Source organism: Vanellus vanellus, assembly GCF_965231255.1.
Source record: "Vanellus vanellus genome assembly, chromosome: 12".
NCBI lineage: Eukaryota > Metazoa > Chordata > Aves > Charadriiformes > Charadriidae > Vanellus > Vanellus vanellus.
The window spans coordinates 1,545,037-1,616,534 of NC_138917.1; the positions used below are offsets into that span (position 1 = coordinate 1,545,037).

The following is a 71,498-nucleotide window of genomic DNA, read 5'->3' on the forward strand; positions in this document are numbered from 1 at the left end:
TGCAGTAAGGCAACCTTTCTCCTTTACTTTCCTCCCCAATTAAGTGTATCTAGAATCATGAGCCAATCTCTACACTTAAATTTCCATGTGTAACTGAATTATGCAGGTTTTCTGTCGCCGCATTTTAGAGGCACGCTAATACATACTTCAACCAATTATTCTTGGAAATAACACCACGTCATCAAATGAATTTCATTTTTCACCACATCTGAGGAAAATTCCGTTACGTAGTTATACACTTTCACCTGTAGTAAAAAAAAAAAAAAAGAAGCCAACAGACTTTCCATCTACATGGAGAAACACAATTTATTTAAATAATCTCTGATCTGGGTCTTCTTGTACAAAAACAAATTCTTCAAGAGGTGTTTGATGATTTGTTGGCCAGCAGCTTCTCTCACATGTATAAACTACAGCTGTTCCAAATTCCACTGACAGATCTAAAAACAAAACAATAAAGGTATGTAACGTAAAGGTATGAAAAACGCCGTAAGTGGGGGCTATTGCTTATTGCTATACTTCAATCTTTGCCGATTCAGAAAATATTTTTCATATTCGGTCTCCTATGTACATAGCATTTTCTAATTTTAAAGATTTTAAAGCAAGCTGACTTAGAATTTTCATAGGGCTTCTTAAGTGTCTGCAGTCTTATCTGACAATATTTATTATTTTCCAAGGCCCCATTTAAGAGGCAATAAAGACAAATCACTCCCAAGGTCATGGAATTATCTATTTTGCCATTATTAAAGTCCACTAGTGAGCAAATGAAGTTGCAATCATGGAGTCTTCATAAACCAGAGTTGTATCTTTTGCTTAGTGACATCTATAATGGAAACAGAGTGGATTCTATATAAGATGATCACTGCAGTTAACCACATGTGTGGCTGGCAAGAAACAATCCAAATTGCAGTTCACTAAACTTTACCAAGAAGGTGACTGTTTCTAGTATTCATTCAGCTAAGTCAAAGGTCGACACCTGAATCACTCTGGAGCATGCTGACCAGCGCTGGCATGAGTTGAAATTCGAATATTCTGTTGCTTCCACAGTTACTGCAGGCTGGAATACCTTTGTCGATGTTGGCTGGAGGACACGTTATGAATAGAGGCTGGCCACCCCGGGAGTATCTTAGAGAAGAAAGGAAAAAAAGGAATTTTTTTCTAAATTTCATAGGAAAACTTATGTGTTGGCAACGGTGTTCAGGATTCTCTGAAAACTCTGAACTCGCTTGAAGTAAACAACATTGTTATGAGCCAGAATCGTCACCTAAGCTTCAGATGAGTCATTAAACAAAGAATAAAGATGGGAAGGGGGAAATACTTGCAAGGTCTACACTCGGGAAGTCTTAAGGAAAGAGCTGGATTTAAAGGAGACAAATGCTTTGAATTGACACCTCCAAAATATGCTGTATCAGACTCATTTACTTAAGCAAATGACACTTTCCTGAAAAATGGAACCGTAACCAGTGGCAGTTAAAGATATTCAACATAGAATAGGTCTCAAAACCACCATAGTTACGCCACAGAACTGATGTTTTATTTATAAGAGCTATTAAAGCTCCACAACAGGAACCAAGATCGAAGACGGTTCCCATTGAATGCCAACCAAGGGATTCTGTGTTGTGCTTGAAAGCTCAACGGAGATCTGGCAGCCCAGGAGAAACGGGGGTCTAGCAGGCATCTTGCGACACCCACGAGGGGGAAAGGGAGTGCTACAAAAAGATTGTAACTAGTGATAGTCACAGGGATCACCAGAGGCGATGGTTTAGAAGAATGGAAAATTCAAAGAGCTTAATACTGCAAAGTAAGACCCAGTGAAAAAAAGTTGCCTGAAAATGTTACTTGCACTCTGCAGCAGTGCATTTTCTGTATAATCTTTGATAGGTAAGTAATGAAAGTTTTAATGTTTCTTATTTGTGTAACCATCCCCTCAGGCTTTACCTCCTCATCAAAAAGGTACCAGTTAGTTCCACCACGTTCTGGAAACTTGATCAACAAAGGTCCTGCCCCTACACTGAGACAGCCTGACCAGATAGGCTGCACCGGGCTCGCTGGAACAAAGACATTAAAAACTAACACTTGGTATGATCCATGGAATCCATGTGTATTATCTGGTACTATGAATAATTTATGAACTCTTTGCTATACTTTCATTCAGAATTAACTCCTCTTTTGGGAAAGCAGCTGGTCTGAGGTAAAATCTCCTTTTGTTCTAGGAAAAGCAACAGATTTACCAGAACTGAAGACTGCAGTTCCCGAGAGCTAATCACAATAACCTGCAGAAGAACTCGGGCTTCAAAACAGGTAATTTCTTACTTCAGTACCATCTCAAGGACTGAGACATAAGCAATGACAGTAAGGTTACAGAATTTCAGAGGGGCAGATAGCCTTGGAAATCTACCACAACAGCATACCCCTCTGTATTACACTTCCACCTCAAAACTGTCTCTGCAAAACCTCTATGCCTGGATTTCAGCAAGCCTTCAAAGACAGTCTAGGTAAGGAAGTCTTCCACAGCCAGATCTGGGGTCTCTGATCCTGCTTTGCTTCTCACCTACTCATGCTTTGTATAAAAAAGCCCAAGCAGGGACCCAAGTCTGAGCACACGGGCATGGCAACAGCCCTCTTAGCAATTTCTTTTTTAATTAATACATTTATTTTCCATGAAATGGTTTATTTTGAGGTACTAACAATCCATGTCTGTGCTCTGTACCTCCCTGTTACCACCAGTTGATCAACATACCTTAGAATCTGTTCAGGACACACAGATATCCTTTTCATAAATTTATGGAATGTGTGGTCCCTGCTTTTGACTTCACTCTTCTCATATTTTTCATTATTACCTTCACCTGCAAAACTATAAGAAAACAAAAAAAGAAACAAGATTTCCAATAAGGTTAAAGCATGCTTTAAATAAGCGATGGTTACTATACATTCACATTAAATTAGACTAAGTACACGGAAAAAACTATACATGTTAAATTAAGAGGCGATTCCTGTTAGAGGTTGCAAGTGAACATTGTGCTTCTAGTTCTTCAGTTTCTGGTGGCTTACAATTACTAACAGTGTTTCAAACTGCCACATGAGATTCAAATCCACCAGACACCTGCTTACTACTTAAAAAAAACTAATCATTCCTTTAGTAACTTCTCAGAAGATTTTCTAGTTTTTAAATTACCACATTGTCTTTTTAAATTTGGAATTAAGTGTAATTAAAGTTCTATGATTCTATAAAGGTCAACAAAACTCAACAGGAACATGGCTACTAAAAAGCACTCTATGCAGATTCTGCAGTTGAGAGTAGCTTTAGTTATCAAAAAATTCAATGTTGTCCACAATTCAGGAAAAGTCACTGTACATGTTAATATAATCAAAAGAGAAACGGGCTGGCTATAAGTGCTCACTGTGATCACCTAAGTTAATACTGACAATATTTTCAGTAACTACATTCAAGAACTGTTTTTCAGACAACCTTTACAAAATCTTTGGGAGCCTTACCATCATCCCAGTCTCTAGTCAAAATCCCTAAGTAATTAAACTCTTAAAAATCCAACTGGAATATAAGAAAAGGTTTAGCCTTGTAAAGAAAAAAAAAGTTAAAAGTTACAGTATAAACTTATGCCGTTTAGCATAAGGTATCATTTAAACCACACTGGTTTTGTTTCAGAGATTGACAGTCCACTGCTGTATGTGGAGCCCAAGGACATTCCAACTGCTCAGTCTCTCACAAATAGATGCATCTCTGAATAACTGAGAATTTGACAGAAGCGGGTGCATTGTTACGTTCTTCCAGCAAAGTACTACACACCAACGATCCCTGAAGGACCCAGTTACAAACAAAAACCATTCAGATTTAGTGACAGTCAGATTTAGATTATCAAACAGCATACAGGAAACTACGCAATCCCTTCAGTTTCAGTATGAGATCCAGACCTGTTCTTACCTTTCCAACATCAACTGTTCCAAATCAACACCCTCTCTCTGCTGATACTCCCTCAATAGCTTATCTGCATGATCTGTATCGAGGAAACCAGCGTAGTCTTCCTCATCCACAACGCTAATGTAAAAAGGCTGGAACACAGGAGCTGAACTAGACGCTGATGTTGCCATTCCCATTCCCTCGCTGACCGGAGGATGTGTATTCAGGGAAGCCGACCCATCCGTAGCTTCAGACAAGCGAAGCTGTTGGAGCTGGGATGCACAGTCCACCTCTCTGGAGAAGGAGCTGCTCACCGCTTCCTTTAAGCCAAGCAGCCGAAGGGAGGCACATGCAGGAGATTCTGCTCCATCACAGACTCCCCAGTCATCTGCTTCGTCACACCAATCCTTTGCAGCAAAGTTTGATTCTTGTTTCTGAGAAGAACAAAAAAAAAAAAAACCCAAAGGAAAAAGAACATTGTCAAGATCAGCCACCCTAATGCACTTCAAATACAGTTCCATAACAGATAAGAAAACGAAACCCTTAACCTAATGCTTAGTGTTATTTCACCTATGTTCCTCACAGTGGTAGTTACCATCATACCCACGGTTACTCTACACATCATCCCAGTTACAGCCAAAACCATCTCACACTGGAGAAACAGAACAAGAATTCATTGGCTTTTTGAATGGCCTTTGTACATCATGTTGGCATACCTCGGCTGCTGGCATGACCACTGACGGCTGCTTTGGGTACCTTTATCTGAAGCGCAGTTACTGCACCAAAGGTAAACTCAAAGGGGAGAATACGGAGGAAAATAACAATAATAATCGTAACAGTAACAACAACGATAATACCATCATTTTATCAGAATATAAGATCATTTACCACAGACAAAAATTTCATATTGCAAATGCACGGCTGAACACTTTCTGCCTGTCATCACTAGTTTGGGAGCCATCCTCCTCTTTCACTCTTCTTAAACCAACACGCAGTTTTTCTTGACAAGCAAGAACACCAGAAGTACATTAACAATAACTGAGTCAGATTAAAGCTGATGATGAAATTATTTAAATCAGAAAATACAGAAAACATCTTAAAGATCCAAACCTAAACAGTACAGCACCATCATTTAAAGTTGAAAAATAATGTTTAGGTAGCTCAATTAAAGTACTGAATATCAATTTCGACCATACGGTTTGGCTGCAATCTCCACTTTAAAACAAGTTAATCTTCTGGTAAACAATGGGTAGTACTCATGGCGTCAAAAATTCCACGACCATGACTTCTCCACATGACTCGAAACTAACATATAGCACAGCTTCTTGAGAAAGATTATGGTTACTTAAGTGAGTACATGCAAGGTGCGAAACTCATCCAACTCAACTGCATTTTTATTTTAAAACCTCCTCAGTACTGCCCTTCATAGGGCATGCTGAAACAAAGGACAGAACCCAAGAAGTCAGTGTGCTAGTGTCGTGGTTCAACCCCAGCCAGCACCACGCCGCTGCTCGCTCGCCCCCCAGTTCGGATGGGGGAGGGAAGCGTAAAAGTGAGAAAGAACTCATGGGCTGAGATAAAGACAGTTTAATGGGTAGAGTGCCAGCCGCGCACGCAAGCACCGCAAAACAAGGAATTCATTCCCTGCCTCCCGTGGGCAGGGGGTTGTCGAGCCATCCCCAGGACAGCCGGGCACCATCACCTGTAATGGTTGCTTGGGAAGACAAACGCCATCACTCCATCGTGTGTCCCCTCATTCCTTCTTCCTCCCCAGATTCATATACTGAGCATGACACGATATGGTATGGAATACCCCTCAGGCCAGTCGGGGACAGCTGTCCCGGCTGTGTCCCCCCTCCTGCTCGCTGGCGGGGGGCGCGAGGCGCAGCACAGGCCTCACGTGCCCAGCACCAGCCACGACCACCAGTGCGCCATCGCACCGTTCCCGCCCCAGACCCCAACCACAGCACCGCGCCAGCCGCCAGCGAGGCAGCGAACGCCATCCCAGCTGAAACCGCCCCAGCCCGCCCTACCTGCCTCACGCTGTCACCCCGTCCTTCCTTTTCTGGCGCCTGCAAGCACTGGGAGCGCAGCACCTTCCAGCTGTCGCACGCCGTGTGAGAAACGACAAGGAGAGCGGGGTAAGGCACGGAGCGCCGGAGCGGGGCTGGAGGCCCGCCGCCGCCGCCGTGCCCTCACCTGCGGGGCGCTCCCCGGCAGCTCTCCCCGCCGCAGGCGAAGACGTTGGCGGTGCGGTGGAAGGGGGACCCCTCCAGCGGGCAGTACACCTGCACCAGCTGGGCCAGCGCCCGCCCGCACGCCCCGCAGCGCGGCGCGCCCGCCCGCACCGAGGGCGCCCAGTCCTGAAAGACCAACAACAGCACGGCCACGGCTGGGAGAGGCGCCTCGGCCCGGCCCGCCCCGCCGGGCACGGCCGCCCCTCCGCCGCCCTGCCCGCACCCCCCGGCCCCCCCGGGCCTACCGCGGAGCCCCCCAGCTTGCTGGTGGCCCAGGCAGGGGCCTGGCCGCCCCCTCGGCACGGCCCCGCCATGGCGGCATCGCGCAGCCCCAGCAGCACCGGCGGCCCGGCCGCCATGGCACCGCCGCTCCCCCCCCCCCCCCGCCGCGCTACGGCGGCCGCCGGCGGACACACCGCGCCGGGGCCCGGAACGCCGCAGGGACGCTAAATCGGCTTCACTGTGGCCCAGTGCCGGGAAGTAATTGTGAACTAAACGTTTAGCAAGCCCGGGTGCCTGGCGAGAAGGGCTTTCCTCCACGGAAACCATCCCGTCAGGGGACAGAGCCGACGTCGACGTCGAGCTCACAGGGTTTGGCTCTGGACACTCGGCTGAACGAGGTCGGTGCTGGAATTCATGGGGGTACACTGGGTTGTGCATCAGACAAATAAGGAATCAAAACTCGGAGCTGGTGCTTCAGTGTTACTCAGAATCACAGAATCATAGAATCATTTATGTTGGAAAAGACCTGTAAGATCATCGAGTCCAACCGGTAACCCAGCACTGTTGAGCCCACCATTAACCCATGTCCCTCAGCACCACGTCTGCCCATCTTTTAAATCCCTCCAGGGACGGTGACTCCACCACTGCCCTGGACAGTCCGTTCCAGTGCTTGACAGCCTTTTCCATGAAGATCTTTTTCCAAATCTCAAATCGAAACCTCCCCTGGCACAACTTGAAGCTGTTTCCTCTTGTCTCATCGCCTGTTCCTTGGGACAAGAGACCAACCCCCCCCTCGCTACCCCCTCCTTTCAGGGAGCTGTAGAGAGCGAGAAGGTCTCCCCTCGGCCTCCTCTTCTCCAGGCTGAACACCCCCAGGGCCCTCAGCCGCTCCTCATCAGACATGTGCTCCAGACCCCTCACCAGCTCTGTTGCCCTTCTCTGGACACGCTCCAACACCTCAATGTCTGTCTTGTCGTGAGGGGCCCAAAACTGAACACAGCACTCAAGATGGGGCCTCACCAATGCCCAGTACAGGGACACCATCACTGCCCCAGTCCTGCTGGCCACAATATTGCTGACACAGGCCAGGGTGCTGTTGGCCTTCTTGGCCACCTGGGCACACCGCTGGCTCACACTCAGCCAGCTGTCGACCAACATCCCCAGGGTCTTTTCCACCGGGCAGCTCTCCAGCCACTCTGCCCCACACCTGTAGCGTCCATGGGGTTGGCATGACCCAAGGGCCGGACCCAGCACTTGGCCTTGGTGAACTTCACACCAGGCCTCGGCCCATCTGTCCAAATCACAGAGCCAACGTCATCTGCATGATCTGCTGTTACAAAGTTTGGGTTTGGATGTTTAGTCGAACTAGCTCGATGCTGAAATTCATCTGGACTGTCTAAACAAATATGTAATCAAAACTTGGAGCTGGTGCTTCAGCGTTACTCATTGCAGCTCCGCTTGGAAGCAAGAGGTTTGTAGGAGCTCCAGGGGGAATTTCATGGATATTTGCCTGGGTGCTACCAGCCAGCAATGCCTGCTGCTCTCCCTGTGCATAAGGAAAAGAGAATTTGAATAATCTGACCATGAGTTCCCACAGTGTTATCTCAAGCTCACTCCATCCCCCTCTGGGGTAGGTTGTTCTCAGAGACATGGAGCAACCCCTGGAGCTTGGGAATCAGCCTTGGGGACTTGAAGCGATGGACCCCCTGCAGAGCCTGAACCACAGCCTAATGCCCCCGTGCCCGGCACCGAGCTCCGGGACAGTGCGGGGCACCAGGAGCTCTGCTGCAGTGCCCGTGTCCGGGAAAAGGAGGGAAAAAAGTAGGTACTGGGGCAGGTCTGAGGTACTGACTCTCACCAGGTAAAACTCATTGAGCGCATGAAAATTGCCTCCTACTGTGAAAGGCTCTGTGCTCTTTAATGCTTGAATGCTGCATTTTTGTTCAATCCTTTTGTGAAAGGATGATATTTCAGCACCTGCAGAGCAAAAAGAATGTTTTCTGTGAGCTCCTATGCTCCCAAATAGTTAATAAATCAACATATAAGAAAAGGCATTATATGTGTCTTACAGTTGGAAGCAGAAATCCAAATCCAATGGTTTGTTACTCCTATTATGTACAGGATTACATTGATCCTTTTTTCAGCTGGTAACAGTGATGGGTTTTTAAAGAAATATACTGTCCTCAACTGCATCAATAAAGAGAAGATGCTGGAGAAAAAAGTACCCTTTTGTTATTTATGTATTGCTTTGCTTGGAAAGATAATTCAGCTTTCTTAGTATTGACTTAAAGAAACCACCCAAGTGACCTATTTTTAGTTATGATATATAATGTCAAAGGTAACTAAATTTCAGGCCTTGTTCTGAGTTTCTCTTACATAATTTTAGTACAGCACAAGCATTTAATACAGAATGCTCAAGACACTCTAGAGAGGGAGTTGTTAACCAGTTTCTGACTCCAGCTTCTTAGGGTTGGATGAGTAACCGGGTTAACATAAGCTTACGTGGTGAGATTGCAAAAGAAGTGACAAGCCAGCACAGTGATATGGAAAAACTGGTTATGGCAACAGACAAAACAGCTACCAACAGCAGGTCAGTTTTGCACAAAGGAGAGCTTTCTAAATGGCTGCGCTTCCTAGAAAGGTGTGATAAATGCTATATTACTTCCTCCAGTATGCAGTCTTTCCTTCTTGCACACTGTTAAAAAATCAGCCAGCTGCTAGGAAGTGCTTTGCTGATGACAGGGGTGACACAAAGAACCGTGCAAAGCTGGCCAGGTCCATTTTTCGCAATTTTAACTCTCCTGTCTAGTATTTGTGAGCCTGCCTGGTTCATAGCCGTTCCCAGGGGGGAAAAAAAAAAAGCATTAATTGTTTACATTCCTGTGGTGAATGCACTTGTACCCTGAAACACACGGTAGGAAGTGTTCCTGTTCACATTCTTCAGGTGCAGTATAATTGTTCAAGTGCACTGTTGCAAAATCCTGCAAAAGCCACACAGGTGTCATAGAATGGGTTTGCTTCAAGTTATCTTAGTCTTAGAGAAGGATTTATTCTGTCTTATAAAACAAAGTACAGCACTAGCTACTGGGTTTAGAGTTATGTTTACCATCTCTTTTGCTGTCTTTTCTCTTAAGCACTGAGCCACTGCAGCTGAATTAGATTTTTCACAGCCAGCATAGTTGCAATTCTGTGCAATCAGTGTAACAAAAGACTGACAATTTTCTTATATTAACTATGGCACTTACTCCTCTGTGGGCAGCACTTTCTTCAGCAACTGAGTCACCATGATCATTCATCAGCTACACTGTGCTGGGAATGCTAAGGGATTTTGCAGAACTCCAATTCTTTCCATCACAGCTGAAGACCGGAGTCGTGTTTCATGTAAAAGCTGGGACATAAATAAGTGTGCACAATACCGAGTACTTGCAAGTTGGAACAAAGCGGTATCATAAATGGGTGTGCAGATGGATTTTTTCCACGGGAAGCACCGATCTGTGGAAAGCTACAATATTAAAAGGTCAGTAATAATATTGAATACCATTAAAGTACTAAAATGTGGAACAAAATACATTTTAAAATTACATACTTTAGTTTGCTTTTCAGGACGGGCAGTTATCAGAGTTCTGGCTACAACTCCACTCTCTGAGATAGCCCTATGGAACAAAATCTGCCAGAGGACAGGTGACCTGAGAGGCAGGAATGGCACATAACAAATCTACTTGGTCACTGACTTAGAAAGGCAATTATAGAAATTAGGCATAATTAATACATTTTTTAAAAAGATTAAGTGAATCTTTAAAAAGATTAACTGACAAAATGTGAAAAACAGAACATCAGCAGTTCTTGCTGAAAATTGTCAACTAAATATACTGCTGAGAATGTCTTCAAATACACAGTGAATACATTTGTATTTAATGTATATGTACTCTTACCTTGAGCCAAACTGGGTATCTATACCAAGTTATCATTAATATGAAAGATATAAAATAAAATGCGATTTGGAGCATGATGTAGGAATCTGCTACTTAAAGGTAATCTATACATTGTGGCCCTAGTATTGTTCTTTTCTCAACTGTTTGAAAGCGTACCATTCTTTATATTTGGGGTTTTAAAGTTATCAGATTGACAGAACGCTGCTTCTCACACAGTCAGAAACTACTTTGTTATCGTATGTGCTTAACAAAGTAACAGGCCCTACTTTTCCACAAAAGTTGTACCTATGTTTTTGCATTCACAAACACATGGGATTTTTTCTATCATCTTGTTTAAGATAGTGATTTTTGTGAACCTGCAAGGACAGAAACACTGATTCAACAAACAAACCAATAACGGACTTAAAGGCTACTTCAGATCAAAACAGGGGAAGGAATAAAATACCCAGTGTGTCCCATATGCTGCATTAAGAAATGTGTGACAGAACTAGCAGGATGATCGAACACTGTTGCTACAATTAGCTGTTCCTTAATGACGGCTTTTTGCAAGTGATGGTAACAACTAGTGTTTTTTGCAAGTTATGGAAAAAAATGTACAAAAGGGGGCAGCCAAACAGAGGCTCAGTATAGATCACACTGCTCGAGGTCCACCAGCGTGTAAAACCAAGCCCAAGTGGATCCAGAGGTGAGGAGGAAGAGGAAGACATCCTCGGGAAATCAACACTTGGAACTTGGGCTGCCAATGTGACACTGTGACAGCCACTCCTGGGAAGAGTAGCCACAGACCACGGGATGCTGCGGGAGATGGGAGGGTGAGCTCGACACCATTTGACAAGGTAGTTAGAGCTAATTTACTACTGTTTGTTTATTGTTATGAGTAGAGTTCTTATAGATTCTCAGATGCTTACATTGTGTGTTCCTTTGTGCCTGAGCCTTGAGACTCAGGTCCTTCAAAGCAAGCTGGTAAATTCGGCTTTGAAACCCTTTAGGCCGAAGAAAGAAACTGGGCGCATTTCTGGCTTCTTGGCTGTGATTTAGCCTCTTGGAATTAGCCGATATTAGTTAAGTGAAAGGAAGTTCCAAAAAATCAGAAGCAACATTTATTTATAACTGTTTACAAAGCAAGAAAACAAGTAGAGATTTTCTGTCCTCATTTGTGAGATGTCAAGCCCACCTCACAGAAGTTTTTTTGACGGATGCTCTGCTCCGTACAAGCTCTTTCCAATTAAAGAAAGTGGAAAGAGGCTGTAAGAATGACAACTGACCGTTCTCTTCTGAAAGAAGAGGGGAATATGCATACAAAATATTCTGACACTTATGATATATTCTATATAGAATATTTCGTACAGATTCTTACAGATATTGTATTTACAAATACAATATATTTGCTAATTTCCCCCTCATTCCCCTTTCTCACAGGAGCATTATTCAGTTTTGATACACACTGAGTAGATACCATGGTAATTTTGAACCTGAAAGATTGTGCGGGTTTTTTTGCTTGCTTCATTAAACAGTGATTTTTAGTCCCGCAAACATCCCAAATTTCCCTCGATTCTCTCTTTTCACTGTGATCATGGCAACAGATTACATAACAGTGAATTAAAAGGTGATTATTAAACTCTGCATCCCGACAAACTAATTCTGTTTGACTTTACTTCAGGTTTTAAAAGCAAACTGTACCCTCCGCAACTCTTATAAATCTGTGTGTTCTCTCCTTTCATTCATCATTTGTTTTGTGAGCTGTGTCCAAAACTCCATTTTGCTTTCTTTCAGTTTCTTTGCTGCCTTTTGCATTAGGTCTATTTCCAGATATCTTTCATCCAGACCGTACTGAGGCCAATGGACCAAGCCTTCTCCGTTGGGATTTCTGGAAATAATATAATGAAAAGTTAGCTTTCTGTTTGCCTATCAGTTGTGCCCTGGCTGCTCAGGCTGAGAGCATTTTAGAAAACTAACATGAGCTCAGATTACGTGATTCTTGTACCTGAATAGTAGGATGTTTTTTATCAAAATGCTCATCAGTGGTATAGCAAATGTTTAATAATTGCCATTACTTTTGGATCTAAAACTCTGTTGCAGATGGAGTAATAGCTCTTGGATTTCTTTTCTTTTTTCTTTTTTGGTCTGCAGGTTCATATAAAAAGTTTTTCTTGCAATCATTAAGAATAGAAATAATTTCCTTCAATATTTGTCTTAAATTCTGCCAAATTTGTAGGAACCACCATATAAGTATTGCTGTTATGTCTCAGGCAGCACTTGAAAAAACTTGAGCTGTAATTAGCATTATGAATCTCACCCATTTCTCGCAAAGTTAGTCCAGTATCTCATAATGGTTCTGCTAAGTTTATGTTCTTCTTCGGTAGCATGCCCTGCAAAGTGAGAGATGAAGTGGCAACATTAAAAACTAAATAATGGAAAAAGTAGCAGCTCTATCAACTCCAATATACTGTAATCAGTTGTACTTGTTAATCTGAACTACAAGCGTTTTACCCGAGCAGAGCTCTGGGAGAGAACTGCAGATGAATGATTTCATGAAAAGTAACTGCTACTAAAGACAGAAAATGCTTATGTTGATTTCAATGCTTCTAAGAGAGAAAGTCTATTCTAAAAGCCCTCCAGTAAGTAAAACTAATAATAATGATCTTTTAAAAGGAATACTTTAGTAAGCATGGCTACATCACCAGCTAAGAATGGCTTTCCAAAGACAAAGGCAATCTCATCTCCATGATCTGCTTTTACAAACTCTGGTACAACAGCTGCCGCTGAACTTGGTCGATGTTGAAATTCATAAAAGTAGACTGGGTTGCCAGCATCTAGTAGAAAATATGCACAACAGTGTTACTTTAAGAGCTGAAAATACCTGCCACCAAAGATTATAAGCTTTCATTACAAGGTATTTTGATAAAATGAAAACACTATCAGTTCTCTGGGTAATGAAGTGCAATGCATACTGTCCATCAACACACCCCAGGGTGGAATTCTACATTTCTTCTAATAGATGCTGAATTAGAGACTCACCTCTATGGTATCTAGCCACTTCAATGGCCGAAAGAACAAACAAAGGGTCTCCTATTGCATCAAGAAGGCCATCTCGCACCTGAGCACGGTTTTCTGCTTTCCCTATGTATTCATCGTATACTCGATCAACAAATTCAGAAGTAGCACCCTGAAATCAACAACAAAAATAGCGATGATGACTATTATGAAGAGTAACAGCACTAACTGAGTGTGCCATCTGCATGTCCCTGGCTAAGCCCCAAACATTATCTTCTTTCAGAGAAAATACTCAACTGTGCCAGAGTGTGTTTCAGAGCTCAGAATTGGGAGTTACACAGCTACCGGAGATAGACGTTCTCAGGGAAAAGAGGTTTGCAATATCTAAAGTTCAAACATCTTTAGATAAGTATCAGTCGGTGATGCTGATAAATAGATATGGTGCTCTGTTCTCACTTCTGTGGAAACAATCCTCATATGAGAAAAGAAAAGAAATCCTGTTGGATTTCATAAAATTCATTTACCGTTGTAGATGGCCATAATTTACTGCCTTCCCAAGTTCATGATGGCTGTCTGTGACACTGAATGATCCAGTGCAAGCACTGGCCATGTTTAGAAAGTCCTTAATTCTTACCTATTAATCTGCATTTTTCTGTATTTAGTAGTTTCGGGAGAGCACAAAGGAATGAGAAGGCTAAGAGGTTTGTAAATTACAGGGAAGCAAAAACCCAAGATACCTAAACATAGGTCTCCTGGTGCCATTTTAAATATCTCAGGTTATCCTGTCTAGTCTCCAGCTACTGCTTCAAAACGGTGTGTGCTGTAGGTCTTGTGTCATACCTGCTGGTGCCATGCGTCTTGGATAACCGAGGGTACCTAAAGTGCCACAAGAGATCTTAGGCATTTAGGATAGAAATTTAGAGTGGCTAGTGGCAACAGGAATACACCGCGTCTGCTGCCTGTTACTGCCCCATGCCAGGAAGCTGTCAAACAGAACAAGGTTCGCCTCTAAAATACACCCCTCCAGGAGTACAAACATAGAACCAGACCAGCACTGGGTTATTCTGAAAATGGTCTCTTACCTTAACTGATAACGCTAAGGAGCTCTGTAAAACTTGACGTGCAACATCTTTATCCAGACCATCTGCATAAGCAGGAAATTTCATAGTCTGCATGATATGGAGAATCCTATTTATTAGAAAATCTTACATTAACAAAATGATATATCAATAACAACATTATAACTATCTTACCGTCGGAAGTACCCATCCAAATTCACAGTTATTTACTCCTATTATATATGGGACTGCATTGATTGCTTTTTCAGATAGTAATTGCCTGGGACTCTTCGGAAAAAATACACCATCTGCAGATGCACTGATGAACAGGGAAGGCTGGACAGGAAAAAAAAAAAAAAAAAACAAAGAAAAAAAAAAGCAAAGCTTCATTAATACATGAATTTTTGCATCTAGAAAAAAATTTCAGATTTTTACTGCAGTTCCAAAGCAAAACAAAATAAAGGGCCAAGTGAAAATACAAGAAGCAACAGTATTGAAGCCATCTCTAAATTTGCTCTGACAGATTTTCTGCACTAGGCAGAAGATTCTGTGAAGATTAGCATTATGTTATTAATGTTTGTTAAACAGAGGTGATGATGTCCAATTTACATCTCTTCTTAGTTCAATCCTTTTATGGATGTGCGGAGCGGTAGCAGAAAAACTTTCTGTGTTGAAACTGCTTTGGAACATGGAAGCCAGCACTGTGACAAGAAATTTTAAGTAGGACATAACATATTATATTAATTAATTTTCAGGTTCTCCAGGAGAAACTGTGACATTGCATATACTCTCTTCCTTCCCCTGGTTGAGCATGACAGTGAAAGACAAGTAGTTCAAGTCCATGCAGAATGAAAGGGAAGTAACCTGTTCACAGTTTTCAGGTGAGGTATAGCATAGCTGCAGTGTTGTCATATCCTGAAAAGGTTGAAAAAGTCAGATGTTACATTCACTTCAAGTTGTCCTAATATTACAACACAGAAATATGATAAAAGCCGAAGTGCTGTTTAAATGCAAGAAGTATAATTTCACCTACCATTTTCAGTGTTATCTGTACTATCTCTTCTTCTGTTTTTTCTCTTAAGCATTCAACCATTGCAGCTGAACTGGATTTTTCACAGCCAAAGGCAGTAGCAATTCTCTGCAATCAATAAAAACAAACACTTTATCATACACTTCCCGTAGAAGGCTCCATGTGCCACCGAGCCCGAGTCCAGCAGGGGGAAGTCTAAACTTCTGCGCAAGGATCACTGAAGCCAGAGCTGTTCTGGCTGCAGAGGTAGAGGACAGGAAGCCTCATAACCCTTCACACTGTCGGCTGAGCAGAAGGACACAACTTGCGTCTCCAAACTATTCTGATACAGAAATAGACCGAGATAGTCCTTCCGGTAAATAACATGCTGGGCTGAGAAGGCAGGGTGACAAGAAGCAGTTAGAGGGATGCGCAGTCAGAATACAACCATGGGGATGGTAACAAAGAGCACATTATGCCATTCTTGAAGATGTCTTTTTGGGTGGAGTAACAGCTGTCATTAGAGGGACAGAGCTCATTATAATGTTGCCTCTTTTATATCCTGGATTATCAAATCTAGGTTCTTGGCAGTTGTTTCTTGTAGTTTAAAAAAATTAAAAATTGGATTGAAGTCAGCTCTTCTTTTCAAATATGAACAAATTGAATAAGGTCTTGTTTATTTGCACACAACAGGCATCAAACAGGAGGGGAAGAGAAGAGTATTCGGAATCTGGTGCTATTTTCCAACCAAAAATTGTAGCTCAACTTTTCTTGAAGACAGTACTTGTTATAGTACTCCTTTACATTTCACAATTCTGCTCTGTCTTCTCTCTTCGCTTCCTTAGTCTTTTGCTTTCACTCAGACATATGTGGATATTTGTGTATGTGAAAAGCATGGCAGCATTAAACATGTATTGTTTGCATGCAGAAATACCGTCTTTAATGACTATGGTTGTAGTTTCACAAGAAAAAACCATCTAGTTTTACATTCTGGAACAAACAGTTTAAGATACGCAAAACTATCTGGAAAAACAATTTAAAATACCACAAAATACCCACTTGTGCATCCTCCTCAGGCTGCTCAGTGAACAAAACCCTGACTGCAGTACCACTCTCTGAAATGGCCTTATGGAACAAGCCCTTCGCCAGGGGAGATAAGACCTGTAAAAAAGCAAGAACAAGCATGACAACCATGACAAGCATTGCATTCTGAGCATTGACTTAGAATTTCAGTATCAGAAATTGCCATTTAAAACATTTTGAAAACAACTGTCGTAAGGCTGTTATTCTCCAGGAGAGCAGTGACGAGTGGCGTTCCTCAGGGGTCGGTACTGGGGCCTGTACTGTTCAACATCTTTGTTGGCGACATGGACGGTGGGGTTGAGTGCACCCTCAGCAAGTTTGCCGATGATACCAAGCTGTGTGGTGAGGTAGACATGCTGGAGGGGAGGGATGCCACCCAGAGGGACCTGGACAGGCTGGAGAGGTGGGCCCAAGCCAACCTCATGCAGTTCAACCAGGCCAAGTGTGAGGTCTTACATCTGGGCTGGGGCAATCCCAAGCACAAATACAGGCTGGGTGGGGAATGGCTGGAGAGCAGCCCTGAGGAGAAGGACCTGGGGGTGCTGATTGATGAGAAGCTCAACGTGAGCCGGCAGCGTGCGATCGCAGCCCAGAAGGACAACCGTGTCCTGGGCTGCATCAAGTGTGGCCAGCAGGTGAAAGGAGGTGATTCTGCCCCTCTACTCCACTCTCGTGAGACCCCACCTGGAGTACTGCCTCCAGCTCTGGAGCCCCCAGCATAAGAAGGACATGGACCTGCTGGAGCGTGTCCAGAGGAGAGCCACGAGGATGATCTGAGGGATGGAGCACCTCTCCTATGAGGAGAGGCTGAAAGAGTTGGGGCTGTTCAGCCTGGAGAAGAGAAGGCTCCAGGGAGATCTTATTGCGGCCTTCCAGTACCTAAAGGGGGCCTACAGGAGAGCTGGGGAAGGACTTTTTACTAGGGCATGTAGTGGCTTTAAACTGGAAGAGGGCAAGGATTCAGACTGAAAATTAGGAAGAAGTTCTTCACTGTGAGGGTGGTGAGGCACTGGAACAGGTTGCCCAGAGAGGTTGTTGAGGCCCCATCCCTGGAGGTGTTCAAGGCCGGGCTGGATGTGGCCTTGGGCAACCTGGTCTAGTGGGAGGTGTCCCTTCCTATGGCAGGGGGGTTGGAACTTGATGATCTTCAAGGTCCTTTCCAACCTAAACCATTCTATGATTCTATGATCCTGCAGTCTCCAACCACAGCTCGGCTACGCAGAGGGCTTTGGCAGCGCTGTCAGGGGTAAGGAGTTCACGCCTGCCTTTCCCCCTCCCATCGCACTGTGCTTCCAAGGCTTCATGGAACGACACGGCAAGCCAGATACGGATGGAATAGAACTGTGTCCGAGACAGTCTGTCTCTGCTGCAGAAGGGGAATAAAGAACTATGGCCCAGAGGGAGGGAGCTTAGGAATCGGGAGTTTTTCTTATATGTATCCCTGAACCCTGGTCTCCCTCTGTGGTCTGTACCAAATTGTGAGAGATTGGAGAAGAACCTCTTGGCCAACGTGCTCAGTGTTGATGTAACAATTTTACATCATCCCTGGGTCACAAAATGCACGTCTAGTTCAGGTACCACGACTATTCACCTCGGTTACATTGCACAAGTGACTGTCAAAGCAAACTGGAAATGGGCAATACATCCTCTTAAAGGACTTTTCTCACAAGGATACATTTTTGGGTTTTGGGCACTGCACACCCCTCCTTCCCCCCAAATTCAATTCAGTAGATGAGGAATAACATTTTGGGTCTGAACTACAAGATTTGGTACAAGAATAATATTTTCATCAATCAGAAACTGTACTGATATCACATTGCATTATAGACCAAGGTGATATGTCATTTACTATAAAACCATCCCTTTTTCCTCACTGACTTTTCATGCAGTTATTAAAAATGAACATGGATGGTGTTTTTTTTTCCCCCAAGTAATTAAAATTCAGTATTACTGTGAACTTACAAGAGCAGAAACACTGACTCCTCCTGCAGATTCTCCAGCGATAGTGACGGATCCTGGATCTCCTCCAAAATGCATGATATTTTCCTGAATCCACTGCAGAGCTGCTACTTGATCCAAATACCCCCAGTTGCCTCGGGCATGCTTATCACCAGTGCTGCAAAGAAAGAACAGCTTTGTTTAAATGCTCCATGCAAGAAAAAAGGCAGAGAAAAATACAATCTCTGGTCTAAGAAATCAGCTGTCATTCTCTACATAGAGCTTCTCTACACAACTGAAAAATAAATGGCTCAGAAAGAGTTGAGATTAGCGTAGCAATCAAACGAGAATAGGCTTGGAAGCTGACTTGGGACTTGTAAGTTGTTCCTGACTGTTGCACATGTAATTAAGAAACGTGTAGTTTCTTTGCACAAGCGAGTATTCTGCACGTCTCTTCACAAAGGCTTTGCACACATAATTTTGGAAATCACTTAGCAAAAACTAAGATACAATATGTTACCTAAAATATCCAACAATGCCTAATCTGTACTGAATTGTTACAACCACCACGTTGTCAAAGGCCGCTAATGCTGAGCCATCGTATGATGAAGCTGCTCCAAAAACTAATCCACCTCCATGGATCCATACAAACACCTGGAAAGACAAAACCAGAAACAAGCCAGCACTGGTAAGAGCTCCCAGTGACAAAAACTCAATATAAACCAAAATATAATTTTGTGTACTGTTTCACTCCTGACTCTTTCAGATTACCTTTCACAAATGGTAGAAGTCTTTCGAATACGAGGCCCACAGTCTTACAAATTGGCATTGATTTTATTAAATAGATTATACCAGTGCCCCATGACTTTTCACAGATTATTTAGAGGAAATAAAACATTACCTAGATAAAATGTCAATCAAATTTTATTTGTAAAATAGGATTTTGTGTATCTTTCAAACCTCAGCAAATATTTACTGGGGCAAAGCACGCATCTTGATCATCATCACAAAACTGTACCTGTAAGTCTGCATATAGGACAGGTTGTAGGTTTGCTGTAAAATAATTTTGCTAGAGGTTTTATAATGATTTTGCTTACAGGCAGCTTCTCCTGTTTTTCTGTAGAAACGGGTGCATACACATTTAGGTATAAGCAATCTTCAGACACTTCAAGGGGAACTTTTTCTTTTCTATTAGTAATAATGTCCGAAAAAACCTGTCCTTGTACTTTATCCTGCAGACACCTGAATAAATGAGAAAATAACAAGCAACAGAAATAAGTAAAACCTCAAAGCTACAAAATGTAGCTTTTTTTATACTTCCAGAATAAAATGCAATCCAGAAACCAATCTCTAGTACATTTCTAGATTGTTGGCAACAGAAAACATAAAATAGTCCTTTCACTTTTAATATATTTTCTTCCTTTGACCTGGCATTAAGGAGAACCCTAAAAAGGAGCCACAGTCTACAGCAGTACACAGTGACACGCAGATATAATTTTTCGTGTTTCAAAATATTACAGAAATCTACCTGCAAGTACATATGGCTATAAATTACTTCAATGAAAATGCAAATTAGTTATTTTACATCCTCAATAACTTTTTAATGTAATGGCAGGTATTAGGTGTGAGGCACTAAACAAGGGCAGTAGTACAAATGGAATAAGACATTTACAATAGAGACTGGAATTGAGCTGCATTTCTTATGTGTCCTGTTAAGGATGTGATGACTCGGCATTTTTTTCTTCCAATATTTAGTTCCAACATTTCCTGAGCTTCTTTCTGGCTTTGCTCCAAAGCTGCACAGTTTGTAAACATCGCTAAGTAGTGGCCAAATACTCCCAAAACAGAAGAACATTGTTGGCAAAGTGCTGGTCCGTATCAGTTCATCACTGATGCCCATTCGGTAAGAGTTTCTAAACAGAGCAACTTAGAAAGCTGTCTTTAGAAATGCATTCATTGTAACAGTTGCAGGGGGTAACGCGATGGCACCGAGGAATTTATCTTTGTGGCTTTTGATTGCCCTGTACATCGGTGTCCTGGAATTGCATATAGTATAAATCCATTAGAACGATCAACAGCTTTGTGCATGTCTTACATTGGCGGGTAGGAAGTGGCATCTCTGACACCGCTCCACGGCTCAGGTGGCTGGGGGCCAGAAAACCTCAGTGGTCCAACTGGAGGCTTAGCAAAAGGAAGGCCCAAAAAGACATTTACGCTCCTCCCAGCTGCGTCTACTTTGAATTGGTACCCTCGGACTGTCCCATACTTGGTCACCACTTCTGGTTGCACTGCTTTTTGTCCTGGGGGATGTGAGCACAAAGTCACATAATTGGTCTAATTTTAAGTGATTGCCAGACTTTGAAGAGCTTTAGCTACTTAAATGCACACCTTTTGTTTGCTTAAACAATTGATTTTCACACATAAGGCTTCAGCAACCTGTAATCAGTATAGCCGGCATTATTGAAGCCTTTGTTCTGTGTGGTTTGTACGTATAATCTCCCTCAGGTATATCGTATGCATTGTCCTACTATCCACACACATTAGTAATTGCACATGGATCTCAATCCTTTTTGATCCAGGTTGTTAGTTAAAAGTCCAATAGATTGTGCTCATTAAGAAAAGGCATTTCCTTTTTAAGAAAATAGCTGTGAATACCCAAAATATATTCTGGACCCTTCATAGTATGTACAGACAAAAGAAAAAACTTCTAATGTACCTGAAAGTAGTCTGGCACGTACAAATACTGTTAACATTTAAGTAAGATTAATTTTAAGATTGGTGTGAAAGTTCTCAATACCAAGTTACAAGCGCAGTACAGTGGACTGCTCTGCCTCAGCAGGCAAGATTTTGGGACAGGAATTTGATTTCGCTATTTGCAAAAAAGGCTAATAAGACAAATGACTGAACACAGATCACATAAAGAAATTAAGAACTATTTGCTATTCAGACTTAATTTCTCTGCAGCAAGGTTGGTGCCCAGCTCCTCTGATAAGGCTGGGGTCTCCCGCGGTGAGCGAGCTGCACGTGTGCTGCGTCCCTGAACAGAAGGCAATAGGGAAAGACACTTCTGAGGCTTACCAGTAGCTACGAGCGCTGTGGCCCCCACGGTGAGAATCAAGGACAGCAGCGCCGCGTCCTTTCCAGTTGCCATTTTGTGAGCTGGCTATGTTTTTACCTCCTCAGTGTGTTGCCTTATATAGTCTGTTAAGCACAACTGTTGCGCAAGGCAAACGCTGATTAGGAAAAGCAACGCGGGCGCTGTGAGCCGCTGGCTGGGGACAGGCAGAGCAGCTTCTCTGCGGGAGGAGAGCCCCTGCCTCGCGGGCTGGACCCAGGGCTGCCATACTGGCTCCCTACTGCGCCTTATAAATCCCATTCACAAAACCTCAGGCATCACGTACGTGCTTTAAAACACTTTGAAAACAGTCTTCCATTGCACCGGGTGATCCGTCCTGCTGCTGTAACGCTACCACCTATCACAATGAAGTCAGGATTTCAATGTAAGGAATGTACAATACAGCCAGAAATAGCAAAATGCAGAACAATACTCCTGAAAAACGGGCCTTTGCCAGAGTAAAAGTTGAGGGATTTTTTTTCTCACAAAGTAGGAGCCCTGCGTGTTCAGGGATGTTTGTTTTGTATCAAACACAATACATGAGTTTTGCAACACTGAAGAAATGATTTCTCAGCTTTTGTAGTGTGGGAACAATATTAAAGGATTTGGGTGGTAACGATACTTTTAATGCCTCTGAAAAATCAGGAGGTTTTATGGACTTCTGTATGAATTCACATCTATCATCAGAGCATGATATGAAAAAGAGGGAAGAGAGCTGAATAGAAATAAACGAGATTTTCTGCCTATGTTAACTAAGCGGTTGTGTTAGTTTTATGTAAGCTTTGGGCTCTGCCCTTTTTAGCTTTGTTTTGTTTTATTTTTCTTAGCAAGGCTCTGTAGCCATGCGACCCAGTGCTTGTGCACTTTACCCTACACCTTACTAAGTGTACCTGCGCAGCTGTGATTTACAGCCCTTGTAGGTAAACCCCGGTCAAGTTTAAAGTGGCTCAGGCAGCAAACTGTCGGCTGAATGCGCACAGTCAGCACACGCTGAACATCCTGAGCATTTGCTCTGTCGGTTGGGAGACCCCTGCCCTCTGCGCTGAGCGGTGTGCTGTTGGCAATGCCAATGCTAGTGCCTACGGGAGCGCTGAGTGTGCGGTTAGTGCACAGTACACATCGGCAAATGGCATAACCCCGTGAATTTGAGCTTCTAGGAAACTAATGTGGGCAATAACTTCATTGCAGAATTGTTATGGCTGTATCGATATTCTCTGGGAGACTTTTGTTCTTTTTTCTCAAGAGTTCATGACATTAAATGTCAATAAAACTGGTCTGGGATTAGCCTGCGCTTTCATGAATGTAGAGTCTATATTGATAGATATGTACACTATGAAATGCAATGAATGGGGATGGGTGCCTGGGGTACACGTGGTGGGGTTTAGCATAAGCTATCTTCCACCTTATCTGTGTGATAAAGGTTTCTTGGAAGCCCAGGGCAGAAGTAAAGTAGTAGTAAACTCTGCACTCCTGCTTACCTGCTCGAATGCTGTTGCGAATTCTCTCACTGTCTCCACTTACCTTGGACTGCTTTGCTTCCTGCCATGGAAAAACTGTTTCCATGTGAGGTGGAATTACAAGAATCCCTGCTTGTGACTGGGCTTCCATCCTGATGGGCGTGCATGCCTCAACTCACTTGTGACCCGCAAACTACAGGAGGAGTCCCTTGCCACAAAGCCAAATGCTGTGTGCTCTGCTTGCTACTCTTTCCATCTGCTGAAACAAACTTTATTGATCTCCACAATTTATTTTCTATCATCTCCTGCTCTTTACTGATTTTACTAAACTCTGTCCTTTCCCTTTATTTTCCCCCTTCATTTGCTATTCTATTTTCCAAGCCTTACTCTTCAGTCTTTTTTTTCTCTATTCACTCTTTCTCAAGTACGCATCTGCAAAATGCCTCAGCCCGCACCCCAGCCACAGGCCCAGCGAAGCGGCCGTTCTGAAAATATCACCATTGCAAACAGGTTTCTGCAAACTCTGTCGATCTTACTTACAATAAGGTAATAAACAAATGGGATTTTAGATCCCTACAGCCTCTCCTGTAGATGCTTTGTATGGATGTACAAGCATGACCTACACGCTCTGCAGATGTGGAAACCCTTGCTCTAGTGACATGGACTGAACTTGTGGAATCTGGAGACAGTGCTACATATCTGGCAAGTGGGATTCTTGAATCTTGTTTGGCATTTAATTTTAAGAGAGAACATTTTGCAGCTTACCCTCCACCAGCGAATAACGCATAAGCCAGGGACCAAGCTGAAAAAATCCTGCCACATGATGACATTCGCCTCTTTACACTTTAATGCACTGCACTTTCTTGATTTCAGCAGCTGAAAAATAGAGACAAATACCACATAGACAGATGCCCAGCAGGAATTTCCAATTACCAAAACACCAGTTGTGCTAACAGCCTAACCCTGCCCCCGAGCTCTGCCTGGCACCAGACTTGGGGCAGAAAAGCATAGGAAATCCCACCCTATTTCTTCCAATAAAATCATTCAGAAAGAAGGGATGGCCAGTGAGTTGCTGTAGTACACTATGAGCTATGAACAATCTTAAATTCTTCCAGAGATATAAAGGGGAGATGAAAGAAGCGGGGAACAGATGCCTAGTGCCCCGTGGGATCTGTGGAGCTGTGTAACGCTGCTGTGAGGTAGCGGTACGGTGAGGAATATGGCTGGGACAGCTGGAGCAGCCGAGGAGCCACATATAGCAAACAAACAAGACATAGCGGAGAAAGAAGTTCTTGACAACACTGAAATGAAGTGTTCAACACTTGTTCTTGGCAGTCCAAGTGCATATCAGCCAGTAAGGGCACTGGAACAACTCTGGTACATCCGAATCTCCCTCCAGTGCTCGTAACAAACCCACTGCAAAGGGGAGGCTGGAACTGACTGATGGCACAGAGAACAGCCCGAGCACAACGTAAAGCACCACGGAAAAGGCAGGAAGTATGAAAAAATGTTACCAACGTTGATCCTTCTAGGGGAGTTATTGCTAAATTTAAAAGGAAAAAAGTGTGGGTAGTGGAGAGCATTTCTCCCTTTTTTAACATTTGAGAAGTCTTGATTCCAGCATTACTGTTACAGATGATGTATCACAACAGCCAGAAATATACTATCTCTGTTGCAAACCCGACTTACAAAGCAGAACATTCGTTAGCACACAGAACATTTCTGAATCTAAATCAGACAAAACTTCTGTACCATCACTGATACACTTGACATCAAAAGACAGTCTTACTTGCAAACCTGGTCTTTATTGACTTCAGTAACAATTCATTTATTGACAGCAGTAACAATGTTGCTGCTACATTCGGTCTCCAGTCATGGGGAAGCAACAGAAAAACCTGAGCAGTAGGGAAATCTGGTAACTGTATTTAATGAGTGAGGCTTCTGTTGTAGGTACAAACCCAGGAAAAAGTAAAGGAACACAAAGGGGAAACAGATCAGTTGGAATTATTACAGTGAATAATTGCAAATATGACAACTGTGAAGAAAAGATGAAAAGAAGGGAAACATAATTTTATCCTTACAATGACTTTAAGTAATTTCTTTACTATCCTAATCGTTTGCACATTAAGTGCATGTTTAGCCTGTAAATTATAACTCTGAATTAACCTTCTTGTTTTCCATTCTTTTGTTATTTGCCTTTTCAAACATCACCTTTCTCCAGAAATCTACCTTCTTTTCCCTCAACTTTCTGCCTTTCTTTTGTCTTAGATTTATCTGTAAGTATTCTTCATTTAGGTTGTACGATGGCCATTCCACCAAACCCTCTCCATTAGGATTTCTGAAAAAAAACAGCAAGAAAGAACGAGTGAATGCCCCTTTTCAGTTGCAGGGGAGTTCAATCACAGCAGTTAAGTCTGAATCAACAAAACAGCTAACTCACTATGGAGTCATACAAACCAGTAATACACATCACAAATCTCCTGATTCTTACCCATTTCGAGCAAAGTTAGCCCAGTACTTCATTAGAGTTCTACTAAGGTTCTTTTCTTCCTCTGTGACTTCACCTGAGAGACAAAATACAAAATAATTATTATGCATGGCAGAAATCAAAACATTTCTACAACATTTTGATTTCTACAACAGAAGCAGCGTTTCAGTCTGTGAATATGTTGTAACAATTTACTGATTACAACAGAGGCACTGTACCCGCAATGTGTGAGTAATACAGCAATCATCAAGAGAAGATTTCAGCACTCTCTATGAATGAGATGAGCTTAATTATCCTCATTCTGCACATCGAGGAACTGGGGCACAAGGAAATAAGGTGGTTTACCTGTAGCTTTTCAGGAAAAGCCACGTGGTTTAGTTTCATAGATCTCATTCTAGCTTTGTGGGACTAAATTCTCCTTATTCAGAGCATGACTAGGCAAAGATTTCTTAATTTTAATATGAGACTATGTCACTCCATGTCTCAACACTTCAAGAATATTCATTTAAATATAGTTACACATAGGCCCATGGTATCAGATAGATGAAAATAATTTCAGTTACAGTGTGTGATTAATTCTAAATGCATCTCAATAGATCAAGAAAAATATTTGCTATTTTAATGCTCTCAGTGCATTCAGGCAAACAGAGAAAGAACTGTATAGTGCTTTCTAGTGTAGGATAACATAAGTAAAAAATTAAATATAAAATAGAAGCAAAATCAAAAGGTTCTAGTAACAGATTAACGAATGCTTTTACAACATAGATGGATTGATCCAAAGTTCAATGGAGTAAAAGGAAATACTTTCATGTATGTAGGCTTTGAAAACAGACTATGAAGTACTGTGCAAATGGCAAAAATAGAAACAGGAAAAAATGTGAATTAACTTAAAATAAGTAAAATTTCTATGTTTCTTTGTCAAAATAAGAACTGCTCTTAATTTGTTTTATGGGAAAGAAAATATGCCATCCTGAGTATTATTGGGTTTGGCACATGCAATTAAAGCAAATTGCTGGATTCTTAACAGTCCTGAGGATGTGGCATCTTGTATCCAACTGTTCGATGACTGGCACATTCATTTGGACTGTAGCAAAGTGGGATTGTGCCCGAAGGAACCAGAACTTCCAGAAACCTATGAGAATGCCCAAACTGACAAGGCAAAGGCAATTTTGGTAGTATGTCCTTAATCCTTCCTCAATGGACTGTTTCCATTTTGAATAAAATGTTTAAATATTACTTGAGTCATGGGAGAAAATAGTCTTTAACCTAACCATTAGATCTTCATGGAGAAAATTAAATACCAGAGTTCCAAGCTTTGCTCTAATCAACACAACTGGAACACTATCTGCAAAAGAGACTGAGTCCCCAACCTCTGGAGCCTGACAGCCCTGGAAAGGAGGAGACATTAGCTTAAATTCCTCAGGAAAAGATGACAGCCTAGATTTCCTGCTTCCCAAGCACTCAGCTAATCCCCTGCACGTTGACCTTTCCTTCAATTTATTTTTCAGCCAAAGCTATTTGGCAAATTTGTGAACAGTGCTGGTATAATGACAGTGATGCTTTCTAGCAAATGTCCTATTTGCTAAATTGTTGACAACATGTGTAATTTACTGTGCTTCAGAAGCAGCAAACTGTACATGATAAAGAATGGAGAAGACAGTAAATTAGTGTTAAACAAATTCCAACAGGAGAAAGGATTATACTTTGGTGTCACTGTTAATAGATGCACTTTATTCTGATTAAAATGGAAGCAGCACTACTGAATAGAATAGTGTTATGAGAGTAATTTACAAGTGAACGTTGAATGGTCTATTGCTTACTACGTAGCTGAATATCACCAGCCAGATATGGTCCTCCAAAGACAAAGCCAACTTCATCTCCATGATCTGCTTTCACATACTCTGGTTTACTATCCCAGTATGAAGTGGGCCGATGCTGATATTCAAAGAAGTAGGTAGGAGCCCCAGACTCTAGAAGACATAACATTTAGAGAGTTAAAGAAGAGGTGCATAAATTACAGCTGACATCAGCTGTTTAAAATATTACTTTAAATACGCCCAAAGCTTTATATTGGGCACACTTTTAAAGTAATGTTACATTCAACTACATATTTTTATTTTTAATTTAAAATTAAGAATTCACCGCACTTACACACACAAAAAAAAAAAAAAAAAAAAAAAGAAAGAAAAATTCACCCCAGGAAAACTTAAAGAAAACAAGATAACATCAAATTATTTTCCAGTTCTGGGTCTTTTGGCATGGCTTGTCTACACTTAAATACCAGAAAAACCCCAGATTACAGAGCTGCTGACTTCCCAAGTAACAGTGGGCCAAAGGACAAATTCCAGGTTGCTTTAATATGTTTTAATTTTTAAGCCTGTATACTTCAGTTAGCAAACATTTACCTGTGTTATCACGCTATGCTCTCTGTATATTGTGACTACGAGCACAAGTGCAAGACACTACTACAAAGACAAAGGAGTACACACACTTGCTTCACACACTCCTGCAGACCTGTATCACTCTTCACCCTCAAGTTCCCAGTGGGAATCTCAAGAGGGGCTGCCTGCACATGGCAGGATTTGTGTTTACTTCATTTGATCCAGAATGGAGTAAAGGGTTTGAATATCCTACTGGTGTTCGTTAGCTCACCCCTGTGGTAATTCAGTGCTTTAATGGATGGCATGACAATTCCTACATCCCCTAGCAAGTCCAGAAATTGGTCCCGTAGCTCAGCAGGATCATCTGTATTTCCTAGATATTCATCCACTATTGCAGGCAGAAACTCGGGTGGTACATACTAAGAGAAAAAACAGAAGGAACAAACAGAAAAATTATCACCCTCTGAATAAGCAACTAAAAATGTCATCTTTTAAACTTCAGAGATTTTGCAAAGGCACAAAGGTCCAGGATAGCACCCATGTTGATGGGAAACCAAGATAGCAAACAAAACCCATTCAGACTTTTTGTGGGAAAAAAAAACACCCAACACCAAAAAACAAACCAAACCAAACACCTCATGTCAAATTGCAACAGATTTATATGGGTTAAAACTCTACAGGAAGATCCAGCAACTTCTCCTGATAATACCTTTGGCTTCTGTTTTCTTCAAGAAAAAGAGATGGGAATAACAAAAGCAAATTCTCCAAGTCCTTGAAAGATTTATGGACTATTAGACTACAGGGCAAGACCAATGGCATCTCCAAACACAGCTTATGGCTTTAGTGTTAGAATTTGCTGCTTGAAAGATACCTTTCACAACTAGGAGTGCAAAGTAACTATTTTTAAAGTTATATTTAATTTAATGTAAACATATTGAAAAATCCTGCCTTGAAACCCATCAATCAGGAGATTAGCCATCAGAAACCGTAAGATTAGGGACACTATTACGGTAAACCTACATACAAATACGTAAGACAAAAATGTTGGTTCAGAGGTCTAGAAGGAAAAAGGTGTTTCCCCAAATCCCAGGCCTGACTCAATCTTATTTCTGTGTGTTTCCACACACCGCAGTCCTGTCCACTTTGCTGGGACTCTCCCCAAAGCATAACATGACCTCAAGTCTTAGTAACACTTGACTCAAGCAGGAAATTAGAGAACACCAAACTTCACAAATCTGTTAATGCATTAAAAAGAAATTTCGCTTCTCAAATTAGATTAGTGCACCAGTACTTACCAACATTGGTAGTAAAAACTCTAAAGTTGAAGTGATTGATTTTTTATCTCCTATTTCCTTCAAACCTGGTATTTTTGATGTCTGCACAGAAAAAAAAAAAGTTATTAGTGCCATTCAGCTTCTCCAACACTTTTAGCATTGGAACTACATATTCCACTTTATTTTTACTACTGGTGTTTATTTTTGAAACATCATATCATATGCAAAAACGAAATACAATACAGCAGCTGTCTTGAAAGGCTTGTATTTACTGCAGTAAATGGTTCCTTGGTGAAGGTTTCTACATAAACCACTCATAAGTAGTTTATCCTTAAATCAACATGCATTGTTAAGAAACTTGTAAGGCTAGATAGCATTAGGTCAGAATTGAAGCAAAAAGCTGCTTCTCTCTCAAAGGCTTATTTTCCCTCTGGTAGGGGAGATCATAAAAGTCACTGGCAGCCTCTGTCTCTAGTCCAATTGTTTGAACGCTTTGAAGTAAAGATAAGGGAATGCTCCTCCTCTTTTAGAGCATTACATAAAATGACCCTTCTATCTGCAAAACGAATTAGAACAGATTTCTCTTTACATTTTTCCTCTTGGACTCAGTACCAGCACACTCTCAGAGACACACAGTTACTACGTGGGTTCAGAACAAATGTTCCGTACTATACAGACAAACATGAATACTTAGGAAATGAAGAAATGAGTGCAAGGAAGAGAGAGGACACAAATCCACCTCCTGCAGTTTTGTGCACTGTGTAGCAACTGCTCATTTTTTGGAGTTACCCATGGAATTCACATGAGAAAGAATTAATGCACTGACAATGGGTTGGACACCCCCGTTATCCGCATACTCTGTCCCCAGATGAGATTTTCAAACGCTAGATCTTTCTGCATGGTAACAACGAACACAGGGGTAATGATGTAACCAGCAGTCAGAGTTCATAATGACATACAGGGTAAGCTGTTTAAGGTGATCGGTGTCACATTTTTAAACATTCTGTGTACCGATCCTGAATACTGCATGTTGTGGGGGAAAGGATTGGTTTTATTTTTCTTTCCATAATAAGCCCTTGACTGCTGATTTTTTTTTTTTTTCCCTCTCTTTGCCTGAACGAGGGATTAAAATTTTAGGATAAGAAAATACTATACAAAATTGATGTTCCAAGGATGTCCATGTAGTTTAACTTGCGGGATGAACCCTGTCTCGCTGTTCTGTGACCAACTGGTTCTGGGTCACTACAGAATCATAATGCAAGCAAAGTTTACCTTGGATATATTTTCAACAATGCAAAGCCTTCTGGCCATACTTAAAAGGTTTACTGCCAACAAATACCTTCCCAGAGTTCCCTGACTCAGTTAACACAAATGTTCAAAAACCTGAAGAAAAGCCATTAAATTACAGATCTAATATTCCAGCCAAATTCATTATTGGTGACTCCTATCATGAACGGGACTGCATTAAATTCTTTTCCAGCCAATATCTCTTCAGGTGACTTATGAAGAAATACTCCATCCAAAACTAAGGGTAGAAATGGGAGTTCCTGAAGGAGGAGAAAAGAAGATCAAATTACTTCTTAATATTATTTTCCATATTTCCTTCAAATCATACAATAAAATGTTCACATTTATTGTTCCAAGAGCAAAAAAGGGCTTTAAGAAATCTGAGTATCTACAGCCACTGTAGCAGAAATTTGCAGTTTTGCACAAGAGTATAAAACGCAAGCCTGGCTGGGTCATGGTATGGAGTACTGTAATGGTTTCCTGGTCCTGTGCTGCTTCTAACTGAGTTAAAACATATGTACGCTCGAGTTGTGCTCACAACTTTACAGGTGCTGTGACACTTCACTGAAAATTCTAACAAGAAATTATATGAAATTATTTCAATATTTAGGGGGTATTTTGACAAAAGTTATGAAAAATCAGCTTTGGAACAGGCCAACAATGAACTCTGGTCAGAGGCCGAGCTAAAGTTTTGCGAGCGTGCCATTAAAAATATCTGTTATTAATAAAGTTCCACCTACCGTAGTGTTAAAGACTATATCCTTTGCTTCCTGGTTCCTTAAGCAGTTTACCAGTGAGAGTGAGCTGCTCGTCTCACACTTAAATATACTTGCAATTTTCTGAAAATTATTAACAAAGACAAGAACTGTTAGCTATGAGGTGGTCTTTAAGCAACTAATAAACAGAAAACTATTATACACAGTACTGTTATTAGTCTTATTCAATGGCAGATTTAGGTGAGCTTGATAAGTCTTCAAGTGTTTTATTTTACTAGAAATACTACAGTTTGATCACAAAGTGAAATAATTCTGGTATACTTCTTTCTTGGTATATTTCCTTTCGCTGTTCTACAACGAACCTTGCTGTAGAGATAATACGAGGCTGTAAAATAAATCAAATAAGGAAAGAAGAAAACCAACTGTGAGAGTTTTTCATTATTACTACCCGGCATTTTAGGATGAGAAATGAAAAGGTATTTACGGAGAGGAATTTCATTTTAATTTTGTTTGTTTGCTTGTTTGTTTTTAATTAATTTACTTCAAATAAAAGTCCTCCACAAAAGACCATAGCTGAATAAAAACTGAATGCATGTTCTGGATTCTAATTAAACTGCCCATAATAAATTTCATAGTTATTATATAAGTTACAGCATACACGAAAATGGGCATATGCCTAGCATGGCATGTGTGTAACTGAAAATACCTAACTTTTTACCCACAGATATTATAACCACATAACTGCACAATCTATTTCCAACACCAAACGAGACTGAAAATAAAAGATTATTTGAATGAAAATAGTGCTAATCTATATATTTATAGATATGTCGTGAGAATACATCTGATCAAGTTTGTTACACAATATGCAATTAGATTTTTGCCAAATTACCAGATATAAGAAATATCCTATTTTAGGTTATAAAGGCTTTAAAATGGAAAAAAAAAAAAAAAAGAGCCTACCTTAAGATCTGTTGAAAGAAGTAAATCTTTAACAGGGGGAATTAGAATTCCACTCTCTGATATTGCTTTATGAAAGAGACCCTTAGACAATGGAGATAAAACCTGCCAAGAAGGGAAGAACGGAAAGTATTTATTCTACCTTGAAGTCCTTACCCATAACTTTATACTTGACTAGACTGCTGAATTCAGTGGGGAATTACATATTTTATGTGCTTACAGGGGAAGTGTCCAGACTTAGCATAATGCGCTATTAATCTTACTTTTGAAAATCAGATTAAGCATGAAATGTTACATTAATTGAGTTTTGGAAGGCTTTCCTTTTAAGACTTTACTTTTTAGTGCATCTACTGCATGCGTACATGTGCAAAAACAGAGCAAGATCCTGCAGATACACCAAAGAGTGTGACAGATCCTGGATCTCCACCAAAGTGTTCAATATTTTCTTGGATCCACCGAAGAGCTGCTACTTGATCCAAAAATGCCCAGTTCCCACGAGCGTGTTCATCACCAGTGCTGAAAGAAAAGCATCATAAGCCAGCTTCTCAGGAAGAGTAATAGTCCTTTTAATACCACAATAAAATACATCTCACCAACTTACATTTTGTGCAAATTGTCATATTTGCCCAAGGAAAGATCCAAACAGCCTCCTGACCTAAAGCCCTTCACAGTCAGATCTAAGCCCCACTGATGTACTTGCCTCTACTGTTTGTTCACCCATACACAGATGGGTTGCTGGCTTTTACACGATATGATTTTTTGCTTTACACACCAATGGATGGAAGTAAAGGCAAGAACAAACACCCTACCCAGAACCAAATAAACCCACCTATGATTTGACAGCAGGCTACAATCAAATGACAATGCAAATGGAATTTATGGGCATTTCTTAATGTTTTTAAGTCCTGATGTCAGTGAACTATGTACATTTAAATCACTGTAACAGTGGAAAGCTGGTATAGAAGCTCAGCTGATTTAGAAAACAAAACTACCCAGGCTTTAAATATGATAGGAAGTATTTTGTAAAAAGTGAACTAGGTCATCTTACTTGAAGAATCCAAGGAGTCCAAGTCTGTACTGAATTATTACTACCACAACGTTCTCATAGGCTGATAGTGCAGAACCATCATACCTAGAAGCACCACCAAATATAAAATTGCCTCCATGGATCCACACCATTACCTTGGAGAAAAAAGCATGAGACACAATTTTATATGATGCTTGGTAGATTTCATTTGAAAAAGGAAGACAATATCAGAGAATGAGGAACTCCAAATCACCGAAGCTCAATGGGAGCTGAATTTTAGGTTGGTGGACTTTGAATTTTACATAATAATATGATTTTTGCTAATGCAGCATCGCATTTTCAAAAGCAATTAACTGACTTAGGAGCTTTCATGAGGTGCAACTTTGTACAACACAGGTTTGTACAGTGGGTTTACGTACAGGTAACTTGTCCTTCTTGTTTGAACCAGCAGGGCTGTAAACATTTAGATACAAACAGTCCTCAGAAGTTTGGAATGCAAGGTGTTTTTCTTTGAAGTTTTTTTCAGCTATTTTCAACAGGGACAGATCTTGAGGACATCTTCACAAAAGAAAGGAAGTGTGATTATTAGTAATAAAAATGCAATAGCAACAGTGTAACAACACTAGAGAAAACACACTTTCTTTTGCCCCACGGACTGAATTCCCATGAGGTGTTTGAACTTTGTGTTACTTATACGCAGTTAGAGGTGCAACCTGTAAAAGCACAGCTCTACACTTAAAATGCTGAATTATTTCAGCACAGTATAATGAGAAAATGTGATTTCCAAAGACAGGAATTTCCCAGGAATTCTTTGTGGTTCCCCGTCCCACAGTTCTCATGAAATATTTCAGTACTGGCAGCATATTCACTACCCATCAATACAACCTCCTTACCAAAAATCAGACCTCTGTACCATAATAAACATGACAACACTGACAAACATGAGCAGGTCCTATACACAAATGAACGGAATGGCTCTCACAGTGGTGGGTAAGAAGTCGCATCTCTCAGATCATTCCAGGGTTCAGGTGGTTCAGGTGGGGAAAACCTCAAGGATCCAACAGGGGCTTTTGCAAAAGGAATCCCAAGGAAAACATTTACAAGTCTGTCTGTCCCCTTCACATTCGTTTGTGTCCCTTTGAGCCGTCCAAGTGTGATAGTTACTTCTGGCTCAGCACCATTCTGTCCTAAGTAACACATAAGGAGAAAAAAAAAAGTTAATTGCATCTTTGTAATTATCAGATAGACTTTGCAATTAAGCATTTTTTACTGACTGTTTAATTCAGAAGATTTCAGCTTATTCCTTTCAATTTTGTCCAGTTTTCATTTTGCTTTTGTGCAATGACAGACACCCCTGCCAACCACTCCTATAGCTGGCTCTGCCAGTGACAGCTGGAGCTAGATAAGACATAGTTTAGCCACTGTGCAAGAGCATAAAGCATAAAAACAAATTTCAGAGCAAATAGCAACTGTCAAAATCATTAACACTTTCTAAATTTATCATCCAACCAGATCTTTAAGATATTTTGTTTAGATAATTCGGAAATGTTTTTGCTTTCTACCTCTTCAGAAAGATAGAAAGTTTTATTTTCACAAAATCATCTCAGAAATGCTTTTATCTCACAAAATCGGTAAATTTTTGCATCAAGCTTATTAGGATACTTTTGCAGATTGCTAACAAAAGTGTAAGAGATGTAATACTGCCTTCAAAAATCACAACACTGCAACTTGTTAGTGCAGTTGCTTCCCCAACAGCAATAATAACAGATTTTGCATCTCACCTTCTGCTCCGCAAGTGATGAATGCTATACTACAAAACAAAGTACAAAGCAAAGCAACCTGGCTTTGAGGAGCCATTTTTCACCCCCCTTTGGACTCTAGGTTATTTTCTGTTTGTTTGCGGAAGAGAATGGTACAAAGGTCCCTGCTGAGGGCATTCTGAGTAGGGAGTGCAGCTAAATTCCCTCTTGAGCATGCACTGCATTAAACACTTTCAGAGCTGTACTTGCTACAGAGCACAAACACAATCCCTTAGTGTAATGCACCTAATCATTACCTGATTCTGAGAATGGGTGATCTGAAAATGACCAAACGCCATCTGTGAACAACAATAAAAGCTCTAATCATAGTTAATCTGCCGTTAATCCTACAAACAGAGAAAACAGTGAAGCTCTGAAGAGATTCTAGATGCTTAAATTCTTGTAAAGAAAAAAAGCCAAGCAACAAAACCTCACCAAAAAACAGAATTACAGATTAGAAGTAACTAGAAAGTAACAATAAAAAAGAGAAAAAATTAAAATAGTTAATTCTTGCAGAGGTTTTAATGAGGGCTAGCACACTTGTACCTTAATTGACACTATACGCGCTTTCCAGCAGGGACTGGCCTCCAGCCTCTAGAATAGTTCTTTACCCCTTCTTGAATAAAAATAGGTTTCCTGCATTTTTCAAAATTAAAGGGGAGATTAAAATTGAGGGTCAGATTATAGCTTCTTCTCTACAAGCAGCCTCAGTGGAGGTCAGAACACAAGGTCTAGTTACCAACATGGGGTATGCACTTCCCTCAAAAAAGAGGGAAAGGGCCATGACCTCACCTTCTCTATGGAATAGCTTCCTACAGTGGAAACAAGCTGGCAATCCAACAGCTTTCACCCACCGGCTGAAAAAGTCCTGAAAAATTGTGTAGTGCGTAGAAGCATAGCATCCTTCAGTGTGGATGACCGGCCTTAAGCCAATTAGCCTGGAGGCCTTCTTCACAGTTGGGCCACAAGCCCAGCTTGCTCCACTAACTCCCAATCTTCACCTGGCAAAACACCCTCTGCATAATGAGTCTTTGCCTTTCCACCTTTGATGTGGAAACATCAGGTTTCACAGCTCCTGGATGAACGGTTCCATCAGCATTCAGTTGCAAAGCATACGGCCTCAGGTTCCTCTGCGCTGCTTTCACTTCATTCACCTCCAGCAAAGTCAACTTCTCCACCACAGATCATACATCACCTACGTTCATCCTGTTGGGAAACAGGTTTGTCAGAGTACGTCAGTTCTTCTTTAACAAAAAGGGTTGAACACAAGACAGGTAAAACCAGATTTTCAGTGCAAGAGAATTCAGAGGTACCTGCTATTTTTTATACAGTTCCTGAGTCTCTGGGTTGCAATAGCTTTGGAAAGTGAGCCAATTTCTCACGAATTTCACCTAGAACTGTGCAAATATGCATGGTAGAACATAACTTGCTTCTTATTTTTTTATACTTCCCTCAAATCTTTCTGGAGAATCCTTTCTGTTGCAGTTATTTTTGCTCCAGTCCAATGTGAATGGCCCTGGGATTTTTGTCACTTCTTCTGGAGTGATAGAGTGTAATGATGACATATTTTGGCTTCATACACCCCTTTATAACGGGGTGAAGGCAATGACTAGGAAGACAGACCAAACCCAGCAGACAGATTTCAAGAGATGGCAATAGGTGTGCGTACCTGTTTGTGTGTGTATACGTCCATCCACGCACATATACATGAAGCAGGGAGCAAGAAGTTGAAAAAAGCAGGATTCCATGAGCCTACTTAAGTTGAATGCTTTCCATCAGTGAAATCCAAGGAATATGGATGTCTTGTCCTGCCAAACTGAGCTCTCTTTACCCAACTAAAAATAAAACCAAACCCACGGGCGCCCCCCGGCCCCTCATGGCCGCCGTCCCCCCGCCCTCACGGGCGCCCCCCGGCCCCTCATGGCCGCCGTCCCCCCCGCCCTCACGGGCGCCCCCCGGCCCCTCATGGCCGCAGTTCAGCATCATCCCCACAGGGGGGCGCTCCCACCACAGGGAAGCGGGGACGGCCCCCCCCCCCCAACGCCCGCCTCCGCGCCCGGTGCGGCGGCAAATGGTGTCCGGACCGCTTCCGGCCCAGCGGGTGGCGGAGGCGGGGAGGGCCTGAGCGGCCGCCATGGTGGGCCCGGGGCCGGGCGGCGGGGCGCCGCTGGAGAACGCCAACCCTCTCATCTACCGCCGCTCGGGGGAGCGGCCGGTGACGGCGCGGGAGGAGGACGACGAGCTGCCCGACTCCATCGACGACCGGGAGATCTTCGATATCCTGCCGGGAGCGGGGGGCCGGGAGGGCGGGCGGCGCGGGGCCGGGCCGGGCCGGGCCGGGCGGTGCGGCTCCGTTCCGCTTTCCTTAACCCGACACATCTCATCCGCTCCATCAACGACCCCGAGCACCCCCTCACCCTGGAGGAGCTGAACGTCGTGGAGCAGGTGCGGGTGAAGGTGAGAGCCGACCCCGCTGCCCGTAGTATTTAAAAACGTCCGCGAAGACCGCAATAAGCGGCAAAGTGCCGCCTTGTAAAATGCCCCCTGTTGGTTTGGGGTGAAACCAGCGGGTTTCGAGCAAGGAGGTGTTTGGTTTCCAACAGGTGGATGACGCGGAAAGCACGGTGGCCGTGGCGTTCACCCCCACCATTCCCCACTGCAGCATGGCCACCCTCATCGGCCTCTCCATCAAGGTAAAACTCATCCGGTCTCTGCCCGAGAGGTTTAAGGTGAGTAGTCGCGTCCCTCTGGAAAGAAAGGGGGCGGGGGGGAACCAGCCAAAAAAAAAAATCCCTAACTAACTTACGATGAAAACGAACTAAAATAACTAGAGCTTTTTTCACGCTGCGGGTGGGGGCAAGGCTGCGGAAGCGGAGCGGGCGTTTGGTGGCCTTCGGGTACTGGGGAGAGCCGCCCGCAGATGGAACGCGGAGTATTCTGGGATCTTAGACTCTATTTTGCTATATGCAGTAACTGGTATTGGCAAGAATGTCATCGTCCTCCCCCCCTCGTTTTGTTACTGTCTTATTTTTATAATGAAATAATTTGAACTTGAGCTTCCAGTGTCGTGTTGACTTGTTCCCTTCTTCTTCTGTGATGCTTTTTAAGCTGGATGTTCACATAACACCGGGAACACATGCCTCTGAGCACGCAGGTAAGGGGTTTAGTACTTTGTTGTGTGGTCGTCTTTTTTTTTTTTAATCTTCCAAATTAGAGAGGAGATTCCCACACCTGCAGAGCAGCTGTTTAGTATTTGGGACTTTATGTGCGTCAGTTTCTGGGGGATGTTTCGGGGCAGGAATGTGTAATACAGACAGATATGTTGTGTACCATATTTCAAGCATCTCCTCAGGCAGCTTGTGCTCTCAACTACTCATTGACTTGCCTGGGTTGTGGAGGGCTCAGAAAACGGGGAGAAGCCAGGGGGAAACTTCTTCTCATGTTACACCTACACACGTGTAGCTCCCTGCTGCTGAATCAGAACAGCTGCTGCTTTAACTTGTGATAATGTGCTCGCTTTGACTTGAGACTGCAACGCGGCAGTGTACTTGCCATCTGCAGAATTATTAGTCTACCTGAGTGCCATAGCAACAGCGTGATTATGTGTCTCAATGTAAAAAGACTTTAAAGAAGACACTGTACACCAATGTTTTGACCGGTTTCTTGCGGTGTTTTTCTTTTTTTTCTGTACAGTCAATAAACAGCTTGCTGATAAAGAACGTGTAGCAGCTGCTTTGGAAAACTCTCACTTACTGGAAGTGGTGAATCAGTGTTTGTCTGCTCGATCGTAACTGCCTAATGAGGAAATCGTTGGTATTCTGCTATGTTAGACTAATTTTGTATATGAGTGGTGATGCTAGTGTTACACTATATATATCTATGAGCAAAATAAAGTCACTTGGATTTTCTTAAAGAAATGTTTCATTACTCTGACAAAAATAGCATGTGGGAAATTAGTTACAGGCAGCTACAAAAATATAATGAAAATTTACTTTTAAACTTATTGGTCATTGCATGGGTAGGATTTTTCTTTAAAAAGTTTTGGTTTAACCTGTTTTTAACCAGTTTCTCACTATCCAAAATTAGTTGTAAACTGCATTTTAGAAGTGGATTTTGCACACTGGACTTTACAAGTACACCAAGCTAATTGGTATTTAAAATTTTTACGTTCATACGACTGTTAGACTGCTAATGTAACTTTAGCTTCAGACATCAAAAAATGTGTGTTCATGTGTGCAAAGTTGTTACACATTTTAGCAATAAGTATAAACACTTCCAAATCATCTGCCTAGTTTTTATTATATTAGATTGAATTAGCCAAATGCGGAGGGCTCTTTAAACCCATAGAAAACATGACTTATTTTTACTTACTCGTTACTCGTGGTAGGAAATACAGTATCTTTGTGGTAGGGTTTTTTTTCATGCACCTGCCCCAATGTGGTAGGGGTTTTTTTCATGCACCTGCCACAATATAGGAGAGAATCACTCATAGTTTTCAGTATGAACAGTCCAGCTACCCTCTGCTCAAAAACTTTCCTTGCAAAGTCTGACAGCTTAACGACAAGTTTTGCTTTAAAAGTATTGAGATTTAATAGTAATACCTAGCCTATGCTTCTTGTCCAGGAAATATGGTGTTTAATAAACTATTGTCTTTGGCAGAAACTGACAATAGAAAAATTCAGTAAGATAGAATTCCAGAATTAATTTGCACTTTTGTTTTTAATTATGGACCCCATGGAAAAATAACAACCTGTTAGAGAAATCCTATCAGGTGTTTTGGTGCCTGCGCATATGCAATGTTACCTTCGTTGTCATCAGTTATCTAGAGAGTAACTGATACACTTTTTTAAAAGTAGATTGCACTCACCTGTTTGGTGGTAATGCTTTATATTTCAGTAGTATTTTCTCTTGGAAGGTCTTGGATGCCGTTTTAAAAATGGTGAAACTTATGAACACTATGTAAACCACAGCCTAGTAGTCCAGTCCAGTCTGTGTTGAGCAGCTGAGGAGACTGAGGCAGTGGTGAGCGAAGTGTGACATCTAAAGTCACATAACAAAATAGGACAGAAACAAATCCAAATCTCCCCGTTTCAGAAATGAGGCCCCCAGTTTGCACAAGGATTCTACAGAAAGCCAACTGTGCAGCAGCCTTAATCTGCTTAGTTGGCCTAGCATCCTTTGAATGATCAGCACTTGCATGGATGTATAAATGAAACTGTAAATAAAGACAATATTTATGTAGTATTAATATTGGGAAAGGAGCAGAATGACCCAGCTCTTAAATACTGTCTTTCCTCTTTGCCTCTGTTGCTGAATCACTGAACTGATTAGTTCTGACATTGCCAGTATTTGCACCGCAAATGAAACTTCAGCCATGGCGATGCACACAGGCAGCTCTGTTGGTTGGTTTGATGTTATTTTCTGCTGGTTTTTTGTTTGTTTGTTTGTTTTTTTTTTTAAATAGAAAATGAATTTTGCCCTCCCAGATTTTGGGGAAGAAAGGAATGCCAATAGTGCTGAGGGAAAACAGAAGGATGACTAAGCTGCCAACAGATTGTTTCAACCTGCACTCCAAATAGAGAAGGAATCAGTAAATTATGCTTTGTTGGATCTCTCTGCTTGGCTTTCACTACTACATAATAATATTGTTAAATAATTTACAGGGATGTTGGCACTTGCGTCATGCGGCACATTGTACACAGTAACCCTGGGGGTGCGCTTTGCACCATTCGCCTTTTCAGAGAAGCAACAGCATGGGGTTAGTTTTTTTAAATTTGTAGTACGTAGTTGGGGGATGACTTATCAGTAAAGGGACTGTATTGTGGGATATCAAAGAAAAGGTCTGACTTCTGTTGCTTAGGGATAGAGAATTCTATTACTGTAGATCTGGCATGTTTCTTTTAAGTGATATGGATGTTATATTTATGAGATGATAGAAACAACAGTAAGGGCAAACCATGGTTACTCTGCTGAAGATAACAGGTCCTCCTGTGCAGGCTGCCTCAGCTTGGATACTTGCTGAATGATAACGTACTGCCAGTTCTAGCAAAGATCTTCTGTTCCCTGGTTTTAATGATCGTTAGCTGGCTCCTGCTGTATGGAGATAAAGTGGGAGAAGAAAACATTAATTTGTTACAAATATTTCTTCTCAGGCTTTTATTTTTCCAAAATATTACCCCTAAATTTAGCTTGCAGAATGCTTTGTAATAGGACACATTCCATCAGAAAGTATGATCCTTTAGAGCAGCTGTGTTGAATACAAACAGCCTTATTCGAGTCCAGGAAAAATGCCAGCAGCAGACATCTGTTTCGAATTCCTGGGCTCCAGGCAGAGCCTTCCAGGGGTGGCTGAGTGGCATTCACTGCTCCCAATCTGCACACACCGCAACAGGAGCTCCCGAGGGCGACTGGCCACGTTGTGCACTGGTGTAAGCTGCCATGCGTTTGAGCCCGCGCACCAACACGGTTCCTGTGCCATGGGTTCCACCACATTGCACGTACCTGGGGCTGCCTACCCCATCCTGCTCCCTGGGAGGATGCAGAGCTCTCCCCTGCTGCTCCCACGCTGTCGCTGCTGCCTCGTACCAGCAATTGGAAACTTTTGAGGAATCTTCATCCCCCAATTTCGGGAGTGGCGGGGAAACAGCTCAGCAGCTTTGTATCCAACGACGGAACTGAACTGTCCGTGGAAGAACTTCACACTTAAATGGTGATATTTCTTGTGCTCCTTGGGTGGAGCGACGTGTACCACACACTGGGAACTGTTAGTTAAAAAAAGCTATTTCAGTCTTCTGGCCGTGCTTAAGATTGATGTGTTTACATCAATAAAGTGCTTTGATAAAGATCTCCCTCTGGAGCTTTGGTTTATAAACTGCATGCACAATGTGGGGTGGTTTTTTTTTTCTTTTATAGCTGTTAAAAACATTTCCCTTTAGCCTGTCACGCAGACAAATACACCACTTTCCCTTCCTTTACAAAATGCACTGTGGTGTAAATACAGACAGAACAAGTGGCAGAGTCAACTTTTTTCCTTAAACAAAATAAAAGATTACAGCAAAATCTTTCAAATGTTACTATGGAAAGGTAAGTATGAGCAAAGAGAGTAACACCAGGGGAAGCTGAGGCTATTACTTGAGTGTTTAAGTCTGCTGGTATGGCAACCATTTGCCAGCAGCATTTAATAGAAAAAATGTAAAAAATTTTTAAATTTACAAAATGCTAAAAGTACACAACATTTTTACAAAATGTACAAGTAGCAGAGAGCCCTCATTTCGTTCAATGCACTTCAGGAGTTGCAGAAGATGTGTTGTCACATTCTGTAACCTTCTTGCTTATTTCTTACTATCAATTCATACATTTCTTCTCTCATGTCCTACCTGTAAAGAGCTTTTGCATCCTGTGGCAGGTTATCTCCATTCCATAACTTCCCTCTGGGGATCAAAGGAGCAGCCCTCTCTGCGGTGATAAAAACATCCTGGTGGTGTGGATGGTTGGAAACTGCTCTCCCAGCTTCATTCCACACACTCACCAGGGTCGCTGGGTAACATGCCAATTCTCTCATCAGTTTTGTTGCTTTTCAGCATCTTCTTGTGGCGCACGCAGGCTTCAGATGCTGAGTCTGTCCACGTTAGTACAGCAGTTAAAAGAGCCTCTGGTTCCTGCTGTTAGTTAGCTCAGCTCCCAGCACAGGGCTGGAGGGAGAGAACAGGGCGGAAGTTAATTCCCAGCAAGTCTGTGGAACAAATCTAACACAGGAATGGGGAGCAGCTGCTCCCTAGGGGCTTTGGGAAGGCACAGGAAGAGCAAGAGGAGGAGAAGGGGGTGCACAACACCTCACTGTGCTGCCACCAGCCTCAGTCTGTGGCAATGTGGGGAGCAGAGAGCTTCTGCAGCACTGGAGGCTTTGTCCTCCAAATGGCGGGGGAAATAAGTGAGCTCCCATTGCCTTATGCTAGACATCTCCCAGCGCTCTGCTTTCCTTGTTCCCCACAAGCTGGCTGCCTGAAGGGCAGACTCCCACGTGGGGCCTGTAGCCAAGGCATGGCGACACAGTGGCCACCCCCCTGTCCTCTCTTGCTGGGCTGCATCCCATCCCATCCCATCCCATCCCATCCCATCCCATCCCATCCCATCCCATCCCATCCGTGCCCTGGTGCTGCTGCAGGCAACAGGAAAACCTTTGTTGTCCCACTGCGGGTAAGTCACAACCAGCAGGAGGAGACAGGAGGATTGGGAGGACAAGCATGGATGCAAAACCGACACTTTCAGCTGAGAAAGGGAGACATGCACCTTGCCAGTGGTTATGTGTGGTGACCAAAGAGTGTGTGCAGCAGCTGTGTGCACGCAGAGCTGAGCAGGAAGACCCAAGTGACTGGCAAGTCATCGCGGCCAAACTCTCTGCTGGACTTGATCCACCACGTTATTTTGATGTAACTTTGAGATGGCGGTTTATCATAGCACTTTTTGTTTTTTCCTGATCTACCCAAATTAGTTTCATCTGGGTTCCCATCAGATGTGTCACACGTGGCTTTAACCAAAGTAACCTCGGTAGGTTGTCAGGAGCTTGCTTAACCCCAGGATGCCTGGCAGCTTGATTTCTCTACACTTTTGCTAATGGAAGAGCTGGCACACTCTCTGCCTAAGGATTATGAAGGCATCTAAGCAGCAATACTTTTTATTTTCCCTGCAAAGTGACAAATAAATCATGAAGTCTGAAATGTTTGCAGAGAAAAACAATAAATGCCAATAGATTCCAATTTTTTTTCCTAACTGTTTTAACTGAACAAAACTAGGTTTATTACTGAAAAAATCAGAAAATAGTTTCGGTAACACTGCAGCCAACTTTTTTTAAAATGCAATTACTTTTGAGGTTGACAGAAAATAATGATTAGGAATGAGTCATAATTGTTTCCTTTCAAATTGGTACTGACTTATTTTCACAACAATGCATTTTAGACATTGTTTTTTGAAACATAAGTCAATAATGTAAAGAGCCTGTCAAATTCTAATTTATTAATGAGTCTTACTAATGACAAAATTGACTAGGAGCTGGAAACAGGAGCTATTATTCAAACAATTCTTCCCCTTCAGACTCACCATTTTGGATCTGATCCCGCAAACTTAGAGATTTAATTGAGGTTATACTCTGGATTATATTTTTAGCATAGAAGCGATGAAGTCTTGTCACATTTATTTTTGTTGCTAAGAAGAACATTGGGCCATTCCTAGTAAAACAACTGAGAGTTAATTTATTTTTTCAAACAAAAAAGCAGTCATAACTGCTTACTTTAAATGCATATGCCATTTGCGTGTACGCATTTCAGTTCATCTGTAGTCTAAGCACTTAACTCCACAGGAGATATACTTATGCAATTACCAAGTCATATAATTAATAGTTTTCTGCATTTTATGGCTGAATAAATAAACACTATAGCTTAGATGTGAACTGTATACACATCGGTTAATGTATGGTACTAGTTTAGCCCTTGCAACATACTCTCCTAATCCTCAAAGCTGCAGGAACTTTGCTATGAATGTTATGAAGATGGTGTACCTTCCTCTGACATTTCACCATGATTCACTCTTCATCCTCTCAAAAGTCGCTTGAGTCTTTCACTGACTACAAATAAATTGTGTCTTTTTTTGGCGTGCATGCCTAGCTGGGCAATCCCTGCTTCGCGGCGAAGAATGACAGGATGAAAGAGACAACGTGGTATGCATCCTGCCTTGGTCCAGCTGGGAAGGATGGAAGCCATCCCACAGAACGGGCTCTGGAATACACAAATAACATAACATGCCAAAGAGAGGAAATACATACACGAGAGCTGCCAAGACTGTGATGTAATGTCGCTGACTAGCTACATTCGGGTCTGTACCAGAAAAAAATACTCGCCACAGAAACCGCAGCGCACAGAGCATGTGCTCCCACAAACACGGACAACACGAGAGGCACTGCCCTGCCCCAGGACGGACGCTGTCCGGGCGCCCGCGGGCCTGTCCCAGCCAGGCGGGCTGCTCCGCTGCACCCGCACCGGGAGGCAGGATTCAAACGCTCTGCAGATTAAATGGGGTTTTGCATCTACAGACAAATTGTCACATCAGCGAGACGCAGAAAATGTGATATAGGAGAAATGGGGAACAGGGGGCAGCTGAAATGGTGAGCTGCGATCGTAAATCCCGGCGTGGCTCAGGGGCCGACAACGGATGATGCTATGGCTTCGCACGTGTCAGCCCTGAGACCTGGCCAGCACAAACCCGGACAAGAATCACAGAGTTTTCAGAGTTGGAAGGGACCTCTAGAGATCATCTAGTCCAACTCCCCTGCTAAAGCAGGATTGCCCGGAGCACATTACTCAGGACTGCATCCAGGCGGGTCTTGAAAATCTCCAGAGAAGGGGACTCCCCCCCCTCCCTGGGCAGCCTGTGCCAGTGCTCTGTCACCCTCACCGTAAAGAAGTGTTTCCGTGTATTTGAATGGAACTTCCTGTGTTCTAACTTGTGCCCATTGCCCCTCGTCCTGTCACTGGGAACCACTGAAAAGAGCCTGGCTCCATCCTCCTTCAACCCACCCTTTAGATACTTGTACGCCATAATAAGGTCTCCCCTCAGCCTTCTCTTCTCCAGGCTAAAGAGTCCCAGCTCTCTCAGCCTTTCCTCATAAGGCAGATGCTCCAAGCCCTTAATCATCTTAGTTGCCCTTCACTGGACTTGCTCCAGCAGTTCCCTGTCCCTCTTGAACTGGGGAGCCCAAAACTGGACACAGTACTCCAGTTGTGGCCTCACCAGCGCAGAGTAGAGGGGGAGAATGACCTCCCTCGACCTACTGGCCACACTCTTCCCTATGCAGCCCAGGATTCCATTAGCCTTTTTGGCAACAAGGGCACATTGCTGGCTCATGGATAATTTACTGTCCACTAGGACCCCCAGATCCTTCTCCTCAGAGCTACTTCCCAGCAGGTCTGCCCCTAACCTATACTGGTGCTTTGCATTCTTCCTCCCCAGGTGCAGGACCTTGCACTTGCTTTTGTTGAACCTCATGAGGTTCTTCTCTGCCCAGCTCTCCAGCCTGTCCAGGTCACACTGGATGGCAGCACGGCCCTCTGGGGTGTCAGCCGCCCCACCCAGTTTGGTATCATCAGCGAACTTGCTGAGGATACACTCTGTCCCCTCATCCAGGTCATTAATGAATATATTAAACAAAAGTGGACCAAGTATTGACCCCTGGGGGACACCACTGGTTACAGGCCTCCAACTAGACTCTGTGCCGCTGATCACAACCCTCTGAGTTCTGTCCCGCAGACAACTCTCAATCCACCTCACTGTCACCTCATCTAGCCCATACTTCCTCAGCTTCCTAATGAGGATGTTATGGGAGACAGTGTCAAAAGCCTTGCTAAAGTCAAGGTAGATGACATCTACGACTCTCCCCTCATCCAGCCAACCAGTTATAACATCATAGAAAGCTATCAGATTGGTCAAGCATGATTTACCCTTGGTAAATCCATGTTGACCACTTCCAATAACTTCCTGTTCCTCAGCGTGTTTGGAGATGACATCCACAATGAGTAGCTCCATTACCTTCCCAGGGACAGAGGTGAGACTAACTGGTCTGTAGTTCCCTGGGTCCTCCTTCTTGCCTTTTTTGAAGATCAGAGTGATGTCAGCCTTCCTCCAGTCCTCAGGCACCTCTCCTGTTCTCCATGACCATTCAAAGACGATGGAGAGTGGTCTAGCAATAACATCCGCCAGCTCTCTCAGCACTCGCGGGTGCATCCCGTCAGGGCCCATGGACTTGTGAATGTCCAGCTTGGCCAAGTAGTCTCTGTCCCAGTCCTCCTCAACTGAGGGAAAATCTTCCTCTGTCCAGACCTTCCCCTTTGCCTTCAGAGTATGGGATTCATGAGGGACAGCTTTAGCAGTGAAGACCGATGAAAAGAAGGCATTCAGTAACTGCCTTCTCTGTGTCTTCCACCACTAGGGCACCTGTCTCATTCACCAGTGGGCCTACATTTTCCCTAATCTTCCTTTTTCTATTGATATACTGAAAGAATCTCTTCTTATTGTCTTCAACTGCAGTGGCCAAGCTGAGTTCTGATTGAGCTTTGGCCCTTCTCATTTTCCCCCTACATAGCTTTGTTATATCTGGATAGTCCTCATAAGTTGCCAACCCCCTTTTCCAGAGAATGTAAACTTTCCTTTTTTTCCTGAGGTCCAGCCAAAGCTCTCTGTTTAGCCAGGCTGGTCTTCTTCCCCGTCTGCTTATTTTTCGAGACACGGGGATGGCCTTCTCCTGCGCTTCTAAGAACACCTGCTTGAAGTATGCCCAGCCTTCCTGGGCACCTTTGCTCTTCAAAACTGCCTCCCAAGGGACACTCTTGACCATGGTCCTAAACAGGCTAAAGTGTGCCCTTCGGAAATCCAAGGTGGCAGTTCTGCTGGCTCCCCGCCTCACTTCATCAAGAATTGAAAATTCTATCATTTCATGATCACTCTGCCCAAGGCGACCTCTAACCTTTACATCCCCCACAAGACCTTCTCTGTTAACAAACAGTAGGTCCAGTAGGGCACTTCCCCTAGTTGGTTCCTTCACCAGCCGTGTTAGGAAGTTGTCTTCCACACACTCCAGGAACGTCCATGACTGTTCCCTCTCTGCTGCGTAGTATTTCCAGCAGATGTCTGGGAAGTTGAAGTCCCCCACAAGGACAAGGGCAGATGATCGTGAGACCTCTGCCAGCTGCTTATAGAATACTTCATCAGTTTTTACATCCTGATTGGGAGGTCTATAATGCTCCCCCTTATCCCTTAAGTTCTCTCCTTCCACCTGGTGACAGGAGGGAAGGGGATCATCCACTGCCGATGGAGCCTCTTCCTGCTGCCTTGGCCTCAGGGTACGGCTCCACCAATCGATTTCATTTTCACCGTCTCTGATAGTTCTTAACCTTTCTGCCTCTTCCTTCGGTTCGACCACCTGCCTGAGCAGATCCTTTACTTGATCACACCGTGTGCAGGCGGTGTCACTGGCTCCCTGTGAGAGCAGTGCCAGGCTCAGGTATTCGTTGCAGCCCGAAACCTGCACAGCCACGTGCTTGTGTGGGAGCTCAGTCTGAGTTCACACATTCTTTCTCGCAGCAGCTCTTGACCGTTTTGGTGCCATGTTCTTCTCTTGTGGCGGGAGGTGCTGAATCTCTGCTGCCAGCTTCCCGCACGCCCTGAGCCCATGCCCCTGCACGCCGATGTTCCCCTGCTTGCGCTCACCCAGCTTGCGCTCAGCTCAGGCGCAGGGCTTTCACTGACCTACCTGCGAAACGTTGCGCCCTGCTCGCCCCCTCCTGCCGCGGTGAAGCCCACTGGCCACCCGCGGCTGGGCTCCGGCACCGCCTGTCCGGCTACGAGAGCCCTCAAAAGAGCCCTTGACCGGCCTTATCTGCCGCCATCCCCTTCCCCAGTGAGGCCTTACCTGCACTGAAGCTGGTCTCCTCGGCGACAAGAAGCAAGGAAGATGTCTTCATCCAGCATTGCAGAGCTCCTGCTGCCTCTCCAGGCGGACAGAGTGCCCCCAAAGCCCAGAAGCAGGCCTGGCACCTCCGGCATCCTCTGTTTGCCAGGTTCATCGCGCTCCTCCGGGGCACCAAGGCATGGATGCCTGTGCTCTACCTGCTGGTCTACGTCAGTTTTTTGGCTTGCAATTAACGAAATCCCTTCACGTGCGTAAAATCAGCGTTCACCGTCCACAACAGCTCTGTCCCTACACACAGTGAGGGACTGTACATACAACAGGGTGCCTTCTCCACTCATAACATCTCCTTTTTCAAGCTGACACGGTTTCAGCTGAACTGAGGTACAATTTATTTCAGCTGACTTGGTAATTATTGAAGCATTCCATTTTAATTAGGATGATGGTTAATGAAATCTGCCATAAAATCGTTCGTGGGTTTTAGTCTTTCTAAAAAATCTTACAGATATGTAACAGATACAGAGAAATAAATAGGAGCAGCATACAGCACATTGTTATTTCCTTTCACAGCGAATCAAGGGAAGCCGATATATCAATATGACTTGACGGTGACAGGACGACAGACTCATTTCTCCAATGAACCGTTTTCTTCTTATAAGGAAAAAAAAGCACTGCATCTGTATGAGATCATCTAGAAAAGTCCTCCTTCCTGAAAAATACTATATTCTTTTTTGTTGCCTAGCTACGTGCTGCTGTTACCTTAGAAGGCTGTAGATTCATCTGAATGATTCTGGCGGTGCTGATGTGCTGGAGCAGAGGAGTAATGCAAATATATAACCCTTACTTTGGTAAAGATTATGAAGGAAAGGGGTGAGTGTGAAAAGAATGAGTCTGTGCAGAAAAGCAATTTGATGTATACATCATATTCTTTTTGTCATTAGTTGTGGAATAAAGAGCATTTCCCCCCCCTACCCAGCCCTGGGTGCATGAGCAGGCAGTGAAATCACAGACTTGATGCTTTTGACGTGAGAGTCTGACGGCAAGGAAGCGTTTGCCTGGTTCATGTTAATTACTGCTGTGAGTAAGCATAGAGAAGGGAAAAGACTGTCAAGGCCTGATCCTGATCTCATTTCCAAAAATGTAAACAGGGAAAAACGCAATGAGAAGCAACCAATTTGCTGAATTTTGTTACCACCAGAGAATGGGATAATCACTGGGTCTTTCTTTGAGTGTAAGTAGCTTTGATGATTTGGAAAATTAAGAAAGTCCACTCAAAATGCCCAAAGATTTACATTGTAATGTGCCTGTCAAAGGAAGCTCTGACAGGGAATTGTGCCCTCAAGCATGAAACGTGCAGAGATTGAGAGCCAAGCAAAGATTCCCTGGCACCTCCCCAACGCGGTCGGCAGCTCAGTACGCTGTTGCCTCGCTGATGATTTTAGTACATTCAAGTGGGGAATGAGAGATGTGGGGAAGCTGCTCGTGGGAGCAATGAGATGAAAGAGGAAATAAAGTTATTTCCTACCTGCTCCACTGTAACTGCTTTGGGTGTAGAATGCCCTTGATATGCGTCAAGAATTTGCAGTTTCATCTTTAGGACCGAGAGACTCTTAGCACTGGGGTTTTGATTCAGCTTTTTCTAGTTGGAGCTGGCTTTGAAATTAATATCTGCATTTGCTTTCATAAACTAGTATTTTTCAAGTCTACTGTCTATAATCCTCGTTATATAAGGCACACACTTCATACCATTCTATTACCTCAGTCTATGCTTGCGCTTGCTCTCTGTATTTTATCATGAGCCTAGATCCTCATCATTTCCTATTTTTTGGAGAGGAAGTGGTAGATAATGAAGCATATTATGATTAGGATAATTATTATCACGTTCTTTCTCAAGAATAAAATCAGAAATAACTTTGACAATTTAAAGTGAAAACAAGAAATTTTATTTTAGTCTAGTATTCTCCAGTAAGAATTTTGGAGGTCTTCATCATAATATCTGGTATAGCAGCAGAGGCAAAGCAGGAAATGAGACATTTGAAAGGAGCAGAGATGTCTGTTACTGCTATGATGCAAACATGGAATTTGCCAAACTCAGCACATACTGACTGGACAAATCTGAGTTTCTCCTGGAACAGATGATAACATCTCTCACATCCAAACTCCTCACACTCTACATGAACGATTCCATGACATCACTTACCACAGGAAAAGGCACCGCAAATTCTGCACTGGCTTATAAAGAAGTGTAAAACCTTTCTAATTCAAATTCATAAGTTTCCCCTGTGACTGTGAGTTTTTGTCCCTGCTTCAAGCTTTCATTTGTTGAAATGAAAGGGAAATGGAGTTTTCCCACAAGGGAAACAAGATCAGACTTTGTAACTGAAAGCAAAAGGGCAGCTACGTTTTAATTCGGGTCCCCACCAGTCCCCACCTTACATAAGGTGCAGCGATTCTAAGCATTATAAATATACATTTGGACACAAACCTAAAGTTCTCTGTGTAAGAAAAGATAGATTAAAAATATCCTTGTCTTTTTTTCTTATCCAGTACACAGAAGAGGGCAGCACAGTTAAAGTTTCACTTGATATTGCCACAAACATGATAAATTGTGTTTCCATCTTAGGTCCTTCCCTCAGTGAGGGATCAAAGCGAAGGAAGCGTGCTGGTCGTTTCCTCAGAGGACCACAGGTCTGCTCCTACTTATGGGTTTTTGCTGCAAGGAGACTTTTCCTTGTTCACCTGTCATATTCATGGACACATCCACAATATGATGACTTTATGCAGATTTTCAGACCCCACATGCCCAGATGTTCTTTCCCTTGACATCTCTAATGTGTTGAAATGTAAGCAACACTTTGTCACTGGCGCAATCGGCCCTACTCCCGGCACCCCCACTGGGATCTCTTGCTACAGAGAAGTTTTCCCTTACAACTATACTTTTCTTCTGCAAGTTTCTGCACTCTTTTCTGCAGTGCTATGTGGAAGCTGACAGCTAATGGGCAACTTTTGAAGACATTGTCCTGCAGGGGTATGGAAGAAATGGGCTTTGTGGGTTAGCAAGGGCAGCTTTAGGCTGTTTTCTACCCCATTTCCTGCCCATTAGATCCTTAGTTTCTCAAAAGAGAGTCACAGTGGGTCCATGAAAATGTTACTGAGTGCTCAGTTGACAGCGTGAACAGATGCTGGGAATTCTCAGGGTTAACAAAGAAAGCAGAAAGCATCACTGTCCGCTGTGGAAGTCCACGGGCACATGCAGTTTGAATAATCCGTTTCTAATCTGTGTGCTTCTTGTCCCCTAATTAAAAAAAATATGTATTAGAAAAGATACAGAGAAGTGCCAGTAAGCATCGTGTTTGTACAAGGAGTGACTGAATACTCCAGGTTCCTCACCTAAGAGATATAATTACTGCAGAAAGCTATAAAATCAGTACATGTATGAAGAAGACACAAGGAAAATCTTTTCTCTGCTTCACAATACAGTGAATGGGGGTGTTGCAGGATATCAAAAATCCACACAGGTTAAAAAGCAATTAGAAAAGTACGCAGAGAAAACACATCAAGGGCCTCTGAACAAAAGGAGTACTCTTAGCCTGGTGGTTGTACGGGGGGGGGGGAGCTTTAATTGTTTATCATGTCCTTATTGTCCATTCTTCTTTAGATGTCTGCAACTGACAGCTGCTGGAAACTGGCCGTAAGTTGAGTCTGACCCAGTACAGCTCCTTTAATTTGTTATTGCAAATAGATTCATTCCTCTTGCCAAGAGCTACTGCTGGTAAACAATAAATCTTACATTTGCAATTTGCTTCCTTACCACTATGTACTTCTCAGACAGACAGACAGACAGACAGCCATTCACTTTGCTCACTCCTTAAACCAACTGTCTGTAAATTCAGAAACCTTTTCATGGTATTGGACTTCTAGATATTTCTTGTAAAGGGCCTCTGAAATCCACACTAAGGAGTATACATCCCACAGGAATTGTAACGGGATATTTAGCATTCCACTCATGGACGGATGATGTATGTCACGCACATTGGTCATGACAGGTTTAATACTGAAAAAGAGGAATCAGGGGTGATAAAAGAAAATAATTATGGAAATATCTTAGGTCATGTTCCGATTTTACTCCAAACTTGAAATGCAATAGGATCAAACAGCTGATCACACACAGTACGTGCTAATGTGTCCATTCCGCAGCGACTGAGGAAACCGAGGGGGTATCCAAACTCCGACTCTCATGGCAGGGTATAGCATAAGCGATTACCATGTTGGTAAGAAGTAAACTCGAATCTGAAAAACTAAAAATCGGTGCAATATTGAAGTTAGACTGAGACAGAATGCTTTACCCAAGTATATTCTAACAGGACAGTTTACTAACAGCGGGGTGCACTCTGTGAAAGAGAAGTGGCAAAAATGAAATTAGATACGCCACTTGTGCAATTTCTTTTTTTCAGAGCAATGATTCACCTGGTTCCATTGGTCATGAGGTTATCCAGCAGTGGAAGTTTTCGAGCTTACTCAAAGCAGGGAGAAACTCAGAGAAGCAGCAAGATGAACCACATTTCCAGTTATTCTTATCCCAAGTTATTTTTGCACTCTTCTGCAAGAGTTTCAGAAAGACAGAGGTCTTTGCTTTATGTTATAAGCAATGGACTTAAAACGTACCTATTTTATCTTTTTCCACCTGAAAAAGGCAAACAGTACTACACTTTTTTGCAGTGCCTACCTTTAGAATTTCTGGTCTGGAGCTGAGAGGAAGCACAGTAGCCATGAGAGGAACCAACTTGTGATTAATTTTGTAGATATAATAATGGATTTAGTTAGATTTCTGCTTGCATTTCGCCCTTGGCACTCTGTGTGAGCTTTCCAAGCTATGTCGATTTCTATTGACTCCAAAGCTCGTATTTCTCACATGTTATTGTTGCAGTCCCAATTCATGGCTACCAAAAATATTACCTGTCATTAAACGCAAGAGTAATCATGAGAAGAAGCACGGCTCCTTGGCCGCAGGGGTGTGCTGCCCTCCCTTGGCAATGTCCAAATGCAGGTTCAGCATGGATGGGACATTTATTAGGTTTTCTGACAAAGGAGTTAGTGCCAAATCTGAAAGCTCCACCATTGCTAGTTACTCATACAGTTCAAATTGTAGCCTGCTTTTATATGCCTATGTATTAACCGCAAGATAATGCAATATGGCATATGCTACGCATGAAAAGGTCTAATAGGCATTTGTATACAAACCACCAACTGAACCAGTTAGCCCGTTATCTGTTCAGCACACACTAATCTGTGGTTTTAAGGGTGATGGTGAGGAAAACTTGACACCACATTTGTACTACGTCCTACTCTTTGTAGGATGAGGAAAAAATGTTTGGGTTTGGGTTGGTTTTTTTTTTTTTCTTTCCTGTTTCCCTGTATCTCTCTCTCTCTTGCTTAGGTTAAAAAAAACCCAACACATTTCCTTCTGCTGCCTCTGTCTCTTCTCCCACTGACCTGGGTCTGTCAGTTCTGTAATTAAAATAATAATAAATGCAGCTATTTCTTTTTTAGTCCAGGTATTTGGGAGGTAGCCAGACTCATACTTCTGTAGGAGTAATGCTTCATGTAACTTGGCAAGAACAGACCTTTGTGGATCTCTCTCCAGTTTGTATAGAAATAACTTCACCCACATAATGGCTGATTAATTAGACGAGGCAGTGCAGATGAGTTGCAAAGTAAGGAGAGGAGAAACCCACGGCTTCCAGCGTAGAGCCACACTGAGAACAACACCAAACCTCCCAGACCTCACTGCTGCTACTCCAGTCTTTGGGCTGTTCAAAATATTTCTATTATTCCTAATTAAATATGAGACAATTCCAAAATAAGACAGCAGCAAAAGCAGAAACTGGATTTCAGTGATAACGTTAATTTGATGTAAAAAAATATGAATGCTATTTATAACACGGCATTTAACCTTGAACAAACACTGATGAGGTAGAATCACATATAGTTAATTCAACCACCAAAATTCTGCTTTTTTATCTGAAAATTCATAAGGGGCGGATGTTAGGTGTTAGGTTATACATGTTTAATTATCACTGCACCCCCTGCAAAGTCTGTGCTTGTCATTTAGACAATGAAATGCACTCTGCACTTAATATAGCATAAAGAAACTCCAGGCACAAGCTTTATTACCCCAGGAATAAATAACTGGAAAAACAGGATCAGACTGCATGTTTTACATTTTCCATATGATGAAAAGTACTCAGGCCAAGAGTGTACACTAGAAGTGAACACTGACACTTCTCAAAAGCTAGAGGAAAACTGAAAGGGAAAAAAAGGAGAGAGAAAGAATAAGAAATGAGGAATGAGGTAACAGAAAAAAAGAAACTGCTACAACAGTAAAATACAAAGAAAAGCACCTTACATTAAAAGCATATGAAATAAGGAAAATGACAAGCATATGAAGATGAAATGAAACTAAAAAAAAAAACCAAACTAATCCCTTTTTAGAGAGCTTTGTGCTCATTTCCACACAATATAAGACATCAGTAGTCCTTTCCTAACTCGCAGACCAAATCCTTCCAGGAGAACCACGCAACACGCCACGGGTGCTGGGCAGCCAAGCAGAAGTGAAGCTTGTGGACTGATTCACAAATGGGGGGTTACGGTGGCTCCGCCAGCATCCCAGAATACCCTGATAATTAGGATGTAATTGACTGGGGTCCCTGAGACCCAAACCGACCCAGTGCTTCTGGCCTCAGCAGCATTTGCTTGTTACTGTTGTTTAGCCGTGTCTCCTCATGCAGGGGGGATCTGGGTCAGAGAACAGACGGTTCTCTACAAAATTTTAAGATTTCCAGTTTCCCTTTCAATATGTGAGGAATGGTATATTAGACTTACTAAAAATGTCAAGTCTACAGTATATGTCTGAAGCAGTCATTTAATTTAAAGAAACCCTAGACCAGTAGAAGCTAGAACAATAGAAAATAAAGAGTAGAAAAGCAAGACATGAAAGTCTCTTTTAAATAGAAATAAATCACAGTTAATATATCTGCTAGAAGCACAGTCATATAGAAGTGGAAATGGAGGGTAGGTGAGAAAGGAGATGGTCTGAAAATCCTCCAAAGAAACTAGAAAATCAGCCTTTCCAGCCTGTGGTCTCATATGCACCTCACTGAAATCAGCAGGTGCCATGGTAATGTATACATGAATACATAGCAATAATTACCGGCAAACAGAATCAGGAGCAATGTGAAGAAGCACATTATGTGTCTCAAGTGATTAACCTGAATTATCTGTTAATTCCTTCCAACTTCACAGAATAGCCAGACCTATTAAGATGAAAGGAGATAAACCAGCTACGTGACCCCCGTGATCTCCCTTTCTCTCCGGTTGCAGGCACAAATCCTGCGGCAGACGGGAACAGACCTGACTGCCCTGGCACAGCGCTCCTCCGTGCAACTTGTACGCATCCCGCTCGGAGCAAGCGAAGCCCCGGGGACCTAATCCAAGGCCATCTCACTTTCCGTTAAAGGACAACTCGCAGAACCCAGTGCCAGATCCTGAGTAGTATCCTGTAACCGTGGTGGTATTCTATAACCATTAATTCATTAGTTGTTCCTGGGTGCTGGCACAAAACAAGAATTTGCCACAGAGTCCTGAATTTTTTGTATGATTTCTATCAGGTATTATTTTATTTTCAGCCACTTTTCATGCTGAAACACTGTTCTCTCAAAGTTTTTATTTAGCACTTTTACATATGCCTTTCCTGTTATTTTTTGGCTAGTGAGGGGTCTATCTCACACTTACATCATTAAAAGATTCATAATTCTCATCAGCCAAAGGGCTGTAATAAAATACAGCTTCTTTAAGTCCTGTCAGTGAAACTCCCATTTTTAGTTTGGTTCCAGTCAGTAGCACTATATGGGGCACAGAAGTGGCACTGTATCTCTGATTCTGATGCTTCTCAGATTTCCCTTCTGTCACACAGAAAAGGATTAAAAGTACCCCCACTTTCTGTGTCAATTCCTGAAGTTTGACCCTGACACGCAGTAAAGGCATGCAAGACAGGCTGGCCCAAAAGACTTACAAACCCACTCAGAATATTTTTAGGTGAGAATTTTAAGCAGAAACATTCAAATTTTTAAAAAGTTAACTGAAGACAAACCATTTCTGGAAGTGTGCTTACATCATTAACTGTATATAAATGCAGATTAATCAAGATGGTTTGGCACATTCCAGTTTATCCAAGTTAAGTAACCACGGTGTACTTCAAATGCTAACCCTAATTTATTTAAATATGATTTAAAATGCTAACCAGAGGTTTATAATTCAGTTCAGTTAACTGAAGCACTCACTTCGTTTCACCACCAAACTCTGACTATTTAAACTGACAAGGCTATTTTGGTTGCTGTTTTGTGAGACAGGGAGAGGGCACTTGCTGCAAGCACTTGGTGATCTTTAACTGCCGCATTAACACTTCAAACTGCAGTTATCAGGGAGAAGGGGCCAAAACCACCCCAAGAGCACGGACTGGAGAATTATAATTAGCTCCTGAAAATAACAGAATATTCACTCACTTAATTCCATAGGAAAAAATATCCATTCCCCGTGGTCAGTCCCTTTGAAGGATTTTTCACGTTTGTCTTTGTCGCAGTTAAGTGGCCTGAGAAGTTGAACGTGTTATAAAAAAAAATATGTTTCTGAGCCTGCACGATATATTTTATTGGCTATTCAACCCCATAGCCCAATCCCACAGATTCTTGTCCTTCCCGTACTTTATTCCCTACATCTATAACTTCATTTCCATCCCCCCTATCTCTTGCCTTCTTTAGCCTCGTTTCTGCAGCTGATTTGTAAACCCTTCAACTTTCACAAATTGGTTGGCATCTGTCCCTGCACAGAGTCACAGGGATTTTCCCGTCCTGATCAGGCTGTAATCTTTCGGGAGCGGGAGCCAGAGTTATTTTGGCTGTAAAATGTCTAATATGTTTTGGTTGCTAGGTAAACAGTAAACTGTATACGCGATGCTTGGTTGAGCCATTCAGAACACAAGTATAGTTATCTGGGTAGCCGCTTCTTCACCCGATCACACGGTAATGACTGTGCCACTCAGGAGATAAGACTTTCACTCTCTCACTTTGCTGCTCAGGTGAAATCAAGAGAATTTGACCTTTATGTTTTATATTGTCCTCTTAAACCGTTAACACCACACGTGGACACACTGGCAGGCTTGCTATGTAAGCGCAACACCTAGCGCAGCTGCTTTTCACAGAATCCCAGAATCCCAGACTGGTGAGGGCTGGAAGGGCCCTCTGGAGCTCCCCCAGTGCCACCCCCCGCCAGAGCAGGGGCACCTCCAGCAGAGGCCCAGGACACGTCCAGGCGGGTTTGGGATGGCTCCAGAGTGGGAGACCCCCCCGCCCCCCTCTGGGCAGCTGTGCCACTGCTCTGCCGCCCTCACGGGAGAGAAGTCCCTCCTCAAGTTTAGATGGAACTTCCTATATTCCAGTTTGTGCCCGTTCCCTCTTGTCCTGTCACTGGGCACCACTGAACAAAGACTGTTCCCATCCCCCGGCACCCTCCCTTTGGGTAATTATAAGCATTGATAAGATCCCCCCCAGGCTTCTCTTCTCCAGACTAGAAAGCCCCAAGTCACTCAGCCTCTCCTCATAAGAAAGATGCTCCAGTCCCTTTTTGTCATAACCTGCTCCTAAATTTTAAGTAAAGCTCGCACAAAGTAATGCAAATATTGCAAATATGTTTCGTACTGCAACTTGCAGGCACCAGGACTACACCTAAACTCCTGGACAATGACACAGCCTAAACAGGCCGAGGAAACCTGCCTGTGTACAACATGCACCGGGCTGCGAGCAGAAGCGAGACGTACACAGCAAATCATAGAATCACGGAATGGTTTGGGTTGGAAGGGACTTTAAAGGCCATCCAGTCCCACCCCCCTGCCCCGGGCAGGGACACCTCCCCCCAGCCCAGGTTGCCCCAAGCCCCGTCCAGCCTGGCCTTGAACACGTCCGGGGATGGGGCAGCCACCGCTTCTCGGGGCAGCCCCGGGGCAGCGACGCCGAGGGAAGCACGCCGGGGCGGGCAGAGCCCGCCACCCTCACCGCCCGGCCCCGCCACCCTCACCGCCCGGCCCCGCCACCGGCGGCCCACGGCCACGCTCCGCGCCCCTCCGAGCGGCGCCGCGCGGTGCCGCCGTGGGCGGAGGGCGCTGCCCACGGCCGCGCGTCACGGCGGGGAGGGCCGGGCCGCGCCGGCGGAGCCATAAATGGGTGCGCGGCGCGGGGTGGCGGCAGCGCTCGCTGAGGGAGCTCCGGCGGCGGCACGGGCGGTTAGCGGCGGGGAATCCCTCACGGCTCCACTCCCTCCGCGGGGCGGCCTGAGGTAAGCGCCGCTCGGCGGGCGGCCGGGACCGGGAGCGGGTCTCTGCAGGGGCGGCGGGCGCTGACGGCTCTCCTCTCCCCTCCGGCCGCAGCCCGGCAGCCCCATGACTCTGAACCGCGGCGACAAGCTGCGCTACCTGGACAAGCGGCGCGGCAGCATGCCCTTCTCCGTGCACCAGCACCTGCACCGGCGCAGCATGCCGGTGGACGAGCGGGACCTGCGCGCCGCCCTGCCGCCGGGCGAGCTGTCCGGCCTGGTGCGCTGCACCTCCTACAGCCCCGGCCAGGCGCACCGGGAGAGCTGGGCCTCCGACTCCTCCGACTCCGTCATCTCCTCCGGCAGCGACTCCGACGGCCACCTCTACAAGGTGATCCTGCTGGGCGAGCACGGCGTGGGCAAGACCAGCCTGGCCCGCATCTTCGGCGGGGTGGAGGACGGCGCGGAGGCGGAGGAGGCCGGTGAGGGCGCGGGGCGAGCGGGGGCAGCCCCGGCGGGGGGGGGGGAGGAGGGTCCCGCTGCCCCCGGGCGGCCGTCGGGCAGCCCCGACGGCCACCGCACCCCCCGGGCCGCCGGCGGGGACGGAGAGGAGTAACCGCTCTGTCCTGCGCTCTTCCGCAGGGAACACGTACGACAGATCGATCGTGGTGGACGGAGAAGAAGCATCTCTCGTGGTGTTCGATATATGGGAGCAGGTACCTACAGATCTCGGATATTACTCCTCTAGAGCTTCGGCAGGCGCTCGCTTAAAAGAAAAAAAAAATAGAAATGGAACAACTGTGTCTGCCTCTCTCTTCGATCAGATCGGTAACACGGAAGAAAGGAGAATTCATACTGCTTTTGTTCTCTCCCGTGATTAATTTCTCGTAGCTAGGCAGGCGATCTAGATACCCGAACAGGGCTGGGGTGCGAGTCCCTTAATGCTTTGAATAAGCAGCAGCTTACACGAGCAGCCCAGGGAATTACTGTAAAATTAGAGAGGCGCAATCTGATCAGTGCAGACATGATACCATTTCTGGAAACGAGAGAATTTTGGTTTGTAATATATTTTAAATAACAAAATCTTAAAAAAAAAAAAAATGGGACATTGGGTTACTTTTACTTACTCTTTATAGTAAAGCTAAGAAAAATATCGTTAATTAAATATCTTTTAATTAAATCATTAATCAGACAGTGTTGAATAGATTTTTCAGTGCAATAAATCCATTTCTTGCCTTTTGTTTTAGGATGACAGCCAATGGCTTCAGAACCACTGCATGAAAATGGGAGATGCCTATATTATTGTCTATTCAGTGACAGACAAAGTTAGTTTTGAAAAGGCTTCTGAGCTAAGAATCCAGTTAAGAAGAGCAAGGCAAACAGAAGACATTCCCATTATTCTTGTGGGCAATAAAAGCGACCTGGTCAGGTCCCGAGAAGTCTCAGTCGATGGTAAGAGACACTATTCATTTATACAGTAATCTATAAATAAGTAGCAAAGGCTATGGAGGCTCATGGCCCATAGAAATGTTCCGGTTTTGATGTAGAAAAATGTATGATTCGAGGCACACCAGAGAAGTTGAGCCAGCTGGCTCATGCTGAGGGACTTGATACCACTAAAACCAGTGGAGATGGTGACAGGGAAAGACTTGTGTCTGCGCAGAGCAATGCTCTGAATTGCAGTGCAAGAGAAAAAAATGCTTCAGAGCTGCAGCTTTAGCATATTGTTTTGTGTAGGGTTCGTTGCTGGTCGGTATTAAGTGAAAGGGTTTAATTGTATGTTATGTGTGCAGCAGCACTTGCTAGTATCAAGATTTGATAGCCCAAGCTATGCTTTTTAAGGGACAGGAGTGCATGTCATAGAGCACAGGGAGCCTTTGAAAAGGGTGATCCCATACAGCCTGTACAATCCTCCTCCTTCTGGAACTGATTCCACCACATCTGAGCTGAGCTGGAGGGACCGGGCTTGTACAACTCAAAAGTGTTTTGTATATGTTCTGTGGTTGTGATCAGTGAGAGTTTTCTCAGCTGGTTCAAGCTACCATTTTGGTAACTAGAGCACAGTAACCACTGCCAACAACCCAATATTAGTTTCAGTTATTTAAACATTTGGTTCTTTAGTTGGTTTTTTTTTTTCTGTTAACTGGGAAGAATACTCTGAAGTATCAGTGCCTTGATGATGATGAACCATCTCTTGCTGTCTGGTTTTGCTATGTTCCCTGTGTTAAATACCTGCACAGGGAATTAACTGGAGTTCATCAGGAGGTTGTCACTTTTTTCAGGCTGGTGGATGACAGCCAATGACTTCAGAACCATTGTATGAAAATGGGAGAAGTCTATATAATTCTATATTCATGGTTGACATGTCCTAGTGGTTCGCTCAGGCTTGCTACTTTGCCATTATTTACCACAAGTTGAACATAGAAATTTGCACTGCAGCAATGTTCCACAGTTCTGTGTTTGCGTGTGGAACATTAAGCATCTTGCATTTTGAATGCGGTGCGAGTCAAATCCGATGGTGTGCAACTTCATGACCTCTAGTGATCTGTTCAATGGCTTGACCTTCTGGGCTGTATCAGCTTCATTTGTAACTAGTGTGGAGAACTCTCACTTGTTACAGCAAGGCAGAGGTGCGTAGTTGCTCAACAACTTCCAGAAGAAATAAAAACTACTTCTTTCTGTACCTCACACTGATTCCGATCAAACTGCAAGCATGCAGCCAACTGCCTCTCCGGTATCAGCTTCAGCTCTTAAACAGCACTGGGTTGGTCTGTCTGCCTACAGGATTAGTGTTGCCTCATGTTCAGTACCATTGGTGAAATGAGATTTCTGACCATACCACAAGAAACCCAAGAAAAATAAGGGGGCGAAACCATGAGTGCAAATTTACACTTTTCTACCACATAGTAAAGCTCTTCTGTGGCATTGAGGGCGCTTTCCTTACTTAAAGTCAATTTTTGTTTTGTTTTTCTGCCAGTATATATGAAGAGAAAATGTCTCACTCATCTCCCATTGTCTCTTTCCATCCAGAGGGACGGGCCTGTGCCGTTGTGTTTGACTGCAAATTCATCGAGACCTCAGCTGCTCTTCATCATAATGTCAAGGACCTGTTTGAAGGTATTGTTCGGCAAATTAGACTTCGCAAAGACAGTAAAGAAGACAATGCTAGAAGAATGGCCAACACAAAAAGAAGAGAAAGCATAGGCAAAAAGGCAAAGCGATTCCTTGGGAGAATTGTGGCAAAGAACAATAAGAAGATGGCTTTCAAAGCAAAATCAAAGTCTTGTCACGACTTATCTGTGCTTTAGAAGCTTTCAGCAAGGCCAGATGTTGCTCGTGGGTGATGAACAAGCACTGTTATGAGAAATGTACGGATGACCCTCATGGTGATTACAAGAATGACTTATCAATTGAGACTCTCGTTAATGCCTTAAAGTGCACAAGCAAGTCTGGAAGCTACACTGTCTGCTTCATTGAACGGTTTAAGTTTCAATGTGTGCAAGTAAATGAACTGGCTCTAAATAAGCGGCTTGACATGCCCACATTTTCACTGTGTACATATGTTATATATCCTCTCGTCCTGTGGATACCAGAGATGCAAAGATAAGAAAGGATGATGATAAGCATCACCATAGACTTGTCTTGTTTGCAGAGCAAAACTTGAACTTGTACGCAGGCTCGTACACTCTTTTTAGTATAAAGCAAGCAATGATAAATCTTTTTAAACTTAAATGTGGGGAGGGGAGGAGTACAACCACATTAGAATGGGAGAAAGCAAATTATATATATATATATAGTTAAATACAGAACTGATAGCGTTTTACGAAGTTAATTTGCACTTCCATTAACCGTTATTCAATTAATTTGTTACTTGTTTACATGCAGATTTTATAATAAAGTATTATTTCCTGTTATAATAAACTGTGTGCTTTTCTCGTAGTATGGCTAAAGAGTGAGAGAGCAGTATTTTTATACTGACCTTTTTTCACTGTATGAAACGTTATACACAGACTATGCAGATTTACGCATGATGAAGTTCTGGAACAAGATGAATCAGGAATGTTCTGTGTCTTTTTCTTTAATAGACCTCTTTAAGAAGTAAACCCTGCTTTTATGAACGCTCTGCTTCAACAGCTCATATTGGGAAGAGGTGCCTTGTCCTCTGACGTGATTGTTCATCTTCAGCCTCATTCTCTTGTCAGCTCTGGCAGGAACAGGCCTCTACATAACACCTTTGGTTAGATAGATGTCTTGTATCTCTACTGATGAACACTGCAGGCTTCAGTTTTACTTTTTAAGTCCATTCCTGGCTTGAAGGTCTTGTGTTACAGCCGATAAGCCAATGTGGGGATTTGTTTGGGTTTGTTTTTTTTTTTATTTATTTCTTTTCTGGGAGCAGCGTAATTTTCTGATCTAATCACAAGCCTGTAGATACCTTCCAGTGGTTTCAAGAAGTTCAAAGCATACTGGCAAGGTTGTTGGAAGGAATTAGGCTTCAGTTGTGGTGTATGGTAGCTTTCAGTGCTGTTACAGTTTTCATGTTCATTTTACTGTATTATAATCAATGTGTTTCCATGATTTTTCCCTATTTGGTATTCATGAAGTTAAAAAGCAATCAAGTCTCAGGGAAAAACTTGGACTTACTGCACTTGCTTTACAAATTCCTCTTCATAGGATACATTCTCTTTAAATGCATCCATAAACTCGAACCCAGTAAAACATATGCTCTTCTGTCTCTTTCTGCTCTCCCTGCTTGAGCCCAGTTCTTTAGAGAGATGGTTCTAGCTGCCTGGGAGCTCGGTTTGTCTGCGATTTTGTAGGGGCTGGCCTTTCCCACGCAGCAGGCAAATTGCATCAGCTGTTCCACATTACACTGAGCTTCCCTGAGCTCGAACACACAACTCTCCTTTGGGTTAGCCCAGTGCTTGGGCATCTATCAGGGAACAGTTAATACTGGGGGAAATGGCATCTGGTTTACATAGGTAATGCTCTGTAGGATTAGTGTCTCCTGCTGTGCTGCTGGTGGACCAGACTGGTTAGATGCACGGTTTAGCATACATTGCTGGTATCGGGTCACATTTCCTATGAAAGGAGGTGTTTACTTTGTGTCCTGACTGAAGTCTAAAGCGAATAATTCTGTCCTGCTGCCAAAACTCACATTTACCCGATGATGCATTTTAATTGGATTTGGCTTTTTTTGACTAGCCTTGCTGCCTGGCAAACTATTATCACTGGAACGTCTAACCACTGTCAGAGTATGGCACCAGCCGTCTATTTACACAGAAGCTTTTAACTGTCAGCACCAAAGCAATTGCTCTAGTCCTGAAAACTCTACAGCAAGAGCGTCCAGATTCATGTGCATAAATTTGGCACATGCCTATTCACACACGTGCTAAAGTTACTGACTAAACTACATGGTGTTCCCTGTATGTTTGCAAAGCTTCTGTCTTGTGGTTGCCCTGTGCTTTCAGAACAACCAGGAGGGGACTGACATGTTTGATTGACTCGTGAGATTTAATTCTGTCCATAATAAATACAAGGAACAGGATGCAAACCCAGAGTTTAAGATGCGGCGTTTCACAAAGTGCAAAACATTACAAAGATGTGTCACTCAATGCTGCAACACAACTGCAGCCGCAAAGCCTCTTCAAGGTCATGCTTAACAGCTGTGCTTTTCGCACGCTCTGACCTACAAAGCAGATGTTTTAATGTGTTCATGAATTCAAAGGTTAGGTTTGGACAACGCTTACGCCTAAGATATTTCTGAGGTGCTCTGGCACATCGCTAGAGGTTTGTTTAAACTGTACAAAATAATTTGTATTTTGAAAGTATGTCATGTTGGACACTGTGAGACAATAAACTGTGGATCACTCTAAAGAAACCTAGGTTAATCTATAATGTATTGTATCAGTTAATATTGCACAATAAAATGCTTACTGGAATCCTCATTATACTAATTTTTTCATTCATTAGCGTAATTCAGCAACGGTTCATGAAAAGGGGGAGGGTTTGTTGTTATTGCAGCTCTGATGGTAACCTGCTCTAGACCAAGATCATATTCTATGCTATAAAAGTATTACCACGAGTACTATTTTGCAGAGATTTTGCAGCTCCTGGAAGATTTTCTACCCAGAAAAAAATAATTTCTTGGATGTCATTTTGTGGAATTTCCAAGCAAGCTTTTTGGAAGAACATGTGCAACACCGGCTACAAGTCAGTAACAGGCACCTCACTGGCAAATACCTCTAAAAATGAACCTCCTTCAAAAGTTATTTCTATCCTCAAGCATTTGAAAATCATGTATGGGGTTTTGAGATGATTTATTGGTATGGATACTCAGATTCTTGTCCTTAATGGGGTGAATCTATGTCACGTGAAAAATAGCAAGTCCCAGACAGCAGTATTTTCTCTAGTTATTACCAGAGTAGAACAGAGCGTATGGGGTAACAGCGGTGTGCGTTTTCTTAATTTTTTGCCAATGTAGATCAGTTTTAATGCGGAGGGACAGTTCACACAGTCATTTAATCTTTACTGCCTTCACTGCTGCTGCCAGCTGAAGTTCCTATTACTGCTAATTGTGGTGGTGGATTTTGTGTTGGCACAAGTCCATTTGGAACAGCTAGTTATTAACAACTACAGTGGAAAGACATTGCCTTTTATATGTGACACATACATTAAGTAAACAAATCAAAGCCTCCTCTGCTTGCTGTTGCTAAACTAGCTCCTGGAAATTCTTCACCATATGAAAAAATGGGAAGAAAATCATTCCTCCATCTGCCAAACACACAAAGCGTAAAGTCATGTCACATAAATATAGACGAAATGTTAACTGCTGGGGGAAGACTCAGCATCACCAAAAATGTAGTTTTACTCAGAAGTAGTCTCTCAAAATAGGAGTAGAAAAAACAGGGCATGATCTACATAGTAACATTGCATAACATCACTTTTCTTTACTGAGAAGGAAAGTATAGTTGAGTTGACAGTGATTAAGAATCCAGTGTGTGATAAAAGATTGCTAAGAGGTAATCTAAAAAAAGTGGGGTAATACTTACTTATATTATGCTGAATTTTGTTTTAGTACTCTTAATTTTATTCAGAGACAATGTAGAGGCTTAATTGCACATACATCACAGAGACCTCACTGAATCTGCAGTCGCAGTCAAAGCTGATGGCTGGGCATTCCAGGACCACCATTTAATTTATAATTTACCACGTGACCTCTAGCACTATAATGGACAATTTGACTCCCTCTTTGCATAAAGGAACATCTGAACTCCAACACTATTGAAGTTATTAATTTCTAAAAATTGAAACAGTAAATTATGTCAACTGTCCTTGTGCTCTATGACATGGACATTGAACAGAGAAGTAGAAGACAAAAAGCGAGAACAGAGGCCCATTGCTTATCTCCAAATAAGGTTTCTCTAACCCACTTCAGAATCCAAGGGGCAACAGCGCTGTTTAACTTAAAAATGTACTAAGGATTCTAGTACTCGAAGGTAGGAAGTAGGCTAAGGAATTTACTTCAACACCGAGTTCTTCACCAATAAAATAATATTAATTATGTACCACAAAAATGTTCCGGCAGCTGGGTAAAATGAGCAGCGTATGTCCAAAAGACTCTGCGCTCTTGCTCGCTCTCTTCCCCCTTTTCTTTCAATTTATAAATGTGCTGTCTGAATGAATCATTGGAAACCAATTAGGACCCTGCAGAATTTTTTCTAATACTCCCCATATTTATCACAGGAACTGAAGAAAATATTAATCCAAACAAAAATTTAGCAGATTCAGAGAGTGAGATAAATAGAATACATCTGAAGATATTCATTTTCTCACCCCCCTAAAAAAGCTTCTTCAAGGTCCAGAACAGCAAGTGCTCCTGCGCAGAACAGTCGTGTCAGACCCATAAAAAACTCCTTAGCTGGTTTCTGGCAGTAAGTCCCACTTTCACCAGCCTCGTTACACTAGCATAAATAATCACACTACTGTTAGGCTTGCAGTCCCGCTGAAACTTGTGACCCTCACTTTGGGAATGACAGTTTTCAGTTCCATAGATGCCTTGGCAGAAGAACAATAATTTTTGTCACGTCAAAATTGGATGTTTGTAATGCATTATGCTTAACAAAGAGTTTTCAGGAGCTTCAGGTAGCAGGAAATACAGCCACGTTAATTAAGCTGACTAGGTCAAAATGAGCACATAAGTCCTGTGCTCAGGCCTGGGCTCCCACGCATTTTTAGGTGAAGTGGTGGTCTAGAAAAGCTGTAAATAGCATTGGACACGCCTAATGTTGAAAATGCTTCACTTTTGTTGCGTGTTTCTTGGCTGGTTACAAAGCTTGTTGAACTCACTATAGAGACAGCAGCATTGCTTGATTTTGGACTGCTCAGCAGGAACAATCTTTGCATTTCGAATTTCGGGTAATCTCATTGCAGATGTCCAGGCCACAACAGTTGAGCGCATTGGCCACTGCAATGGTAACTGCAAGAGATCAAGCCCTATTCTTTACTCTTGCAGATCAAGGATGCAAAAAGCAGAAAGCGACAGAAATACGTCTTAACTGAACTAGGACATATGGTGAATTTTAAAACCGTGCCAACTTGCATCAGCTCCACTTCACTACAGGCCTGCCGCTGGAATTTACTGGGGAGTGTTCACCAACCTTCTCCAATGAAAAGAATAGCGAGGTAACTCTCTTCGGGTATCAGCCAGGTGCTGAACAACTTTCTCACAGATTTTTCGGCTATGGGTATCTCAGTTGTAGGGCTTCTTTGTCACACGCTTTTCATGTCAACTTCAATTTTATCTTTCCAGCCTCCATTGTTACACATTGTCACCCTTGCAGCAGCGGCTCGGCAGTACGCTGGGGACGGGAAAGTGGCACTCCTCTGCTGCTGCATGACTTACTGAAAAACATTAGCTGTCAACAGTTGTAACATGAACCTGGTCCCCCAGCTCATTGCTTTACATAATATAGTCCAGATAAAAATGTCAGATTTTGCTGCACATGAGTCCCTGATTAAGACAGCACGGCAAATTAAATTACTCTCTCCTTGAATGTCAGGGGCACTGTTGCATTTGCAAGGCAAAAGGGAACGGAAGATTTTTAGCTAATCTGAGCATGAAGAAAAAAGAACAAACTTATGCAATCTGACAGTCGCCTCTCATTTTTACCCTATAGTCATTTTTTCAATGGAAATCTTTTCGGCTATGGATTATTGTTGCGTATGAACTTCTGCCCTGTGACTATTCACAGAGTTCTTGGATCTCTATCCTTCCTACCCAGTCCCATATGGAAAATCTTCTTAGAAGTCTGACACATGAGATCTCAAGGAAAACAAGTTAGGTGAAAGATATGAGCAGTGGAAAAGTTTCCATGAGTTTGAAAAACACTAATGAAAACCTTTTATTCAACAAATTTGCATTTCTATGCAGGAGTTACAACTCACAGTCCACAGCACTGTGGTAGTCCATTAAATTCAAAAAGGAAAAACTGGTCAGAGAAACAAAGAAAACACAGAACTCATTAGTCTTTATCAATAATAAGTGTTTTCTGTGTTTATCTTGATAGTCTGCAGCAGATCTAAAGTCACTGTCTGTAATAAACTGCAAAGAAGTAGACAAAACAGAAACTACAAGATGAGGCCGTTTTCACTCCACCTTTTTATTGTTACCTATAATAAGCTTCCATTTGTGCATATAAAACCACTCAATTCATATGTACGATAAATACACAAGGAACGCAAGTATTTACCTGCAGAACTGCTTTCTTCCTTTTTTCTCTTACGTAGTAATTAAAAAGATAAAATTAAAAATCTAAGTTATAGCATGGAAGTGAAATAAGCACAAAAATAAAGCAGTAAGAGCACTGAGTAAGCCAATAATGCCGCCTCCTGCAGATCTGTCTCTTGTTCACCTTTTCTTTTTTCAAGATACTGGCGAACTAAAGTACGCATGCACGTCTGCACAACTTTCATTCAAAAGCTGAGCTATTCGAGTATCAGAGCAAAACTCTGAACGGCCAAGTCCTCAAGAACAAAGACGTAGGATGCAAATACGCACCCATGCACCTTCTGCCTTCCCAGAGATTTCATCAACAGAACGTCCAACTCTTTCTAGATCAGTTTCAAAGGTTCTAGAAAACAGCACGTTATATTCTAAAAAACTTATTCAAAACCCAAAAAAGTGTTAAGAGCTTATTAATGAACAATTTTATACTCGGCTCTCAGAAAATGAGTTGTAAATTAAATTCTTAGTTAAATTCTACAGATCCTGACTTGGTTAGTAATTGGCTCATTTTTAATTACAAGGTAAATAATTAACTAACGTGGCTTTGTTATTTCACTCCCAAAGTAACATTCTGCCCTTCAAGAGTAGGACGGATTAAGGAGTATTTTCATTTTAACCAGAGAAATTGGGAGCGGGTTGATTTTCGCTCTCTCTGCTGCTGGCTTCTACCGTGGCCCCTTTAAAGGACCCTGCTCTCCCCTGTCCCTGCCACGCCGTGACAAGGAGGGCTCCACGCAGCCTTCGCAGGGAGCCCTGCGCGCATCAGCGTTGTCCTGCTTTTGTGCTTTTACAGTCCTTGTTCAATGACTGTGCTTAAATAGCTGCTAATACAGTATCCATTTGAGGAGTATGATGTAGAGCCGATGTCAAGCCCAAAAGAACAAACCACAGACAAATTTTGACAGCAGTTGAGATGTTGTGAATATTGTAAAGGCAAATTAGTATTCCAGGTGGAACTTCAGGTCTTTCTTGGCCGGACAAAGATTTTTAATATTGTCCTCATTAATAAATGTCAGTATTTTGTAGGCTTGTTTTTAAGAGTTTTGGAAGCATTCAGGCACTCTAAACTTTCAGCTTTATGCTGGATGGGGTATGTTTGGTGGTGAGTATCAAAGATAAAATTATGTCTATAAAATGACATTTGTTTTACACTGAGTTTCCTAGTATTTTTTACTTGGGGTATCATAGGAAGACTGACTCTACGTTGGCACCTGCAGAACTCACATAAAAGACTGGGCAAAACCGAAAGCGTTGTAATGAAGTCTATACGCAACTTGGGGTTTCCATTGAAGGGAAGAGCTGGAGTGCTTTTGAAGCAAACTACCTCTGGCTGCAATTGTAGACAGGGGATGGAGTGGATAAACAGGCCAGAGAAGACCTGTAGGTCCAGACGCAGCACGCACTTATTGAAGGTGCACACACTTATTGAAGCCCCTGCTGCCAACTGTTCCCCTCCCAAACTCCACCGCCAAAGGCGGGGGCTCTCGGGCTGAAGCAGAGAAAGGGAGGGCAATCAGAGGAGGAATGAAAACATCACTTATACTAACTTCTTGTCTCTGAGCTGCCTCAAGAAGAAACCGCAGCATGGGGATTGCTGACTCTAGCAAGGAGCTGTGCCTGAGGAAGACAGAGTGAAAAGTCTCTAAGCTGCTCAAGCAGTAGGTCGTTCTTCCATGCCGGGCTTGGTGGGAAACCTCCTGCATCTCAAAGCATCAGCTCCTCCCTTCCTCCTCTTCCCCCCCCCCCAAAGAAAGGGCTATTTTTAATTCACTGATTGTAAAGCTTGCTTTCCCAACAGCAGGATAGAAGTTTAATTAAAACTCCACCTGGTACTAACATAATCCAGCAAAATCCCATCCATTTCAGGGAATAAATCCTTGCCGAGGTTGGTTAACCAAAGGGACACAGTTTAGGCAGTTTTCTGTACTCTTCCTTGAATTAAACCGTATTTCTGTGAGAAAAGCTGCCAAAACCATTCAAATCTCTAAAACATTTTACATGACATTGAAAACGGCTTAAGGTCACTCTGTGAATAATGAATGAAGAACACTAACTGCATTTTAATATCTGTTTCTCTTATCCTTTGTGATTTCCACAAGAATGAACAGAAAAAAAAACCCAACTGAAACTCCTAATACTCCTTATTTCCAGCTCGATCTGTACAGCAGAGAAGGCACAGCACTGTCATTGCTCAACGTGCACCCAGCTTTATAATCCCTTATTCAACTGAGCGCTATTTATGTAAATAATGTTATTAAGATCACAGGACAAATCCTGCTCTTTTCTGGAGAGTCAGCATATTTAGGCCTCGTTTTTGGAAACGCTAACACATGATGAATGTGTAAAATTGAATGAATATTTAAAAGGTTGTTGGTTCAGAATTGTGTTCTTGCTATATATGGGGAAAACAAAAATAGAATTTGGCATTGTGAGAGTGTCTCTGTCATCTCATGAAAATGTATGGTATGTTTGCAGGATCAGGACTACGTTTTGAAAGCAAAATAATTGCAGGGCAATTTCTGTGAGACACAATCACGCTGTGGCAAAAACATGAACAAGCACAGAATAGTCCTCCAAACTAATCAAAACCAAAGCCAAACGGTTCCTCCACTGATGATTTGTTTTACTTAATTTTGGGACTCATAAAAATAAGACAGATCAGGTGTCCACTATTAGAACAAGAAAGAGGGATTACATCAATTACTAATAAACTCAAGCCTGTTTTGGAATGTTCTCAGCACTTACAGTTCACCGGTTAAGAAATCATTAAAATAATAAACTTAATCTCACATAGACATAGAACTTTCACAGAGGAGAATGGAGCTAAGAATTAGTTTTCCAAAGAAAGGGATGTAATTCTGACACGCCATTCCAATTCTAAATCCTGCAAATTTATCAAAGGGATAGCTGAAATTTTGCCTAATGTTCTACCCATTCTACCCTTTGGAGAGGAATGATTATGTTGGAATTTTGCTTCTATTAGAAATTCAGGATCTAGCTATGGAG

General features: G+C 42.8%; 5 protein-coding genes across 5 annotated transcripts; 2 read left to right on the forward strand and 3 right to left on the reverse strand.

The window, feature by feature from the left end:
* Positions 1-288: 288 nt before the first annotated feature.
* On the reverse strand, positions 289-6,509 carry PDCD2L (programmed cell death 2 like; the record flags this gene model as incomplete). The annotated part of the gene is made up of 7 exons (XM_082489339.1): positions 289-437; positions 974-1,122; positions 2,738-2,851; positions 3,938-4,347; positions 5,947-6,016; positions 6,113-6,276; positions 6,396-6,509. The coding sequence occupies 7 exons, from the start codon at positions 6,507-6,509 to the stop codon at positions 307-309; spliced, it is 1,152 nt and encodes a 383-aa protein (XP_082345465.1). The 3' UTR covers positions 289-306.
* A 3,229-nt stretch (positions 6,510-9,738) lies between these two features.
* On the reverse strand, positions 9,739-21,537 carry LOC309676882 (fatty acyl-CoA hydrolase precursor, medium chain; the record flags this gene model as incomplete). The annotated part of the gene is made up of 15 exons (XM_082489533.1): positions 9,739-9,874; positions 9,959-10,058; positions 11,213-12,171; positions 12,601-12,673; positions 12,986-13,117; positions 13,323-13,470; positions 14,381-14,467; positions 14,552-14,692; positions 15,390-15,494; positions 16,425-16,526; positions 18,411-18,564; positions 18,907-19,040; positions 19,484-19,628; positions 20,482-20,686; positions 21,465-21,537. 13 exons carry the CDS (start codon positions 21,535-21,537, stop codon positions 11,997-11,999), a joined length of 1,674 nt encoding a protein of 557 aa, XP_082345659.1. The 3' UTR covers positions 9,739-9,874; positions 9,959-10,058; positions 11,213-11,996.
* Positions 21,538-24,793: 3,256 nt separating this feature from the next.
* LOC309676915 (fatty acyl-CoA hydrolase precursor, medium chain-like) lies at positions 24,794-34,948 on the reverse strand (the record flags this gene model as incomplete). The annotated part of the gene is made up of 13 exons (XM_082489574.1): positions 24,794-25,296; positions 25,450-25,522; positions 27,267-27,416; positions 28,099-28,246; positions 29,123-29,203; positions 30,508-30,648; positions 31,129-31,227; positions 32,068-32,169; positions 32,427-32,580; positions 33,113-33,246; positions 33,511-33,649; positions 34,074-34,278; positions 34,873-34,948. The coding sequence occupies 13 exons, from the start codon at positions 34,946-34,948 to the stop codon at positions 25,107-25,109; spliced, it is 1,692 nt and encodes a 563-aa protein (XP_082345700.1). The 3' UTR covers positions 24,794-25,106.
* Positions 34,949-36,981: 2,033 nt separating this feature from the next.
* CIAO2B (cytosolic iron-sulfur assembly component 2B) lies at positions 36,982-39,061 on the forward strand. The gene is made up of 5 exons (XM_082489142.1): positions 36,982-37,166; positions 37,268-37,347; positions 37,494-37,619; positions 37,999-38,044; positions 38,584-39,061. Exons 1-5 carry the CDS (start codon positions 37,025-37,027, stop codon positions 38,679-38,681), a joined length of 492 nt encoding a protein of 163 aa, XP_082345268.1. The 5' UTR covers positions 36,982-37,024; the 3' UTR covers positions 38,682-39,061.
* Positions 39,062-58,832: 19,771 nt separating this feature from the next.
* On the forward strand, positions 58,833-62,619 carry RRAD (RRAD, Ras related glycolysis inhibitor and calcium channel regulator; the record flags this gene model as incomplete). The annotated part of the gene is made up of 4 exons (XM_082489464.1): positions 58,833-59,187; positions 59,348-59,421; positions 59,953-60,157; positions 61,736-62,619. The coding sequence occupies 4 exons, from the start codon at positions 58,833-58,835 to the stop codon at positions 62,011-62,013; spliced, it is 912 nt and encodes a 303-aa protein (XP_082345590.1). The 3' UTR covers positions 62,014-62,619.
* Positions 62,620-71,498: the final 8,879 nt, after the last annotated feature.

Bases quoted from the DNA above. Each gene is read 5' to 3' on its own strand.
- CIAO2B (XM_082489142.1), top strand. From the start codon at position 37,025: ATGGTGGGCCCGGGGCCGGGCGGCGGGGCGCCGCTGGAGAACGCCAAC. The intron at 37,167-37,267 runs ATATCCTGCCGG...TTAACCCGACAC, and splicing joins CGACGACCGGGAGATCTTCG to ATCTCATCCGCTCCATCAAC. The intron at 37,348-37,493 runs GTGAGAGCCGAC...GGTTTCCAACAG, and splicing joins TGGAGCAGGTGCGGGTGAAG to GTGGATGACGCGGAAAGCAC.